At 42.3% G+C, this 59,790-nt stretch overlaps 4 protein-coding genes and 1 long non-coding RNA gene across 7 annotated transcripts in view; 2 read left to right on the top strand and 3 right to left on the bottom strand.

Annotated features, from left to right (window-relative positions):
• Positions 1-16,458: 16,458 nt before the first annotated feature.
• LOC306911942 lies at positions 16,459-27,111 on the bottom strand. Its single transcript, XR_013788288.1, has 3 exons — positions 27,081-27,111; positions 19,867-19,932; positions 16,459-17,659 (listed from the first exon to the last, which is right to left on the bottom strand). It is a non-coding gene; the product is annotated as an uncharacterized lncRNA (long non-coding RNA).
• LOC306911941 (uncharacterized protein) lies at positions 17,637-18,972 on the bottom strand. The gene has a single exon (XM_079487673.1). The coding sequence runs from the start codon at positions 18,857-18,859 to the stop codon at positions 17,777-17,779; it is 1,083 nt and encodes a 360-aa protein (XP_079343799.1). The 5' UTR covers positions 18,860-18,972; the 3' UTR covers positions 17,637-17,776.
• A 469-nt stretch (positions 27,112-27,580) lies between the features above and the next one.
• Positions 27,581-42,620, top strand: LOC306889104 (uncharacterized protein). 3 transcript variants are annotated; one of them, XM_079447809.1, is made up of 3 exons: positions 27,581-27,619; positions 36,513-36,593; positions 40,468-42,620. In XM_079447809.1, exons 2-3 carry the CDS (start codon positions 36,528-36,530, stop codon positions 41,962-41,964), a joined length of 1,563 nt encoding a protein of 520 aa, XP_079303935.1. In that variant the 5' UTR covers positions 27,581-27,619; positions 36,513-36,527; the 3' UTR covers positions 41,965-42,620. The 3 variants fall into 3 exon arrangements, with proteins under 3 accessions (XP_079303935.1, XP_079303936.1, XP_079303937.1); XM_079447810.1 differs by lacking the exon at positions 27,581-27,619 and adding an exon at positions 27,712-27,797; XM_079447811.1 differs by lacking the exon at positions 27,581-27,619 and adding an exon at positions 27,712-27,797 and having other exon boundaries at positions 36,499-36,593.
• A 4,722-nt stretch (positions 42,621-47,342) lies between these two features.
• On the bottom strand, positions 47,343-53,280 carry LOC306888827 (uncharacterized protein). The gene is made up of 2 exons (XM_079447319.1): positions 53,221-53,280; positions 47,343-49,846 (listed from the first exon to the last, which is right to left on the bottom strand). Exons 1-2 carry the CDS (start codon positions 53,247-53,249, stop codon positions 48,331-48,333), a joined length of 1,545 nt encoding a protein of 514 aa, XP_079303445.1. The 5' UTR covers positions 53,250-53,280; the 3' UTR covers positions 47,343-48,330.
• A 1,551-nt stretch (positions 53,281-54,831) lies between these two features.
• sspo (SCO-spondin) overlaps positions 54,832-59,790 on the top strand; it is a gene marked incomplete at both ends in the record, with an annotated part of 68,270 nt that continues 63,311 nt past the window's right edge. Inside the window, 1 exon segment of the mRNA XM_079487953.1 lies at positions 54,832-54,966. Within this exon segment, the coding sequence (XP_079344079.1) occupies positions 54,832-54,966 (135 nt within the window).

Below are 59,790 nucleotides of genomic sequence, written 5' to 3'. Positions count from 1 at the left end.
GAGAAAATCAATGTGCTTTAGTGTGAACAGAAAACAAGCTTTCAGAGCAAAAGTCTTCAGAACCTCCACACAGTTAAAAGCCTCCATTACCAACTTGGTTTTCTTGTTGTTTAATTCTTGAAGTTCTTCCTTCAGCTTGTTGACCTTAGAAATACTGTTCTCAGTTTTCTCATCATATTCCTTCTTTAAATCTTCATTAATCCTCTTCTCAGACTTTTTCTGTGTTACATATATTTTATCTTCTTTGACATGTTTGCTGAAGTGGCATTTCTTTGGACACACTGTGCAGTGATCATTTTTCATCATATGACACCAGGAGAGATTTTTAACCCACCAGCATCCTGGATAGTGACAGTTCTCCTCACAGACGGTGCAGCACATCGCCTGTTTAGCTGCAGCAGGATCAATATCAACCTTTACTCTGTAGGACACTTCAAATGTGTACTCAAAGTTCTGTAAGTTCTCAAAGTAACTTTCTTTGTGTTTCTCCAGATCATCTTGAGCCTGTTTTAACTCATGTTGTTTTTGCTCCATTGTTTGAACATGTGCTTTTAGTTTGGAGATGTTTTCCTCAAATGTTTGCCGTTTTAGCAAAACATTTTGGGTCATTTTTAATCCTGCTTGTTTATTCATGTCAAGAAAGTTAAAAATTCCTGCCATTCCTTTGTAACTGAGATCCCATGAATGATCCTGCTTCATTTGATATTCTTCATCAAGAGTCTCTGACTGACGGTTGTCAAACAGAAAATAGATCGGCTGGTTTTTCTCATCTACTACTTGACTTTAGCTTCTTTGACGGCTGTCAGGGCATTTTTCGGTGGAAATCCACCTGAGTGTGTGAAGAGTAACACAATATTTTCTTTTATATCTTCACCAAATAAAGACTGAATAGCATCAAATATGTATTGTTGTCTGTCAGTGAGTCGATTTTGATCGGCTTTAATCACAAAGCACACTGCATTGATTACACAGAACATATTATCAGATGTGCATAATCTTAATAAATTGCCTGCAATCTGTTTATCATGCTCAGTTCCTCGAGTGTCTCCATATCCTGGTGTGTCAATGATTGTTAGGTCGAGTGAACTCTCTGGTATATAAACTCCATAGACAGTGATGATGGAGGTCTGACTGTGAGCTGATGTTCTGTCACTCTGATCCTCTCTGATCTCAAACCAGATCTTGTCTTCTCTCTTCACACCACACATTAGATTAGATTAGATTAGATTCAACTTTATTGTCATTACACATATACAAGTACAGTGTAACGAAATGTAGTTTAGGTCTAACCAGAAGTGCAGTTAGCAAGTGCAGGATATACAGTTAGAATAAATACAGAATACAATATTGATAAAATATTATACAGTTATGAAAATATTTTACAGTAGGTATGTTCTATGAAAATATGACAGTAGGTATGTACTATGAACAATATATACAGATGGTTATATACTATGAACATTAATGTACAGGTGGATATGAACAGATAATAATTTAGACTAAACAATAGTGCAAGTGATTTAAGTGTGCATAGATTATAGACATTAGCTGTTAAAGTTGCAGTGCAATAGGTGAGTTAATGCAGTTGTTGAAGTAACAGTGCAGTGGATGAGTTAATGCGGTTATTAAAGTTACGGTGCAGTATAAGAGTTAATAATAGGTTGCAGTCCAGAAGATGAGTTAATGCAGTTAGTTAGGTTACAGAGCAGTAGATTAGTTAATGCAGTTATTGAGGTTACAGTGCAATAGATGAGTAGATGCAGTTAATAGAGTTACAGTGCAGTAGATAAGTTAGTGCAGTTATGAAAGTGGTCCATTAGTGCAAATGAGCATATTTCAGATGTGCAAGTGAGCAGTATAGAGTGCAAATGATGCTGTGTTTGTGTAAACAGTCCAGTAGAGCAGATAACATGAAGTACTGGTGTGTACAGTTCAGTCATGCATGCAGCCCTGTAGTGCAATGTAAACAATGTTATAGCAGCTTGGAGTTCAAGGTAAAAGAGGTAGTGGAATCAGTGGGGGGCAGAGTTCAATAATGAAAGAGCTCTGGGAAAAAAAGCTGTTTCTTAGTCTGCTAGTTCTTGTCCGGAGGCACCGGAAGCGCCTACCAGAAGGCAGGAGAGTAAACAGTCTATGAGACACACACATGTAGTTGATCATAGTATTGATGAGGGTTGTTTTTCCAGTGCCTGTTTCTGCAACCATCAGAATAGATTTATGAGGTTTCTCTGGGTCTCTTTTACCAATGATGAGTTTTCTATACGACTCAGATTGATTCTGATGATCTGTTGTTGTCTGCAGACGATATCGAGCAGGATTTCCATCTTCAATTAAGATGCTTTTCTTGATGAGTTCATCAGTTTTTGCACAACTCATTTCACTGCAGTGTCAGATAAACATAATCATTTTATACTGCACTTTGCAATGTATTAATGTGTATATGAACAACATGTGTCATTATGTGATATTTTTACTTCCACATTTTACATGGCACATTAATGTAAAGACCAGGGGCCTCATTTATAAAACTGTGCGTAGGAACCTTACTAAAAGTGTACGTACGCACAAAAGCCAAAAATGGCGTACGCAAAAAAAAATCTGATTTATAAAACCGTGCGTACGCACACCTGCACGCAACAAATGACTTCGCACACCAAATCACAGCCTACCTGATAATTTGCGCACGCAAAAAAAAATAATTTACCGCCCTTTCTCCGCCCACATTCAACTGTAGCGTCTGGTCGGACCAAAGGCCAACACATGGGATCGTAAAATGTAAATGGCCGAGCTATCACCTATCTGGACTGACCAGGGGACATTCTGACACTCTCCCTGAGCTTCAAAGGCATTCTCGGGGGGGGTCCCGAATGCGTCCTAAGGTGACAAAAGCCATGTGGCACCAGGAACAGAGAGAGATTCAAAGTCTACCAAAGAATGTCTCTTTCTCCCCTCGTGCCACCTTAGAAAGGCTTAAAGTGTAAATAATTGTTTCTACCATTTATGTTTGTTCCCATGATATGCTAGCCTAACCATAATATCAAAGGCATAGGTGTTACACCGTAACTAGGCTCATAATTGTGTTCTTGTACAAATTATGGGTCAATGTTCTAATAACCCTATCATGTTTCATACATAAAGGTTCCCCTTTTCCTTCTTTAGATGATGGTGTATAGCACAGTAATGTATTGTATACCATACTCGTTTTATTTTCATCTAAGAATATTACAGCGCCAAAACTTCCAGGTGACCATAAATGCAAATGAGCTGTTGAGCCGGACAAAGGAACATTTCCCGCTCAAAAATCAGCTCACTACATTGGATCGCCCACTCGGGAGGGGCGTGACGCCCTCAGGGTTAAAACATCTGTGCACGGAAGAAAATGCGCTCGTTGCTGTTCCTTCAATATCTCGAGACCTGTCTCCTCCCTGGAGACAGCCCTTTTCAGCAGTTTGCTTCGGCTAAGTTCGTACTTCCTTCGGCAGCCAATCCGGTTCTCAGGGAGAACCCAACGGACTCACCGCTCGCTTTAAACGCATCAGGACTTCCATCAGCGCAGACCAGAACATGTCCCAGCACATCTAAAAGCCAATGCAAGTATCTGGTCTATTTATAAATAGCTGCGCATAAGTTTTACCCCTTTCAAGAAGGAGATTGTCCTTGATGGTTTATGCAGATGTGAATTGCTGAGGTAATACTGCCACTCCTACTTTGTCTATTACTTTCATTCTTTACTGCTTTTACGTTCCATGTGTGTTTGTCTAATTGTTCACCATTGTTTAGTTAGTTGGTTTATTTCCCCTTGGTCTCGTAGTCAATAAAATCCCAAAAGTACACCTGAATTGAATCTGTTATTTGCTCATATAACTCGAAGTCAATGAAATAAGATCTTAAACGTTATTTAAGCTGTATATTGTATTACTAGTTTAGTAATACAAACTGTACGAACATAGGAAATATTATTTTATCCTGATCAGAAATTTAATGTTTCTTAAACGTTTGTAAAGCAGTAATCCTCTATTGAAAAGTGAGTTGGAAGTCTACAACTTTAGTTTGCAGGACAAACGAAGTCGTCAGATAACTTAAAGCAATGCTATAAAGGTTACTTGTACTTAATTAAACAATTCCCCTATCGGGAAATTGATATTTGTTGTTAACGACAAGCAAATTATATTCATAAACGAATGAATATTCAATCCATTTGAGTTAATTATTCCCCAAAACTCATAGTCGCTACAACTGGTGGAGAACGCGGGCATAATACTGCCACTGGTGGAGAATTCTCGGGCAGTTTCAAACGTTTGTGTATATGAGCAATAGTCATATTCATGTGTATTTTTGGGTATTAATAGCACGCACGCGCGTTTTCGAACTGTGAGACCAATCGCGCAAAGCGAACTCACTAAAGTGACCGGCACAAGCCGTGAGCTCAGCTCAAGCATATTGAACGAATGCTGATACATGTCGAATAATGTATTGATATGTAAGCCTATATTAATGAAAGTATAGACTAGCTTACACGTATGTTGCAATATTAAATGTCCCGGGGATAACGAAATCTCTGAACAGCACATTCTTAATATTGTTTTACCCGCGTTGATTCAAACGAGTTTCTTTGTTCACGTGGAAGATTGAAATTAAGCGAGATTCCTTTATTTCAATAATAGGCCTAAGTTCTTGTAAATGTGAAATCGACAGACGATAATTCCTGTCTCCAACACATTTTTTTGTTTCTGTGCCTAAACATTTCTATGTTAATGATGGTCCAGGTAACTGCTATGTGACACTATAAAACGAAGAAATCTTTTATAATGAGTCTCAATACTGCCGAGCTAAATTAAGTTAATAAATCTTTTTAGCGCGAAGGAAATAGAGAAGAAGCGAATTCCTTCCTATTTCGTGTATACGGCCGAATTTTGTGCAAGTTAGATCGATGCATTGTAATGTGTCTCAACCACTGCACCGCTCTCGAAGATAATCATTAATCTTAGCTAAATTAATGTGGACTTTTTCGTTTTCTCTTTGGGTAAACGAAGGCGTGAGGATACGGTTTTCATTGTATTTTAATACAGTAAAAATCGTAGATGACGATCGTTAAAAGGGAGTGTTATGAAATCTTGATCGAGTAAATTTTACAACGGCGTGGAAATCCCGTTGTTTCATGTTGTTTGTTACTGTGTGTTTAACTCAACGTTTTGGGCAGCGAAGAGATCCTGCCGCGCGTCAGGACATCTAATGAACTGACGCGTAACGTTTTGAATCACAGAGCGTCACCATCGGTGATGATCCCCAGCGGACAATTTGTGTTGAATTGATATCAAATTGACGTCAAATGCTCAATGTCAAATTTCTCCTAATAACCGGTTTTGGAGTTCATTGTGTGACATGTGTTTTGACGTAATTTTTGATGTGCATTCTTTTCAACAGCAATTGCCGCTGGAGTGTTTAAATTTAAGTGATTGTTGAAGTCTTTGTTTAAAACGAGTTCTAAACCTAAGACGTAATCACGTTGAAGTCTAGGGTAGGGTGTTATGTCTTACAAACACCAGAGGGCAGTGTGTCATGAGTGACCAACATTTTCCTAACTCCACCCCTTCCTACCTGACTTCCCTTGGGCGTGGCTCGACCACGCCAACTTGTGGGCACACTCAGTCAGCCCTTCCAGTCTTTAAATTCCCTCATAGCCGTTTATTTTATTTGTTTACTTGTTTTTATGATTTCTTTATTTTCATTTATTTTTACTTTCAGTAATTAAGTATTATAATGATAATTATTTTTCAGATTTCTTGGTTTCAATTTCTATTTTCCTTATTTCAATATTGCAATTTTTGCATTTTTCCTCCCTCAGTTATTACCTATACTGCTCCCTATCTAAAAACACAGTTAATTATATTGAGTTTGCTTTCTTACCTCTTGCTTAACTTAGTTTGCTCTCCCTGTTTATTGCATTAACTCTGACCCCCGGTCAGCTTTTGTGTTTCCTTATAGATAGTACTTCCCTTGGGGCGCCTGGGTAGCGAAGTGACAACTCTCCCCGAAGGTATCTGGTCTGCAGGTTTGGCTGTTCTGGCGTGCCTGGCACCGGCTGTGGATGGCCCCGGATTCCTTTGTCCCCGACTCGAGGTGACGGCACGCAGGGAGACTCCAGCCACTGGCACTCCTCTGTAAGTGGGGACCAATAGCACTGGCTGGTGCACTGCAGTAATCTTGGGGTATATAACGCCGGGAAGTGCCACTTAGCGGGAAGAAAAGCCTACGGGCTATGTCTGTTGCGAGTGGCACCCCTGGGTAAAACCTCAATTTTCTCTGTGCCCACTAGTCGGTCACCCACTTGGTACGGCCAGGTGTGCTGAGAGTTGTAACTGTTTGAGTGGTCGCACCTGAGTGGCGTGTAGGGCAAGGGGTCCGAGGTGTCTGCCGCTGTGTGTCCAGAAAGGCTGGAGAGTTGGACCCGCATGACTGGGACCCACTTGAGAGTCCTCACTTCACTACCAAGCCTATTTGAACAAGGTACAGCCCCACTGAGTTGCTATAGGCAGACAGAGAAGGAACGCTCCCTTCCCCCATCAGTTTTTATTTTTTATTTTAAACTGCTTAGTGTCCCTGTTGTTTGAGCTCAGCTGTTTCCCTAGGCCATATGAAACCATAGCGCCCTTTACATGTAGGCCCTTTCATAACCCTAGTGTTGCCAACCAGCTGAGCCAAGTAATGAAACTTTCTCTTTTCCCTATGATATCTCTATAATTTTGTTTTGGTATTGTTTTGGTTAATCCTGTCGTGTTTTACCTGTAGTTTCTAAAAGACAGAATCTGCATGAACTATCAGGGAATTCTCTGTGAAATGTTGATGAAGTAAACTTCCCTGGTTGTTAAAATGACACCTTAAGTTCAACCCATTAACACATTTACCCAGACTCTGTCCCTGTGCCCACACACTCACACCCCTACTATCCACCCTGCCAATTCACCGCCAGGATAAATAGGTGTTAGGTCGCGTCACTGACTGTTCACCCCAGTTAACCGCACAACACATGATACATAAGTATTATAGAGTGTAGGGACTTGCATTGGTCTTGTGTGCTTTTCTCTCTCGCCCCCAGTGCACCAACATGTCCAGATCATCCAGCCCTGCCACCCACTGGGACCAGCTAGAGACCTGGCTGAGCGCGATGGCGGGGGCCCTCCTGCCCGAGGCGGCCAAGCACCTACAGAACCTGAACCATGAGCAGCTGGATGATGACTTGAACCGGCTGATGGCCCACGATCCATTACAGAGCTACACCCACAAGGAGTTGGCCAGGTTCATCGGTGCCCTCGCCCACAACCTCATCATCCAGTCGAAGCTGAGCGACGGAAGTGTCACCCTCTTGGAACAAGAGGCAGCAGCACTAAGGCTTCAGGCGGAGGAGGCTCACCATAACCAGTTGGAAGCCCAGAGACGCCTAGATCAACTTAACCTGGAAGCCCAAACCCAGCAGCCGGCAACGAATGAGCGGTGCCCAGAGCTACAGGAAGAGTTTGAAAGGCTCCAGGACACCTTGACATGCCTCCGTACAGATGCAGAGCATAGAGAATGGTTGGAAAACCAGGCCCGCAAAGACCTGGAATGCAAGCTCCAAAAAGCAGAGACTCTTTTAAAATGGGCTGAAACCGAACTGAAAGAGAGAGAGGCAAAAGCAAAAGCCTCTAAAAGACACTTTCAAGCAGCCCAAGCTGAAGCCCAAGCCTTGGCTCAGCAACAAGATCATCTCAAAGCTGAATTCGATATGGTGCAAAGAGAACTAAAGTATGCATATCTATTTCAGGCTGAACAAAAGGGGGGAAAAGACACCTTTGAACTTCCCCCGACAAGCAGGACCAGACTTCCCGGCCAAGCATCATCAGAGAAAGAGGAAGCTGGTAACCTGCCGTTTAAAGCATCGTCCGCCAGCGTCCAAGAGCCCCTAGATGCCACTGAGGGATGGGAGCATCTCCGGAGAACCCCTACAATGACCCACAGCATGGCTCCCAAGGATTTGGACAAAGTGGCCAGAAACATCCCCACGTTTACCCCAAACCCTGCAGGAGGACACGACGTACACGCCTACCTGCAGGATATTAACTTTCATTTGCAAACCATGGTAAATGTTCCCACCAGAGCCAAACTGTACTTGCTCAGGATTACCTCCAGCCGCGAAGTGCGCAGCTTCCTGGACCGGCAGTCGGACACTGTCAAAGGGGATTATGAGCAACTGCAACAGGCTCTCATAATGGAGTTTTCAGACCACGAGTCTGAACAGGGACTCATTGCTGCCATGGACCTTAAACAGGGCCGTCTCGAAACCCCACAGGCCTACTATAACAGACTGAGACGAACCTACTTTGGGGCCAGAAATGAGCCGGGAATGGAGGAGGATTTCAACTTTAGGACTCTTTTCTTGCGCAACCTGCATCATAGTGTGAGTCAGCACTTAGGAGTTGTGGCATGCCCCCGCAATATGACAACTCAACAGCTGCGGGACCGAGCCCATAAAGCCTATGTTAAGCAAAAGACTATCTCTGAAAGAACTGTTAAAAATCCTGTAATTCTCCCTGTCTCCGAACACTACCCAGAGCTGACCCTAGAAGGCACCCAACCGCATCATGATGCCAGGCCTGTCAACAGAGAGGCAAAGGATTTTACTACTAGCTGTCCAACCCATCTGTGGCAGCGATAACACGCAGCCAATGCCTTGCAGATGCTGTTACACCTGCATCACAACCTCTAGCACGGGCTCCACAGATTTCAGACGTTGACATAGCGTCACTCCAAACTACTGACAACGGCACACTAGCTATGTTGAACCACCTCAAAGACCCCGCCATCAACCCTATCACGTCTTCTGACCGTCTGCTGATGTTCCTGACCTCAAGCGGCTGCATGCCATCAAGCACAAGCTGCGTGTGAAGGACAACGTCCTCTGGTATGTCCCTGAGGACCTCACAACACCACAGCTTGTGGTGCCCCAGTGCCAAAGGGGGGGTAATGCTAATGTATGCCCACGACACACCGCGTGCCACTGGCCCAACAACAACTCCAGAAGATTGCGAAAGGCAGGAAAGCATACTACGATCAGAAAGCATCGCAAGAAGCACTGGATGTCTACAGGGTCTGGTATTACCGTTTCGTCCCACCACTGCAGACAGCCTCACATCGGCTACCCAAGAAATTTTTGCCTCACTGGGGGGACCCTATGAGATTTTTGACAAACTCTCCCCCGTTTAGCAGGGGGCAGACAGAACCAGTCCTCCAATGGGTCCATCATAACCAGATTAAAAGACACTTAGCCACTGGGCGAGAGAAGTAAGGGGGGGGACTAACAAAAACAAGATCGCTGGCTAGTCAACACCCCAGCGAGGGTAGCACCACACTATGTCTAACTACCACCTTAGGGTATGCCCTTACTCTCGGCCTATCCTCCATGCTTTACAAAAGGGTCAATGGAATGCAGGAGTGTGTGAAGAACTATACGGCAGTGTTTCCTTGGGCTTTCAAACGGAGCCACGGAAAGAGAAACACGCTAGCTAAGCCCAAGCCTAACCTCATTGAGATCGACCCACTGCCAGGGCGCCACAGTACTGAGGACCAGTCAGACCCACCTATTACCCCGGCCATTACGATCCAAACAACCATCGCCCGACTAAGCTTCTACGTGAACTCTGTCATCCGAAAGGGGGGATATGTAGCGTCCCGGTCGGACCAAAGGCCAACACATGGGATCGTAAAATGTAAATGGCCGAGCTATCACCTATCTGGACTGACCAGGGGACATTCCGACACTCTCCCTGAGCTTCAAAGGCATTCTCGGGGGGGGTCCCGAATGCGTCCTAAGGTGACAAAAGCCATGTGGCACCAGGAACAGAGAGAGATTCAAAGTCTACCAAAGAATGTCTCTTTCTCCCCTCGTGCCACCTTAGAAAGGCTTAAAGTGTAAATAATTGTTTCTACCATTTATGTTTGTTCCCATGATATGCTAGCCTAACCATAATATCAAAGGCATAGGTGTTACACCGTAACTAGGCTCATAATTGTGTTCTTGTACAAATTATGGGTCAATGTTCTAATAACCCTATCATGTTTCATACATAAAGGTTCCCCTTTTCCTTCTTTAGATGATGGTGTATAGCACAGTAATGTATTGTATACCATACTCGTTTTATTTTCATCTAAGAATATTACAGCGCCAAAACTTCCAGGTGACCATAAATGCAAATGAGCTGTTGAGCCGGACAAAGGAACATTTCCCGCTCAAAAATCAGCTCACTACATTGGATCGCCCACTCGGGAGGGGCGTGACGCCCTCAGGGTTAAAACATCTGTGCACGGAAGAAAATGCGCTCGTTGCTGTTCCTTCAATATCTCGAGACCTGTCTCCTCCCTGGAGACAGCCCTTTTCAGCAGTTTGCTTCGGCTAAGTTCGTACTTCCTTCGGCCGCCAATCCGGTTCTCAGGGAGAACCCGACGGACTCACCGCTCGCTTTAAACGCATCAGGACTTCCATCAGCGCAGACCAGAACATGTCCCAGCACATCTAAAAGCCAATGCAAGTATCTGGTCTATTTATAAATAGCTGCGCATAAGTTTTACCCCTTTCAAGAAGGAGATTGTCCTTGATGGTTTATGCAGATGTGAATTGCTGAGGTAATACTGCCACTCCTACTTTGTCTATTACTTTCATTCTTTACTGCTTTTACGTTCCATGTGTGTTTGTCTAATTGTTCACCATTGTTTAGTTAGTTGGTTTATTTCCCCTTGGTCTCGTAGTCAATAAAATCCCAAAAGTACACCTGAATTGAATCTGTTATTTGCTCATATAACTCGAAGTCAATGAAATAAGATCTTAAATGTTATTTAAGCTGTATATTGTATTACTAGTTTAGTAATACAAACTGTACGAACATAGGAAATATTATTTTATCCTGATCAGAAATTTAATGTTTCTTAAACGTTTGTAAAGCAGTAATCCTCTATTGAGAAGTGAGTTGGAAGTCTACAACTTTAGTTTGCAGGACAAACGAAGTCGTCAGATAACTTAAAGCAATGCTATAAAGGTTACTTGTACTTAATTAAACAATTCCCCTATCGGGAAATTGATATTTGTTGTTAACGACAAGCAAATTATATTCATAAACGAATGAATATTCAATCCATTTGAGTTAATTATTCCCCAAAACTCATAGTCGCTACACAACCATATATAGACAATGCAAATTACCTCATTAGCCAAGCATATATTAAAGGAGCAAGGAAATTTGTGTGTTTTAAAAACAAAAGCATGGCAGCAATGGAGAGCAAGGGCAAGAAGCGAAATTATATATACACATAATTTGCCCATTTTTTGAATGCACATGTTTGCGATTCACATAAATGAATTCATCTACATATGGATCCCTTTACATATGGAGCAATATGAGTGCAGTCGATTGCGCCGATTACATTTGGGAAACCAGACATTGCTGCAAATTGCCTTTTGATATTGGCCTGTCCTCCAACAGTGTAAGGAAACTTTATTGTCATGATTCTGCCTAATCTTGTCTTGGTTTTCTGGTCTAGGGGCAGAATCATGACAGACCCACGTGTTTTATGTGGAGAGAAACATATTATTGTCAATCAGGACATAATATGTGTTCTCTCCAGGCTCGTCATTGGCCCCGCCCCTCTCGTTCCTAGTATTGCTTTCCTCCTGTGTCTCATTACCCACACCTGCCCATTGTTATCTCCTTTGTTAGTTTTCCTATAAGATGCCCTCATGTCTATTGTCTTGTGCTCGTTCGTTATACTTGTACCTTGACTTGTATGCTGTACTTGTTCCCGGCACTGTATGTAGAGTTCTTTGGTCATGTCATGTCATGTCATGTTCTGGTCTGCTTAATGTTAAGTTATCTAGTGAGTCTTGTGTTTGCTTATGTTTGCCCCCCATGTGGGAAGTCTTTGTTTTCAGTTTTGGATTTAGTTTGTTTTAGTTTGTCAGTGTTTTCCCCCCATCGCGGGTGTTTGCTTTGTGTTTATTATTTATTAAAACCTGTTAACCCCTTCATCCCCGTGTCTGCCTGCACTTGGGTTCTCTTCCCCCACACTCACGACACTTTATGTATCGATTGGTCATTTGAATAATCCCTTTCAAAACTGCAGGCATTAATGAGTTTAGGGATGGCTGTGAAATCCCAGACCTATGACAAAGTAATAGGAATCGTAAAATCACTAAGGTTTTGCTTAAAAAAAAGGTACACTTAGTTACCTGTCACCTATTTCCTGCTGATATGTCCCGGTTGCCAAAAATCCTAAAACTGAAAGTACTTGGGTTGGTACCGAGATGGCGCGGTTCCGTGTTGTTGGTCTTTGTAATTCTGGGCCAAGTTCAGCACACAGATCCAAGATCATGGCTCTAGGAAATCTAAAGCGGCTTATTAGCCACTCATCATCATGGGCTAGGAAATCCTCATGGTCCCTGAATACTCTTTCCCTCCGAAGTCTTCCAGCAGTGCCAGCGCATCCATCATACAATATGCACTTAAATGTTGCTGCAGTAGGCAATTTATGTTTTCAGCGATCAGATTTAATCATTTACACCTTATCACATTAATCACATAATGAGTGATAGGCCTACATCCATTTAAGAATGGAAGTGAAAGAAATAAAATTTACGTACTTTCAGCATATAGTTCCTTTTATGTCTTTAAACTAAACATGCATGTATGTATCTTTAGGACCCATAATGGTGATTTAATGTTATTAAGTTGGCTTGAGAATCTATCTATCTATCTATCTATCTATCTATCTATCTATCTATCTATCTATCTATCTATCTATCTATCTATCTATCTATCTATCTATCTATCTATCTATCTATCTATCTATCTATCTATCTATCTATCTATCTATCTATCTATCTATCTATCTAACTAACTAACTAACTAACTAACTAACTAACTAACTAACTAACTAACTAACTAACTAACTAACTAACTAACTAACTAACTAACTAACTAACTAACTAACTAACTAACTAATCTTTCTTTCTTTCTTTCTTTCTTTCTTTCTTTCTTTCTTTCTTTCTTTCTTTCTTTCTTTCTTTCTTTCTTTCTTTCTTTCTTTCTTTCTTTCTTTCTTTCTTTCTTTCTTTCTTTCTTTCTTTCTTTCTTTCTTTCTTTCTTTCTTTCTTTCTTTCTTTCTTTCTTTCTTTCTTTCTTTCTTTCTTTCTTTCTTTCTTTCTTTCTTTCTTTCTTTCTTTCTTTCTTACTAATCCATCTATCTATCAAACTTTAACCTACTTTAAACATCAAACTACTTTAAACTTCTTCAAACTCTCTTGTCCGGCTTTCTCAAGCCAACTTAAAGTTTGTCAATATATCATGACTGTTTCCAGGTCAGAAACTTTTTCAGGTTTGATGCTACAGATTTAAATAGACATTAAATCTAAATAAAGTCTTGACACATTTTGGAGAAATCACAAGTCATATTACGCAAAATGGCAAATTCTACTCAAGAAAAGCATACAAGATATAAAATGGCATATACATATTTGTGTCAATAATTCTATGAGGAATAATACATGTGGAGACACTAACATGGTCTCACCGGTGGGGAGAACAACATGCGACAAAAGGTGTCAGCCCAAGTAGGGGGACAAATCCAGGTGGGACCACCACCGGCGGAGAGGTCACAGATTCACCAATTGGGAAATCAGGAGTGAGGAATTCAACATACCGGACGACCAAGAGGGGAGTCACTACGTATGGGGCACTAGTCCTATTATAGGGGTCTACCTGAGTAGGGATGACTCTACCAATACTGGACCTGGTTCCAAAAGACGGCTCCGCCCAGTCTGTTACCAAATGCCAATGCTGGATGGAATGCCTGTACTTCGCCTTGAGAGGGGAGAAGTAGGGAGGCTAAAATAGCGCACTAGTCTCACCTGAGGAGGGGAGAAGGCGCTTTCGCAGGTGTGCGCCCAAACCTTGGGACCTTGTCCACAGGGGAAGTCCGCTCAAGAAGGAGAAGTCCGCTGCTATACGCCGGTGGCGTTCAGGACATGGGCTGCCACTGGTTCCACGCAGAGGTTGTAAAACCTTGCGAAGGTACTGGGCGTAGCCCAACCAGCAGCATTGCAAATGTCTGCCAGAGAGGCACCCTGTGCCATACTCAGAGTGGATTGGGCTCTCACTGCCAGCGGGCATGGGCGATCTTGGGACTGGTATGCCACTGTAATGGCATCCACAATCCAGTGCGTCAATCTGTTTGGAGACAGCTCTCCCCGGGGGCTGTCCTCCATAACAGACAAAGAGCTGCTCTGAGCTTCTGATAAACGCACCACTTGTGACTTCCAATGTCAAAACAAGCATTATAAACGTGTAAACCTATGAACAAGTGTCATTGGAGAAAAAAACATTTACTAATGCTAACAAGCAGATGATTTTAAATAGTGCGGGGGCCCCGAAAACAACTCAAGCCCAGGGGCTGCATCCTCCTAAGTCTGGCCCTGCTCACAGTGTTGTTGATATTTCCGGCTGTTCCTTTCTCTCATCTGACAGATGCCTCCACTGCTTTATAACATGTTGTATGCGTAGAGATGATGGTCTTCTAGAGTCTGATCTTTAATGCACTGCTAATGGATTATGCTGGCACATGTCTGTGGTCTTGCTAACTCAATCACTTTTTTGTCCGTGACTTCTCGAAATGTCCAAATGGCTTCTGACTCATTATTCTTTGTTCCTATAACTCTGTGGCTTTTTGTTTGCTCGTATGACTTTCGCAAAAAGTGCTTTGCTTTCTTTTTCTTTAAAATCTGCTATGCATGGTATACAGTATAACGTCTGTACATTGAGTACCACATTTTTTAAATTTTAAAAGATTTTTTAAATCCCAAAACACAGATGAGTGTATTTTTTTTAAATACAGTAAATTTTTTGCCAATCTTGAGGTTATTCAATGTTTTATGTATATTTTTGCTACACTGGTGTTCAGGTCTGTGGGACCCAATGTTTACTTTAAAAAAGTTAATTATCACCCAAATATTTATTTATGATTAACATGATGTATTGAACACATGAAACAGACTTTTTTTGCCATTCTGTTGAATTCTGCAGAATAGCTGTTGCAAATTGCACATTCAAGAAAAACATTTTATTTTAAAATGGAAATCCTACTCGGACAAGCTGGATTCATCTGAATTGTTTAGAAATATGACATTTGCGATTTCTGTAGTCTGACAACAAATTGTATTATACAAATTCATGTTTTTCAGAACATTTTTCTTTTATCCACATGCATAGATGTAGACTTCATTCATTTAGCAAAAGTAAAAAAAAAGGTTCAATAACTATATAAAGAATCACATAATTTCATGCACAATTTATTGCAGATTGTGACGGCCTGCATACCTGCTTTTTGTGTTGGTTTGTGTCTTGGTTTGTTTGTGTAGGTTTATTCTTTGTGTTTCCGGGGCAGTGCTGCAGTCCATAGTGGAGATCGAGGACCCCTGGGACCAGAATCTTCTCTCCTAATAAAAAGCTCCGTCCTCCTTATTTAAGAGAGCCCCACTCTTCCATGCTTGGCTTTTGATATTTATTTTCCAGCTTTTGTGTTGGATTATTCTTTGTTTATAAAACAAATTTGTTGTATTTTTGGCCAAAGTTCTGCATCCCTTCTTTTTGTCACAACTTCTGAGCCAGGTCATGACAAGATACACACAACAAACAGTGTTTTGGTAAAAAATTAAGGCAGCTACCTCATATAAAAAGATCTCCGACATATGCTTCCGCTGTAAAAAGAATGAAGACAAAATGTCTCAGAAATTTTCATTTGGAACAAAAGTCTGTGCCTTAATGATTGTAAGATGTGGCACCGTATTTCCAGAGACTGAACTTTAAACACACCAAGTATCATCAGTCATTACTTTTTCTAACATTAGAGAAATAAATATACCTAAATATAGGCCTTCATCATTGTGATAAGAACTAAAATGACAGAAGCCATCTCTGCCAACATTATATTGTTTAATTTATTATTATTATTATTGTCTCACGTCCCTTTGGTTTTAAAAAGAGAGGGTGGGGTTTGTGACATATGGATGTGTGGTCACACCTGTTGAGCACGAAAACCCATGAGATCCCAGACAGTCACACAAACCCCTGAAATTATTCCTGTAAAAATAAATGAATTTCACGTTCTTGCATTCAGTCTGTGTAAAGTCATCAAATCAATCGCACATTTAGACTCAGTTCACTCAACCAACCATTGATTCGCTGACACCCAAAGGGGCTTCCTATAAATAGACATACTGTAAGTAAATACTACAGATTTTGTAAACTAACTGACAGTTTACAGACAGTTGCATGTAATAAAAATATTATATTATTAATAAAATAATAAAATTCAAGTATTTTCGTGCTTCAACTTAATGTGTAGATACACAATTGAACACAATAAAAACACACAACAGTTAATGAACATTGATTTAATGTTATTTTTATATTGTAAATTACAGGTCGTGCTGGTTGTCTTTTGTCTCTTACAGTAAATGTTAAACAACAATGCAATGTTACTTCATTGATTCATATTTGTTTGTAAATTGCATTAAAAAATTTTTCTAGAAAAAAGTATATTTGATCAGTTTAATAAGCAGTAAAACAATAGACTTTTAATTAATAGCTTTCGCCATATAGTATATAGTACATAGACAACATAACTACAGATTTTGAACAAAAGAGAATAATATCATGTCTTTCATCATATCAGGACTGAATGGACAGAAGGTCACAAATATTAAATGACTTGTACTGTATCAGATTAATGTACTCAAGAGTCTGTTGTTTTGCCCTCATATACAGTATTTGTTTGTTTTCAGTCTCCAGCATTTACTGTTCCGTCTCTCAGGCTTTTGTCTCAGAGATGGACAAAGTGAGGCAGGAAGATTCACATGTTGCCAGTGATCAGACACAAACACACAGTGGGGGAGAGATGATGTCGGTCTGTTTCTCACACAAAGAGTGTTTTCAAAATGTTTATTTATGAAATAACGTTCAGAGAGTAAATTTCAATGAGAGCTTCCAGAGGCTTCCAAAGTTTATGCCTATTTCAGCATAATCGTAAGTGTTAAAAAAATGTTTATTATATATGTGTATACACTGTGAGAGTTTTTGCTTTTAATATAGTGGGATTTTCTGCATCTATAGTTTATATAAATTATTCCCCAAATCGATTTTTCACAGTAAATCTGGCTTTATTCTTGTTACTTGTCTTGTAAAAATGTAAAACATGTCTTTTTAGTGCATTTCGTTGCACTAAAAATACATTTCGTTGCACTGTACTTGTATGTGTGTAATGACAATAAATTGAATCAAATCAAATCAAATCAAATCTCTTAAGGTTATACAGCAGATTTGCCTGTTCTTGCTCTGATGTGTTACCATACAAACTTTTGAATTTTTTTAAGGGAATGGCCCTAGAAATCCCAGGTAAGCCATTGCTGGGATGATCATCTGTCCGTCCTGCCACCCTTTATGTTGTATTAGGTGTCTCACGTAACAGATACTGCAGAAAATTGCTCTGGTCAAATCTGTCATCCCCCTGCATCAGGTCTATGGCATGTTCACACATACAGTATGAGCAGGAACGCTAGGCATCTTTTCTCTGGTGTTTTTGTCTAAGGAGTGAGGAGAATGTCACAAATTATTTTTGCAATCGATTACAGTGGATCAGTTAGGCCAAGCTGGTGTGATTTGAGGGAGCACTTATTTGCATGTTTATTGATCTGCGTATACTAAATGAAGCAAAGGTGTTGAGCTGCATGTCGTGCTTGGTTTGATTCTGCTCTCTTTTTGATGTTCTCCAGTTCTTCGGCTTTTTCAGGTTCTTTGATTTCCTTCATCTTCTCAATGAGAAAATCAATGTGCTTAAGTGTGAACAGAGAATCAGTGTTCAGAGCAAGAGTCTTCAGACCCTCCACACAGTTAAAAGCTTCCATTACCAGCTTGATTTTCTTGTTGTTTAATTCTTGAAGTTCTTCATTCAGCTTGTTGACATTAGAAAGACTTTTCTCATAATTATCATCATATTCCTTCTTTAAATCTTCATTAATCCTCTTCTCAGACTTTTTCTGTGTTACATATATTTTGTCTTCTTTGACATGTTTGCTGAAGTGGCATTTCTTTGGACACACTGTGCAGTGATCATTTTTAAATACATGACACCAGGAGATATTTTTAACCCACCAGCATCCTGGATAGTGACAGTTCTCCTCACAGACGGTGCAGCACATCGCCTGTTTAGCTACAGCAGGATCAATATCAACCTTTACTCTGTAGGACACTTCAACTGTGTCCTCAAAGTTCTTATTTTCTTTGTGTTTCTCCAGATCATCTTGAGCCTGTTTCAACTCATGTTGTTTTTGCTCCATTGTTTGAACATGTGCTTTTTGTTCGGAGATGTTTTCCTCAAACCTTTGCCGTTTTAGCAAAACATTTTGGGTCGTTTTTAATCTTGCTTGTTTATTCATGTCAAGAAAGTTAAAAATTCCTGCCATTCCTTTGTAACTGAGATCCCATGAATGATCCTGCTTCATTTGATATTCTTCATCAAGAGTCTCTGACTGACGGTTGTCAAACAGAAAATAGATCGGCTGGTTCTTCTCATCTACAGCACATTTGACTTTAGCTTCTTTGACGGCTGTCAGAGCATTTTTCGGTGGAAATCCATCGGAGTGTGTGAAGAGTAACACAATATTTTCTTTTATATCTTCACCAAATAAAGATTGAATAGCATCAAATATGTATTGTTGTCTGTCAGTGAGTCGATTTTGATCTGCTTTAATCACAAAGCACACTGCATTGATTACATAAAACATATTATCAGATCTGCATAACCTTAATAAATTGCCTGCAATCTTTTTATCCCATTCAGTTCCTCGAGTGTCTCCATATCCTGGTGTGCAATGATTGTTAGGTCGAGTGAACTCTCTGGTATATAAACTTCATAAACAGTGATGATGGAGGTCTGACTGTGAGCTGATCTTCTGTCACTCTGATCATCTGTGATCTCAAACCATATCTTATCTTCTCTCTTCACACCACACATGTAGTTGATCATAGTATTGATGAGGATTGTTTTTCAAGTGCCTGTTTCTCCAACCATCAGAATGATTTTATGAGGTTTCTTTTGGGTCTCTTTTACCAAAGATGACTTTTCTATACGACTCAGATTGATTCTGATGATCTGTTGTTGTCTGCAGACGATATCGAGCAGGATTTCCATCTTCAATTAAGATGCTTTTCTTGATGAGTTCATCAGTTTTTGCACAACGCATTTCACTGTAGTGTCAGATAAACATAATCATTTTATACTGCACTTTGCAATGTATTAATGTGTATATGAACAACATGTGTCATTATGTGATATTTTTACTTCCACATTTTACATGGCACATTAATGTAAAGACCAGGTTTTGTAAAAGTTTTGGTTGATCAATAGAAAACTGTGTTTTAAATTTTATTAATTATATCTGCAATTTTTTCAAAATTCAACCCTAATCCACACAGTTCAATGGATGTATGCAAACATTTTATTTGTCAACTATATTTGCATTTAATCAAAAACATATGACAAGAAAAGGCAATAATGAAGCCACACCCCTAAACCTAACTGTCACTGGTGCATGTGAAGATTGTACATTGAATACCACTTTACAGATTCCTATTAAATAGCCTTGTAAAATAGATATGAATTGCCTTGAGAATGTTTTGGTTTTTGCAGTCTGTGTTGTCAAACTGATCATGTTTTCTTAATTTGATGATGTATTTACTATTTGCATGTGTTTTTATTTGTTTGCAATGATGTTTGTTAGGATGTTTATACCTGTGTGAGAAGCGTTGACAATATATCATGACTGTTTCCAGGTCAGAAACTTTTTCAGGTTTGATGCTACAGATTTAAATAGACATTAAATCTAAATAAAGTCTTTACACATTTTTGGAGAAATCACAAGTCATATTACACAAAATGGCAAATTCTACTCAAGAAAAGCATACAAGATATAAAATGGCATATACATATTTGTGTCAATAATTCTATGACTCTATGGGTGGGTTGCACCAACAAGGACTATTCTTAAATCTTGATTAAATCAAGGTTTATTTAATAATTATGTTGCACCAAACTGTAAACATTGCTTCTGAGGGCGGGGCCAAACGCCAGCATTGTTATTTAAACGGGGATTTAGTGTTCAATCTGTAGGAGAAGCAATTTAGCAGCAGAAGCGTACAGAATTGTGTAAGTGTATTTAAATTGTGTCTTGTTGAGTTTTAGTACTGTGTTAAACTGAGAAATCGCTTTGTATTTACTTCCGCTCTGTCACGTGGTGAAACCGCGTGTAGTATCGTTCCTTCGTTCGTTCTTGGGCTAGTTTCATTTGTTTGCTTTGTGTGCGCGTGTCATCTGAGGGCGGGGCCTGTTGAATTAAAGTAATTAGACGGGTATTTAAAAAGCGTCTACCCACCGCGGCAGCGGTCGCGTGCAGCCCTCATCGCGTGAAGACAGAAGAGAGTAAAGACATCGACTCTACCTGCGCGCGACTCCACCGAGCCCGGGACACCGACAGGGCACTTGAGTATTGCACTTCTTTTTGTACCTATTTTGTTTTGTGTTAACACTTGCACTTTTTGTCTTACTTGTTTGCACTAATACTTAATCCTTTATTGTTATCTTTAATGTTTCTCCCTATTTTCTTTCTGCTTCTCTTAAATATGTGTTTTAAAATCCTTTCTGTTATCACAACAAGTAAATCATCTGCCGCATGCCGAAGGCGACGCAATGCTAATAATCTTCACAATGTATCACTGCTAGCAACTGCCCCTTCTACTTTCCCAATAGGATTGTGGAACTGCCAATCTGCTGTGAACAAAGCTGATTTCATTACAGCTTTTGTTAAACGTTCTGGTCTTTCCATCGTAGCACTTACAGAAACATGGATCAAACCAGAGGACTCTGCCACTCCCGCTGCCCTCTCCCATAACCACACTTTCTCCCACAGCCCTCACATCACAGGAAGGGGTGGAGGCACCGGTCTACTCATCCCCAAAGACTGGAAATTCAATCAACTAACACCCATGTGTGACAACAGCTCCTTCGAGTTTCATGCTGTTACTATCACCCACCCTGTTAAAAGTCATTTTGTAGTTATATATCGTCCTCCAGGTCAGCTTGGACATTTCTTGGAGGAGCTGGATGTGCTTCTTTCATCCTTCCCTGAGGATGGTACTCCCCTGGAGGTACTAGGTGACTTCAACATCCACATTGGAAAACCACAGGCTGCTGACTTCGTCAACCTGACCGCATCATTTCTCCTCGAACAGGTTTCCACATCAGCAACCCACAAGTCTGGAAACCATCTAGATCTGATCTTCACAAGGTACTGCTCCACTCATCACTCTCAGGTCACCCCGCTGCACACGTCTGATCACTTCTTCGTCACCCTCGACCTCACTGCTCCGGATATCACAGATGTTTTACCGATGGTCACCTTCCGGCGCAACCTGCAGTCTCTCCTTCCCTCCTGTTTTTCCTCTGCTGTCTTCTCTGCACTCCCCCCCTCTGATGAGCTCTCTCTTTTGAATACAGATAATGCCACAGACACTCTGTGTTCCACGCTTTCATCCTGCTTGGACAACCTATGCCCTCTTGCATCTGGACCAGCCCGTGCATCTCCGTCGGCTCCCTGGTTATCGGATGTACTGCGTGAGCATCGCGCCAGCCTCCGGTCAGCTGAGAGAAAATGGCGCAAGTCAAAAGACCCTGCAGACCTCTCTCTCTACCAATCTCTTCTCTATTCTTTCTCTGTAGATGTCACCTCTGCAAAAACAGATTACTACCACTCGAGGATCTGCAACTCTCCGGACTCTCGTATGCTCTTCAAAACCTTCTCTGCTCTCCTCTGTCCGCCTGCTCCCGCACCTTCATCAGAGTAAACAGCTGCTGATTTTGCATCGTTCTTCGTAAAGAAAACTACTGCCATCAGCAGCCAGTTCTCTACGCCACCACCTGCCGAACCCGCCCACATTCCTGACACGTGTGTGCTCCCCACCTTTTCTCCTCTGTCTGAAGCTAATGTCCCCAGGGTCATTGGTTCCAACCACCCTACCACCTGCCCACTGGATCCCATCCCCACTCATCTCCTCCAGGCCATCTCTCCAACGGTTGTGCCTGCTCTGACCCACATCATCAACTCTTCGCTCACCACTGGGACATTTCCCACAGCGTTCAAAGAGGCCCGCATCACACCGCTTCTACAGAAACCCACCCTGGACCCTACACTGCTAGAAAACTACAGGCCTGTCTCCCTTCTTCCCTTCATCGCCAAAGCCCTGGAGCGAGTTGTGTTCTACCAGCTCTCCTCCTTCTCTCATTCCACAGAGACTGCACTGCTCTCAGTCATCGAAGCCCTGAGACTGGCAAAAGCATCATCCATGTCATCTGTGCTCATCCTACTGGATCTGTCTGCTGCCTTTGACACTGTCAATCATCACATCCTCCTGTCTTCTCTCAGTGCTATGGGTGTCTCTGGAATGGCGTTGCAATGGTTTGAGTCCTACCTCTCGGGTAGGTCATTCAGAGTATCCTGGAGAGATGAGGTCTCCGCGTCCCAACAGCTCAACACGGGGGTGCCACAGGGCTCAGTGCTTGGACCGCTACTCTTCTCCATTTACATGACATCCCTCGGCTCGGTCATTCAGAAGCATGGCTTCTCCTATCACTGCTATGCCGACGACACACAACTCTACTTGTCATTTCAACCGGACGATCCGACGGTCGCTGCTCGCATTGCGGCATGCCTGAGTGACATCTCGCTTTGGATGAAGGATCATCACCTGCAGCTAAACCTTGCAAAAACGGAACTGCTTGTGATCCCAGCCAACCCAAAGATTCACCACAACCTTGCCATTCAACTAGGCTCATCAACGATTACACCTTCCAGCACAGCCAGAAACCTTGGGGTGGTAATAGATGATCGGCTTAACCTCACAAGTCATGTTGCCAGCACCACCCGGTCCTGTAGATTCATCCTCTACAATATTAGGAAAATTAGACCTTTCCTATCGGAGCACTCTACGCAAGTCCTAGTCCAGGCTCTTGTCCTGTCCAAACTGGATTATCGCAATGCGCTTCAGGCTGGACTTCCTGCTTGCACAATCAAACCTCTCCAGATGATCCAGAATGCGGCGGCAAGAGTGGTCTTCAATGAACCGAAGAGAGCGCATGTAACTCCGCTCTTCGTCAGGTTACACTGGCTCCCTGTTGCCGCCCACATAAAGTTCAAAGCTATGCTCCTGGCCTACAAGACCAACACCGGGTCTGCACCATCGTATCTCCACTCGCTAATGCAGATCTATGTTCCTGCCAGATTACTGCGGTCTGCAAAGGAACAACGACTAGTGGTACCATCCCAAAAAGGAAAAAAGACACTCTCCCGTACTGTAATGGAAATTTTCTAGTCTAGCTTCTTGATGTGTCTGTCTATTTGTTTACGAAGTGTTTATCTATGTTTTCTTTTCTATGTTATCATGTTTTTCTCTATACGCGTCATACCACTCTGCCTTTGCCCTCGAGCAGAGGCCAAGATGTTCTGTTTGAAATAAAGGGCATCACTTCTCGTAAACCAGCTCGGGATTCTGGCTAGGGGGCAAAGGGAGGGGGTTTCACGTTTTAATATATAAACTCTGGGTGTAGGAGGAAAGAGCGCCTTTGCTCTGCACCATGCTCATTGCTTATGATGCAGATTAAACGACAATAAAATACTTTGCAAAGTACCTGATGTCTCTGTGTGTTGTGTTTGTCAAAATTGACTCATCTAGATTAAGGAATAAGAAAATTCCACAATAGTACCTTCTCTGGATCTGTTCCACATTGGTGGAATGATCTACCAGCTGCTACAAGATCAGCAGACTCGGTTACCATCTTTAAAAAACGCATCTCTTCCGACAAATTCTCTTCCCTTTCCTTCTTTTTAAAAAAACAACAACAACGTACTAACCTCACTATTCTTAGCTTTGTATACTGTGCTAGGCTTTAATGGACTAGTTTTGATGCACTTATTTATTTTGTTGCCTATGTTGTTATAATTGCTTCCAATGTTTCCTCATCTGTAAGTCGCTTTGGATAAAAGCGTCTGCTAAATGACTAAATGTAATGTAAATGTAAATGTAAAAACAATCACGTTTATATTTAATCTAGGTTTTAATTTTGAACTAAATCTAGATTAATTTTAATTTCAATAAGGGATTACTTTAACTTTAAACTACTGAGGAGGTGTAAATAATAAAAAACACATATCTGTAATAACATGTGCAGGAAAATGATCAGAAACAGACACATAACCGTCATGTCATGCTTCAGTGATGTGTTTGTTGTAAATAAAAATGGAAACAAATAAAACACCTCAGCACAAGTCAGGTCATGGCGGTTGAATAAACTGGGTGGTTGACTGTGAAGGGTCAAGTTCAAGATGCCCTGCTTTCTTATCCAGTACATACAAGAACAAAGTCAGAAACAGAAAAGACTGACGGTCAAGTTTATGGACATTTTTGTTCACTAAAGGCCCCCACCGCATCTCTTGATGGTTTTCAGTCTCTGTCATTATGTCAGATTGTTTTCACCTGTACCTTGTTTCCTGTTTGTGTATTTAAACCACCCCTTTCTTGATTCCTTTGCTCAGTGTTTCCAAAGTCTAGGGCAGTTCATGCAGCGCTTTTAGGTAGTTTCTGGAGAAACTACTTTGTGTGCCCGGTGTGGGTCCTTTGTTGTATTTTTATTGAAATTATTCCTTTGAAACTTTTTGAGTTACTCAAAGATGTTTTGTTGACTTTTTGGAATGCCTACTAGATTTGCAATGTGAACTTTTGGGATTTACCTTTTGAAACTACTGCCCTGAACACGACAGAGGACAAACCCCAGAAATACAATAGTAATTAGGTTCACTTGACACGGAGTTTAAGATATTAAATTTGTTATTATACCCAGTATAAGTAAACAAACAGTTGTTCGCCATTTCTGCTGGAAACTTTCTCTTCTGTCAGACTGGCGGCAGGGGGAAAACGTATTCGGCGTATTCATATTGTTACTTCAATCGGGAATGACCAATAGAAAAAGCCCTTTCATCTTGGTGGGTAGAGACCGCCCACTGAGATACAGCTCAACTTCGCAAGCAAAAGTTTTAAACCCGCAAAAAAGACAGCAGAAAAGAAAGGAATATTTGTCGTTCCGCAAAAACAGACAGCAGAAAAGAGAGCAATATTTGTAGTTTCATTATGAAAAGTTTTTAAAGTGCACATAGAAAAATATAAAATGTAAAAGATTTACACGCAATACAAATAATTTTGTCATCAATTTCAGATTTTTTTGCGATCTTTCGTCTTTTAATAAAAATATAATTAGTTTTACTAATTTATAAAACACAGAATTTTTGATTGCATAAAAAAGACACAAAAAACCTCCATATTATTCCAGCACCTTAGAATTGACAAATTAAGCACCGCCCTCAAGGCTTGAGAACGTCTCGTTCCCTGATGTTGTGTAGAGAGACTGTATGGGGTTTGATCTTGAGAACCTATAATCTCCGAGATAATTTATAAAACGCCAATGGGCTTGGCGAATGACACACGCATGCCAGTCTCCGCCCCGTACATACGGGTATAAAGGAAGATTGTGGCGGTCATTCACTTACCCTTTGTGCTGAGGAACCTGAGAGGACCCTCCTGGTCGCCGCAGCGGTTCGGCGCAGTGTTGTGACCGGACGACCAAGAGGGGAGTCACTACGTATAGGGCACTTGTCCTAGTATAGTGGTCTACCTGAGTAGGGATGACTCTACCAATACTGGACCTGGTTCCAAAAGACGGCTCCGCCCAGTCTGTTACCAAATGCCAATGCTGGATGGAATCCCTGTACTTCGCATTGAGAGGGGGGAAGTAGGGAGGCTAAAATAGCGCACTAGTCCCACCTGAGGAGGGGAGAAGGCGCTTTCGCAGGTGTGCGCCCAAACCTTGGGACCTTGTCCACAGGACCTGATCGGGCAACGGTTTTCCCCCCGGGGAGAACACCAGGACGAAAAGAGGTGCCACGTATAGGCGTACAACCACCTAGTGGCGGGGGCTCTAGCCTGTAAGACAGTCTCCCGGACCGCTACCGGCAAGCCCCTCAGCGACAGAAGGTCCCTTCCCCTGCGACCGAAGGTCCTCCTTCTGGGCGTGGAGGGTGGAGCCATACACTGCAACCCGATGCACGCGGCTGCCCTCTTAAAGATCTGTAGCTTTCTGCCAAAACGCCCAGGGGAAGTCTGCTCAAGAAGAAGTCCGCTGCTCTGCGTCGTGAATCAAGCAGGATTTTAAAGTCTCGAAGACAAGTAAAGTTAGACAGCATTTGCAAAACGGGTTCCGAAGAAGAAAGGATAAGTGAATGACCACCGCCATCTTCCTTTATACCATTATGTACGGGGCGGAGACTGGTGTGCTCGTGCCATTCGCCAAGCCATTGTCATTTTATAAATTATTATCTCAAGATCAAACCCCAGTCAGTCTCTCTACACAACGTCGAGAGACCTACTGAAGGGGAAATGTGTTTTTGGATGATCAGACTGATCAACAAATTATCCTGAGAAGGGTTGGAAATGGCAAAATTATGTTTCACTTACATGCACAGACTGTTTATTTACTTTTTACATGACAGTGCAACTGTTTAGTAACCCTGGCAAATCCATCACGGCGGACAAAATTAATCGCATATGATGGTTTGAATAAAGGTTAATTATTTTATCCATGATTTGTTCATGTCTGTTTAAAATTAAATGGTGCAACACAATTTGAATTAAAATAAAACTAGAATCAACATCAGCTCTAAACTCTCTCTACATTAATCCTTGTTGGTGCAACCCACCCTACAACCTTTTTAAGTTCTCCCACATTACCTGACTTGAAGATAATATATACAGTATATATTAAATATCCTTAATTCACATCTGAGATAATTCAGTTTTAGGTCATAATGTTTTCAGAATTTAGTAAAATGAGTCTACAATACTTACAAGGTTATCTGTTTTTCATCCTTGTCCAACTAACACACAGTTAGATTCAGAGTTCATTTATATACTGAAGACAACGCCCATTTTCTGAAGATCATGTGATTTAGGAGAAGACGTGTTTATCATCACTACAATGACAAAAAGTGAATATTTATTTACCTGGGCAGAACAGTTTGATCACTATCAGCACTCCTATGGTGTGTTGTGTTCATTTTTTATTAACAGTACTTGCCAGTGGAAAACTTGTGTAAAATGTTGTGTTATGGCTGTGCTTATACGTCCATGATCATCAAAAGTTTTCGAAGCCACTATCACGGTCCCATAATGCAATGTATAAAAACGGAAAACACAGCAACGTATTTCCCTTGAAGTATACATTAATTTAACTGTTAATATACAGAAGTTTTTACAGTGTAGTAAGGATAAACACGTCTTCTCCTAAATCACATGATCTTCAGAAAATAGGCGTTGTCTTCAGTATATAAATGAACTCTGAATCTAACTGTGTGTTAGTTGGACAAGGATGAAAAACAGATAACTTTGTAAGTATTGTAGACTCATTTTACTAAGCTCTGAAAACATTATGACTGTTCCGCCCTTCGGCGTTTTAATTTGTTTCCTAGTCGGACACGTTAGTACGGGCAAGCGTTCGAGCCGAGCAACAGTGCGGAAATCACCCTCGTGTCTGCGTCATTACAGAGTTTGGTTAAATCTTTGTCTGTAAGTCCTTTTTTCGTCAGAATTGTGGTTTCTGTATGATGTATGTTTACTTTAAGTAATGTGTGTTATTACGTTCGTGACTCTTTCAGTTTCATCGCGTATGCTCTAGTTTGAAGCTTTTTTGTTTTCTGACTCGCTGATTTATCTGCTCAGCAACGAGCCTCGACGTTTCGCCTTAGATTAAGTAGTTGATTTATTTACATCTGTTGATTCGTATATATATTATACATGTAACAGTCTAACAGGTAGTTTGGTGATATTGCGGATGTTTGTTTTATTACTATACATTAAGGACACCTGTAGTTTATTGTGTGAAAGTGTTGATATAGAGAATGCTGTATACTGTATAGAGAGTTACTGGGTAATTCATGTTTATTGTGTAAGAGACACTTCAGATGTTACACTTTTGTAATGTTATTTTCTGTTTATTATTTCAGTCTTACAGACTTAATTGGAGAAAACACTAAGAAATAAAACTGAGGAAGAAAAGAGTTCAAAAGATAAAACATCATTCCTCAATAAGAAGTCTGGAGTTTCTCTTCATTGCTGTTAACTATCTGTCTAGCTGTACAAATCAGACGTCGTACATGAGGGCAGAATAATGACCTTAAACGGAATTATCTCAGATTCGACGACATTCTTTAGAGTTTGTGAATTAAGGATATTTAATATATACTGTATATATTATCTTCAAGTCAGGTAATGTGGGAGAACAAAAATTGCAGGAACTTGAAATTTTAAATAAAATCGAATAGATCTTGATAGATCTAGAATTTTTTTTTAAAGAGTATAAAGAGTTCAAAGAGTACAAATGAAAGTTTGTTTTTTGTAAAGTATTTTCTGTCCTAAAACACAGCATTAACAACAAAATGATGAAATGTAACATTCATGTAGGTTTATTAGATTGTTTTAAATGGAATCAATAGCATGATAACAGTTAAAGGGTGGGAACACAACTCTCGACATTGTGTCAAACTGACAGATGGGTTTGACACAACGTCTCGTTCCCTCCATCAGGGAACAGAGGTTACATACGTAACCGAGACGTTTTTCTACCTAAATTTAAAAGTGTCATGCATTTTTGTTCTGTGTTTACAGGAAATCATGTTAATTAAAAACAATTGTTTTCAATTATTTAGAGTCATAGAATTATTGACACAAATATGTATATGCCATTTATATCTTGTATGCTTTTCTTGAGTAGATTTTGCCATTTTGCGTAATATGACTTGTGATTTCTCCAAAATGTGTCAAGACTTTATTTAGATTTAATGTCTATTTATATCAAACCTGAAAAGGTTTCTGACCTGGAAACAGTCATGATATATTGTCAACGCTTCTCACACAGGTATAAACATCCTAACAAACATCATTGCAAAAAAATAAAAACACATGCAAATAGTAAATACATCATCAAAATAGAGCTCTAAGCAGCAATTACGGTGTCAAGCCCTAGGGCACAAAAGAAAATACATGGGGACATTCTGATGATTAGTTTCTGCAGAGCAGATACAGTATTTAAAAGCATAAAGAGCACAATATAATTGCTTATAACTTTTGAAGACTAGGTTAGACTGGCACCAGTGAATCGGTATGAGCTCAGGATTCAGATGAAAACATAATTTTGTTCCTACAATGTAGAAGTTATAGGCAAAAATATATGTGAAAGTTTGGTTTGTTAGTGGCGCTAAAGGGATTGAGTAAGAGAATTCAAATTTGCTCTGATAATGATGGAAAAGCCATCCAGTATCTGTGAAAAAAACTTTCCTGGGTATGGTTCTATGGGCTGCAATAGACTTCCATCACGGAATAATAATAATAAGAAATCTAACGGATACTATAGGGGTCTCCGTTCCGGCTTGACCCCTAAATATAGCTGCAAGCAGCAATTATGAGGTCAAGACCAAATCCTTGAGTACATTAAAATCTACCACAATTTTTTTATGTAATTAATTACTGTATTAAAGCTAAAAAACATAAATTGTACTGGAGTATGCTTTACAATGTAGTCTCATAAGGTACAGATAAAATGGACTTGAGTAAAATACTACTATATCTGTTTATTGCACGAAACTATAACCGTATAAAAGTCGAGACTGACAGAATGGGGTTTGACTTGAGAACCTATCATCTCCGATTGTACTTTTAAAAGGCCAATGACTTTTCGACAAGTTCACGGCTAACGAGCTTGACTGCCTGACTTCCTTCGACTCTGGAGCAGCTAAAGGCTATGTCGAGGTACCCCAGGTGGAGCGTGCTGTCGCAATACACCTGTGCCCAGAGACCGCCACCACCTGGACGTACCAACCAAGGCTCCCTTCCAAAGCGGGTAATTTCTCGTCATAACTGGTATCGAAGGCTTACACAAGCTGCCTCCGTGCTTCACGCCATGGTCTTTCTTCAGGTCCACCAGGCTAAGGCGTTGAAGCAGTTAAACGAGGGTAAGTGCGACCCAGCGCTCATGCAGGAACTGCGCACTGCCACTGACCGGGAAACTAAGGTGACGGCAGGCATGCTGGGTCGGACGATGTCCACTTTTGTGGTCCAAGAGAGACATCTTTGGCTTAACCTTGCACAGTTGGGAGATGCTGAGAAAGTCCACTTGAAGTCCACCCATCTTGAAAGGTGGGCTGTTTGGTGACACCGTCAAATACTTTTCACAACAATTTTCAACGGTGAAAAAGCTCCATCCCCGTGCTGTCCAGCTCATTGGGAGGTGTTCGGGCAGCCACAGGTGGTCCTGTTTGCCTCCCCGCCCCCTCCCGTTTGCCACTTGGGTACTCCCTGACTGAGCCCCTCCTCGGCATGGATGCCTTTGAGCACAGCTGGCCGTGTGACAAGCCGAAGTACACCTTCCCCCCCAGTGAGACTCCCCGCCAGGTACTGTGCGGAGCCAGGGAAGAGGAGCATCAAGTTCTGCTAGTTGCACCCTATTGGCCAACTAGACTTGGTTCTCGGAGCAAACGCTTCTAACAACCACTCTCCCCTGGCCGATTCCACTGAAGAAGGGCACGGTTTGGCACCCGAGACCAGAGTTCTAGAACCTCCATGGATGGGACGAGGAGATCCTGAGTGACCTGTCTCCGGCAGTCGTGAGCACGGTCACTCGGGCAAGAGCACCAACCACTAGGCGACTATCTCTATAGGTGGCGCCTCTTCTCGCCGCTGTGCTTCCTGCAGCACAGAGTCCTACGGTAGGTGTCATGCTGTCCCCTTCACATAAGTTTTGTCGGACAGCACGACCTGATCAGTAGATTCCTAAGGGGCGTGCAGAGGGCTAATCCCCCTTCTGCGCTCCATACCCTCTTGGGACCTCATTTGGTCCTGGTGGGCCTGCGTACGGCCCTGTTCGAGCCCCTGGAGAACCCAATCTTTCTCACGATGAAGACGGCTCTCCTGGTGGCGCTCGACTCCATCAGGAGGGTAAGGGATCACCATGCACTCTCCCTGTCCAATGAGTGCTTACAGTTGCGGGTCTCCACAGTTGGCTAGACCCCAACCTGGCCACATGCCTAAAGTCTCCACCACTCCCTTCAGGGAGCAAGTGGGGAACTTGCAGGCGCTCCCCCTGGAGGAAGACTCGACCCTAAACGTGTTGTGTCCAGTACGCACCATGCGCCTCTATTCGGACTGAGCTCTGCGCTGGCCTGCTGCACCAAACGAGAGTGCCTCTCAAGTTCCTCAGTTCAAAAAAGTGAATGAATGGGCTGTGCCATCCATTTTGGCCAAGTTCATTTGCCTTTTTAAAGTATAATCGGAGATGATAGGTTCCCGAGTCAAACTCCATTCTGTCAGTCTCGACACAACGTCTCATTCCCTTCATCAGGGAACCGAGGTTAAATCCGTAACCGAGACGTTACCCTTCTGTCGGTCTCTTGACGTTGTGTCGACAGAATGGGGTTTGACTTGAGAACCTATCATCTCTGACTGACTTGAAAAGGCCAATGAAAACTGTTGAATGAAAATTACTTTTTTATTTCTGAGCCATCACATCGAATGCTGATGACTCCTGCATTTATTATTCCTGGTTCTACGACGTGGTGCAGCGGATTGTCCCTTCCCTCAGAAACTTGCCCTTTCCCGGACCGTCACGGTGGCTGGGGATCACAATCTGTCTCGGCTATGCGATTCAGTTCGCCTAGCGCCCGCCCAAGCTTCGGGGTATCCTCTCCACCTAAATCAGAGGCAAGGATGCTCCTGTGCTTCGGGCCAAGGTCGCCAACCTTCGGGCGAAGGGTGAGATTGAGCTTGTCCCTCTGGCCGAGATATTCTCCGGGTTTTTACAGCCCGTACTTCATTGTCTCCAAGAAAAGCGGGGGGCTGCGCTTTTTTATTTTTTATATTTATAAAAAGCTTTATAATAAATGTATATTTATTATAGCTATATAATTTTATTTATATAGCGCTTTTCACAATTTGCATTGTTCCAAAGCAACTTTACAGGGGAAAAACGAAAAACACAAAAAAAGGATAAAACACAGAACATGGATAGTTTAACTTGTTATAAAAAAGACCTAGTAAATAATATCTAATGTCAGCATCTCCTGGTGGTTTATTTAGCATCTTTTGCATTAAGTGAATGCTTAGCTGAAAAGATGCGTCTTTAATCTAGATTTAAATTGGGCGAGCGTGTCTGATGCTCGAATAATATCAGGAAGGCTATTCCAGAGTTTAGGTGCTACGTATGAGAAAGCTTGACCCCCTTTGGTGGATTTAGTTATTCTAGGTATTATCAAGTCCTGAGTTTTGAGATCTTAGAGAGCGTGATGGGTTGTAGTGTGATAGAAGCTCTGTTAGGTAGGTAGGGGCTAAACCCTTTCAGGCTTTATAGGGGATTAAAAGAACTTTAAAGTCTTAATGTGTATCCAGTGAAGGGTTGATAACATTGGGGTTATGTGATGGTATTTTCTGGACCTGGTTAGATCTCTGGCAGCTGCGTTCTGAACTAACTGTAGTTTGTTTATTGATGATGCAGGACAACCACTAAGTAGCGAATTACAATAGTCAAGTCTTGAGGTCATAAATGCATGAATAAGCTTCTCCGCGTCAGCAACACACAGAATATTTCGTAACCTGGCAACATTTCTTAGGTGGAAAAAGGCTGTTTTTGTGACATTTGAGATGTGATTTCGAAATGAAAGGTTGCTGTCTAATATAACGCCTAGATCTTTTACTGTATTTGTTGGAGTAACAGTACATCCTTCAACTTGCAGTTTATAATCAGAAATATTCAGTTTGCGTGTCTTTTGTCCGATTAGTAATATTTCAGTTTTATTAGAATTTAAAAGAAGGAATTTATCTGGTCTTGATGAGATATATAGCTGAGTATCATCTGCATAGCAATGGAAGCTAATTCCATGTTTTTTAATAATGTTTCCGAGGGGCAGCATGTATGATGAATTCATGGCTACGGTGGTGTGGCGGAATAGCCAGGTCGGTTGATGTCTGTTTATTTGTTAATTTAGCGACTGTGCTAAATAAAAACCTTGGATTGTTTTTGTTGGTTTCTATGAGGTTATGAAGGTGCTCAGCCTTTGCTGCTTTTAGTGCCTTTTTATAAAAATTTGCACTCTCTTTCCACGAAATTTTAAAGACCTCTAATTGCGATTTTATCCATTTGCGCTCTAGTTTGCGTGTTTCTCTTTTAAGGGCGCGAGTGGTGCTATTGTACCATGGTGCAATATTTTTCTCATTAATCTTTTTTGACTTCTTGGGGGCGACAGCTTCTAATGTATTAGAGAAAATAGTGCCCAATTTGCTGGTCATGTCATCGAGCGATTCGTTATTTATTGGTATGATTATTAAGGGAGTCAGATCTGTCAAGCTCTTTGCGAAAATATCTTTAGTAGTCGAGGTAATTGGACTCGATAACGAGTTAAAGGGCTGATTCCTGCCGTGCGCAAAGTACCTGTTATAAGATAGTTATCGGTGACATCGTCGCTTTGAGGCATAATATCTATATTGGTTAGATCAGCTCTGTGAGATATAATCAGGTCTAGTGTATGATTAAATCGATGAGTGTGTCCTTTAATGTGTTGTATTACCCCAAAAGATTGTAGTAGTTCTGTAAACGCCAGTGCTAATGCATAGTTAGCGCTATCTACGTGGATATTAAAATCTCTGACAATTAGTATTTTATCAACGTTAACCAATAGGTCCAATAGGAAGTCTGCGAACTCTTCAGAAAATCAGTATAGGGACCAGGGGGTCTATACACCGTAGCCAATGTAGAAGAAAGCAATGATATTTTACTTTTGTTAGGAATAATTATGTTCAACGCAAGCACTTCAAATCATTTAAATTTATGCTCTGTTATCTGAGTTACAGTAAGAAAGTCTCTAAAGATTGTAGCTACGCCGCCACCCCGACCAACCGGACGTGGCTCATGCATATAATGATCAACTACATGTGTAGTGTAGTAACTTCAGCTATATAAGGACTGAATCACACACTATAAGGGTACTGTGTTTTTATTCCTTTTACTTTACAGAACATCCAGCAGCAACGTAACACTTCTTTGTCACCGGTGCACACACACACCTCCTGAACAACTGCACCTCTTGTGGTGTGGAGTGGAAGGCAAAAGTATAACTTAAATATCAGGATACCACATGTAGTGTTCAGAGAAAAGACAAGGTTTGGTTTGAGATTCCAGATGAACATAGTGACAGAACATCAGCTCACAGTCAGACCTCCATCATCACTGTCTATGGAGTTTATATACCAGAGAGTTCACTTGATGTAACAATTATTTACACATTAGGATTTGGAGACACTCAAAGAGTTGAATGAGACCAAGAGATAGCCAAAAGTTTGCACATTTATTCACATCTGATAAGTCAGTCCATCAAATTGATGCAGTGTGCTTTGTGATTAAAGCAGATCAAACTCGACTCACTGACATACAAAAATACATATTCGATGCTGTACAGTCTTTATATGGTAAAGCAGTGGTGCAAAAAGTGGGTATGCGCTATATGCGGTGCATAGGGGCGCCAACGCTATGGTTTAAAAATGTGAAATAATAAAAGTTATAAAATTTATATAAGTTATTGTATATATAAAAAGTTATATACATTTAAGAGGACTAACAGGCTAGGCGGCACCGGTGCCCTCATAAGATTCCATCATATAATTTATTTAGACATAGAAGGGTAATATCGCGAGTGGGCGGGGCGCTGTGAGTTACGTTAAGTACGCAGTAACGTTGGTGAGTTGTCGTTGAAATTTGAATTAGAAAAAGATGGATAAACCAAAAAAGCCTTCGGGGGCTAAAAATAGAAAAAGAAAGATGGAAAAAGGAGATGGCCTGTCAAGGGATGCGACAGCAGCTAAATACGTGGATGGTGAAAGGCAACAGGTAGGATTTAAAATGTGACGTCTATTCTTGCAAATACAATATTCATGTTAACAGACTAACGTTAGCTAGCGTGCTTGCTGTGCAATCGACCGTGGAATCATGAATAGATTTGCTACCAAACTTGGAGGCTTGCAAATATAAATATTGACTGGCAAGTATTTGCTAACTTAATGCAAAATAATGTTGCTGCTGATATCTACATTTAGATTTTGGTTAAACCCTATTGTACCAATGCCATGCATGAAATATCTCAATTTTATTAAAGTAAAATAAGAACTGGTAAATATAAGGTAGCATGCACAATAAATGACTAGAAGCTGGAAAACATTCCTTATGCAATAAGGCTGGTTTATCATGGAATTTATTTTACCACTAGCTTCATGTTAGCTCAGCTGTGCTGTCAGACATACAGGCTACTTTACATCTGCTGGGTGACATGGAAGCTGCAAGGGCCACATTTCTCTCTCTTTAAAGATCTGTGCTATATGTGTATGTATGTATGTATGTATATATATATCAGCACAGACCTTTAAACAGAGAGAGATGTGACCCTGTAATTACTTTTCTATATGTATGTGTGTGTGTCATATTTGTACTTTTTAAAATCCCAAATGTTAATGTAATTTCAACAGCAGCACAACCTTACTGCATAATAGTTGTCTTATCTGATGTCATCCCTAGGCTGATTTAAACATTTTATTTAGGCTGCTATATTTAACAGCGAGTTCATTTTATTCAGGTGTGAGGATGGTGGATCAGGAAAGACAGGGGAAAGCAACAGGTAGGTCTAACATTAGGTGGAAGTGTAGAGGGAGCTTGATACCAACAGATTAATTTCTTAATGTTATTAATATGGAAAAGGTAGGGGTGTAATGGTTCACAAAATTCAGGGTTCGGTTCGATACGATACACTTGTGTCACGTTTCGGTACGTTTTAGATACGGCAAAAAGAAAGAAATGGCCAAATTTCCATGAATAAATGTTTATATATGTGTGTCCATATACCATATAATTATGGTAGGCTTACAGTAGCTGTCTGATATACTTTTAAAATAAACCTTTATTATTTCAAGCCCATACATGATGATGTCCGGCACACTTTTTTATTAACCTGTTTCTGCATACCCCCTAACACTGAGTAGTTTCGCCCCTGTGGTAAAGATATTATAGAAAACATTGTGTTACTCCTCAAACAGGCTTCTTCCCAAAAAAGCTCTAACAGCCGTCAAAGAAGCTCAAGTCAAGTGTGCTTTAGATGAGAAGAACCAGCCAATCTATTTTCTGTTTGACAACCTTCAGTCTGAGACATTTGGTGAAGAATATCCAACAATTCAAGATCAGTTATGTGATTTCAGTTATGAGGGAATGACATGACCCAACCAAAAACCTTGAAGATGACTCAGGATGAACAGGAACAGTTGGAAGCAAAGTCTTTGGTGAGTAAATGTTTTCATTAAGCTAAAATGTCCTCAATGTTTGCAGTCCTGTTGTCTTAGCTCAGCCATCTTGTTTATCTCTTTCTCTCTCTCACTGTTCTGTGAAACTCAGCAAGCTGTGAATTTATCTTTTCCATTCTATCCTAAACACTCAGATGTAATGTGCAGATTTTGGAATGAAAAACTGTTAAATCCAATTTTAGCTCTAATTCTTTATAAGTAATTTGATTTTCAAATTAAGAATTATGTTAGCTATGTGACTATGTTTTACAATATAATTAAACAACTGTAGTTTTAAAATGTATCATAGTAGGTGTAAAAAATGTATAGGTCAACCTGTCCTCTATGGGGGACTATTATAATAAATAAAGGAATGATTTTTCAATTTAACAATTCAAACATAAAGTTATATAATATGTTAATAAATATATAATTTGTTAATAGACAAAGTAATATACATATTTGAAACAGTTTAATTAATTCGTATTTTAAAATGTAGATAGAACAACTTTAAATCTGTTTACTTAATTTAGAACTTAAAACATTAATAATTTTAAAATGCATTTTAAATAAAGCTTTTGCAAAATGCTTTTCTTTTTCATTTGAATTAGTCAATCAGGAAATGCCTTTGGATAGTTTACATGTGTAACATTGAGGAACCAGGCAGAGAGTAGATCCAATCGCAGTGTAGAATTTAATGAAATAAACAAAGACCAAACAAACTGTAATAAAGTTAAAAGCGATGAAGGAAGGAGACAGGGTCGGCGTGGCTGGAACTGTGAAATTTTAATTAAAAAATAAGATACAAAAGCGCCACTACGCATATATTCGACAATCCCTCATTCTTCACACTATCCTTCATGCGGTGGAGCCATTGTAGGGGGCGTGGTCCGAACAGAGCATGAACTCCCACCCCAGGAGGTAATAGCGGAGGGTGAGGATGGCCCACCTGATTGCTAAACAATCCTTTTCAATGGCTCTCCTGGAGAACTTGCAACTGATGTACACAAAAACCACTCCTCACCCTCTGCCTCCTGGGAAAGGACCACCTCAGGCCCCTGCCCAATGCGTCGGTCGCAACAAAAAGGGCAAAGTCAGGAGAGTGCAATAACGGGCCGCCACACAGAGCAGCCTTCACATGGGTGAAAGCCTGCTGACACGGCTCCATCCACTGGATGGGATTCGGCGCCTCCTTTTTAGTGAGGTCAGTCAGCGGGCTGGTGAGGTCGAATAATTAGGTACAAACCTTCTGTAATAACCTCGCCAGCCCCAGGAACTGACTCACCTCCTTCTCGGTGAGGTCGCAACTGCTGCCGTCTTGTCAAATTGGGGACGCACCTGACCATGACCCAAGTGGAAGCCCAGATACCTTACTTCCACATGCCCAATTGCATGCTTCTTCGGGATAACTGTCAGCCCGGCTCCTCTCAGCGAGCCCAGAACCGCCTTCAGATGCTGCATATGCCGCTGCCAGTCATTACTATTAGTCATTACGGAAGTGTGACAAATTTGTGTAAATCGAACGGCGTGGTGAAAGCTGTTTTTTTCTTTGGATCAAGGAGATAAGGAGATATGCCAATATCCTTTAGTGAAATCGAGTGTTGAATAAAAACAAGCCGCACCTAGTCGATCAAGCAACTCATCAATCCGTGGCATTGTATATGCGTCGAACTTCAACACTTCACACAACTTCAGCATTTACTTACGCCCCGGCTTAGTCTCAATACGGTGCTCGAAGAGGTTAGTGTGGCCAAGCAGGGGTGAAAACACATCCGCGAATTCCGCTTGCAACCTGGCAACGGCTGGGATCTTGGCTCTTCGCATTGTACATGCTACCTCTAGGAGATATAATAAAGCAACACAGAGTTAGCTTTCACTGTTATGCTGATGATACGCAACTTTATATTTCCTCGAAGCCTCATGAAACACAGCAATTCCATTGAATTGTGGAATGCATAAACAATGTAAAAAAAGTGGATGAGTAACAATTTCTTATTACTGTACTCGGACAAAACAGGAGTGTTACTTATTGAACCAATAACCGCCATACGTAACAACCAAGAATACTCCTTAACTATTGATGAATGTTCCATAAAACCCCCATCTTCAACAAAGAATCTTGCAGCAGTCAGGCAGGCAGTCAGCGGTCCCCTTGAAACACTCAGAGGCTCCTGGGGCATATGGCGTCCTCGTCCGCAGCTATTTCGCTCGGGTTGATGCATATGAGACCGCTTTGGCTTCAGAGTCGGGTTCCCTGGAGAGCGTGGCACACCGGCTCAAGGCGTGTTCCCATCATGTCTGTCTGCCGGAGAAGCCTAGCCCCTTGGACAGACATGTCTCATTTCAGGCTGGAGTCCCTGCTCGGCTGGGGTGTGGTGTGCAATGGGAAGGCAGTGTCGGGGCACTGGACGGGCTGGCCACTGGACGGAACATCTAAGTCTGCTAGTTGCGCCCAATTGGTTCTCGAAGCACACGCTCTGACAGCCATTCCCCCCTGGCACGGACCGGCACCCGAGACCAGACCTCTGGAACCTCCATGTCTGGCCCCCGGACGGGATGAGGAGATCCGAAGTGACCTGTCTCCCACAACAGTGAGCACAGTCACTTGGGCAAGAGCACCAACAAGAAGGCGACTGTCGCTATAAGTGGTGCCTCTTCTCACCCTGCTGCACCCAGCACAGAGTGTCCCGGTCTGTGTCGTGCTGGGCACCACGACCTGATCAGCAGATTTCATAGGGAATACCACTGGAATTCGTGACGCAGCGCAGAGACCAACAGAAAGGGAATGTCTTGGTTACGGATGTAACCTTGGCTCCCTGCTGCAGTGAACGAGGGTGCCTCTCAAGTTCCTCAGCCCAAAAAGGTGAATGAATGGGCACTATCTTACCTTTTATACCCGTATGTACGGGTTTGGAACAATGCACATTGTGAAAAGCGCTATATACATCAAATTGAATTGAATAAAGTGCAAATGAAATAAAAATAAAATAACCTAAAACCCAATTTTGAGATTTTAATGTTGGAAAATGGTTGGTAAGGAACCATGTCACATATTCAGTATAAACAAAGGCGCATATTGATTGGAAGTGATGGTTAACAAAATTTCATGACATCACATGCAACATATGACTATCATTTATTTATTTATTTTTTACTTTAAATTTCAGAGCCTATAGCCTCGGCAGTGCTCCGACATGTGGCGTGGTTGCACATGGGGGGAACTAATGTTCCATTCCCATCTTGTTGTCCTTTCCTGAAACCACCCCATTTCCTCTCTCCCACTTCACATCCTGTCCCCTCTCTCACTGTACAACTGTACAAAATAAAGCAAAAATGCAAAAAAAATCTTAAACAAATGTTTGCCTGTAGGTTGTGATAAACTTGTACGCCTATTGTGTACCAGTTTAATGGTACAGTTAAAAGTTTGATTTTCCTTACATTCAAGTGTACCACAATAGGTTCATATAGGGTCCAAGTATGTAGCCAAAAAGGTAAAACATTTAATACTTTATACCTGGAGAAATACAAAAAGGAACACTAACCCTTCAGGCAATGCTAGGCAAAAAAAACCTCCCAGTATTGGGTAAAGATCAGTGTTTAACACATTTTAAAGTGAAGCCACAGTATCAAGGTCCATATTCTCAGACTTTATAAAAAACACACAAACCATCTCCTTATATAAAACAATTCAAAAACTATTAAATTAGAAAAACAAACACTTAAAATTAAGCCTTTTTTTGGTACAGTGTACACTTAGGATAAACCTGTCTTTTCCGAGATTAAATGAACTTTAACTGCTGTAAATGTGTTTACTAACACGTGTACAGCAGTAGCAATTACAAAGTTTTGGTGTTCATTTGTTTTATATTTACAGGAAACAAAACAGACCAAAACTGATAAACTCATCAAGAAAAGCATCTTAATTGAATATGGAAATCCTGCTCGATATCGTCTGCAGACAACAAAATATAATCTGAAACAATCTGAGTCGTATAGAAAACTCATCTTTGGTAAAAGAGACCCAGAGAAACCTCATAAATCTATTCTGATGGTTGGAGAAATAGGCACTGGAAAAACAACCCTCATCAATACTATGATCAACTACATGTGTGGTGTGAAGAGAGAAGATAAGATCTGGATTGAGATCACAGATGATCAGAGTGACAGAACATCAGCTCACAGTCAGACCTCCATCATCACTGTCTATGGAGTTTATATACCAGAGAGTTCACTTGACCTAACAATCATTGACACACCAGGATTTGGAGACACTCGAGATATGAGCTCCTATCAGAAGATTGCTGTGAATCTGCTCAACTTATGTAGACCTGATGATGGACTCCAAGAAATTGATGCAGTGTGTTTAGTTATCAATGCATCTCAAAACCGACTCACTGACAGACAACAATACATATTTGATGCTGTTCAGTCTTTATTTGGTGAAGATATAAAAGAAAATATTGTGTTACTCTTCACACACTCCGATGGATTTCCACCAAAAAATGCTCTTACAGCCGTCAAAGAAGCTCAAGTCAAGTGTGCTGTAGATGAGAAGAACCAGCCCATTTATTTTCTGTTTGACAACTGTCAGTCATTGTCCTGTGATCAAGACTGGGACCTCAGTTGTAATGGAATGGAGGTTTTTTTTACGTTTCTTGAACATATAAGAACAAAAGGCTTAAGATCAACTCGAGAAGTTTTGCAAATACGGCAAAAGTTTGAGGAAAACATCTCCGAACTAAAACCACATCTTCAAACAATGGAGCAAAAACAACACAAGTTGAAACAGGCTCAAGATGATCTGGAGAAACACAAAGAAAATAAGAACTTTGAGTACACAGTTGAAGTGTCCTACAGAGTAAAGGTTGATATTGATTCTGCTGTAGCTAAACAGGCGATGTGCTGCACCATCTGTGAGGAGAACTGTCAGTTCATAGAAAGCGGGTGGTTCAGTAGGTTCACAGGCGGTAATGTGATGAAAAATGATCACTGCACAGTGTGTCCAAATAAATGCCACTTCAGCAAACATATCAAAGAAGCCAAAATATATGCAACACAGAGAAAGTCTGAGAAGAGGATTAATGAAGATTTAAAGAAGGAATATGATGATAATTATGAGAAAAGTCTTTCTAAGGTCAACAAGCTGAATGAAGAACTTCAAGAATTAAACAACAAGAAAATCAAGCTGGTAATGGAAGCTTTTAACTCTGTGGATGGTCTGGAGAAGATTGCTCTGAACACCTGTTTTCTGTTCACACGTCAGCACATTGATTTTCTCATTGAGAAGATGAAGGAAATCAAAGAACCTGAAAAAGCTGAAGAACTGGAGAACATCAAAAAGAGAGCAGGGGAAAATGAGCATAATTATTAATTGATATACCGCTGACATAATCATATATTATTGATCAACTGTGGGGTCAACAACCTGTCTTAAGGTGCTCATATTGATTTTACAGCCAAAATGATCACGTGACTAAATCCCTTTAGAGTTTATCATTGTGATATCAAAAGAACACAAACAGCATCAAACCTATCCTGAAACAGAGACTGTCCATTTTCTGATCTTCACCAGGAACTGGACAACAAACAGCTACTGTAAGAAGATGTATAAACCATGATGACTGGAATATTAAACCACTGTGTTGCTACATATCTCATTTTCAATTCATAAATAGATGTTTTTTGAGAGATGCTGTAGTTACAGAATCTACCAGCAGAGGTCAACAGAGTCAAATTAACCAGCCAAACTCTGAGCTCTGGTTACAAACATTTAATAAACTTCAGCTTCTCATTATCAATTTATATGCTTTTTTAAAATAGAATAGTTTAGTTTTATCTGTTTTTAAGTGACAGAATTGCATTTGACCCAAATCCACTTTTCTCTTTGACTGAACAATTTCCTACAGTCACATTTACCATAAATGTATGAATGGTGATGTAACACACATATACTGTGTGTTTTTGTCTGCCTTTCATTTTCGTTTCCACTTTCTTGTGCTGTAAAATTAAACTTAATTAAACAATTGCTTAAAATGAAAGCAGGTGATTTTTGTCAATTCGTTTTTCACCATACAGACATGAACAAAACCCACATTATACCTTCAGCACAGCACTCATTAACACAGAAACAGCATCTCTGAACAACTTAAAATACATGCAGATAAATGTGTTACAGTCTGATCGAAGGGAAAGTTCCGCCAAAATCAACAGCTTTCATGATTTTCACAGAGTCCATTGACCTTCATTGTATGGACACGAAACCACAAATATCTTTTGTGTTTTACAGAAGACTCATATACAGGTTTTAATCAACATAAAGGGGAATTAATGTTGACAGAATTTTTTTATGTTGGCTAAACAATCCTTTAAATGATAAGATCAGAGGCTTAATGCTTTAATGTGTGATAGACGGAAATGTCGCCTCAAAGAAAGTTACACAGTAAAACATGTTTAACATACTTCATACAAAATTAATCATCACATTTACAGTATCGGGGGAATAATAAACTTTTATGTGATTTTTCTGTGATTTTCCCATTATCTGGCATCCCTACCTGCAAATAAATGTATTCACTAGTGACCAAAAAAGTTAAAACTTCCTTTTACTTTAAGCAAATGCATGTGTTTTTATTTAGATTAGTAAAATCCCCTGCTGGACCTGTATGTACATGAATAGAGAGAGAAGCTTTAGTTTATTGTGTCCTCACACACAGATCTTGTTTCGTAAGGATTCAGTTGAAATGTGACGCATGAGTTATTGTTGTCATGGTGAGTTTTAAGAATGGCAGTCCTATATAATGAAACTTCACCAGCGTGTTGTCTTCGAGTAAAAACAAGAATCTGTTCTGCTGGACGGGACACTTTAACACACACTGTGAAAACCCAAACAAACATCCTCATCACACAACGTACTTTTAACGTACATACACATTCTACAGAATAACATGTTTACATGCGTTTACATTTAACTGTATACTTGCCTCCATTTATCGTGCCGCTTTCTTTAGAGCCTGAGTGAGTTCATTATTCCACGGTGTCGGTCTGTCATTTTTAATCTTCTTTAAGCGCAGAGGAGCAACTGTGTCTAGCGTTTCTGAGAAGGTGCCGTTAAAATCTGGGAATCAATGTTCTCAAACATGTTTTGTCTTTTGTGGGAGACCTAAGAACTTAAGTTTCTCAAATCTTTTCTCTGTTTTTGGTTGGGTGGGGTAAGTAAGTGGGCTAGTGCGTGCGTGTGAGAGAAAGAGTGAGAGAGTGCGTGCGTGCGAGTGAGAGTGCCTGCGAGAGTGAGGGTGCGTGCGAGAGTCAGAGTGAGAGTGCGTGCGCCTGTGAGAGTGCGTGAGCATTTGAGAGTGGGTGCGAGAGTGCGTGTGTTAGTGAGTGAGTGCGTGATATAGTCTGTGATCTCTTGAAGGTCTGGTACGGAGGTCTAAATGTTACATACCTGACAGAACAGTCTTTCTGAAAAATCTTTTGGCTCCACACCACCACGCACCAGGCACACAGCTATCATCTTTCCAATTTGCTTGTACATACCACTGTACAGTGCTGACACACACACGCGCACAAAAACGCATGCACACACGTTAGGTTTCAATGTTTTATGGAGACATTCCATAGACTAAATGTTTTTTTATACTGTACAAACTGTATATTCTATCCCCTAAATCTAATAATCACAGAAAAATTGATTTGGATATTCCATGTTTTTAGGGGACATTTTGTCCCCTTGAGGAGATCTCCCTCATTTACAAAGTAAAAAAATCACGTGTAGGAACACCTTCATCAGCAGCACCTTCACTTACTCCATCATCATCTCGAAACACGACATTTTGCTGTTGGGTTAATTAAGATAATTGACCTTTAAATTGATGCTTATTGTTTTAAAGTATTGATAGTCATTTAAAAAGGGTGGAAATGTACTGTAACTATAAAGTTAATGTTTAGGAAACCAAGCACTTGAGATTGTTGCATACAATTAGTGTTTTACTCTAACTTAGCTATAAAGACACTGTATTGCCACTTTGCATTAAATTAAAAGCTGTCATTAAGATAAACGGTAACAAGAATGTAATAATTAGGGAATCACATTTGGAGCATTAATTATTATTAGGAATTAATTAGGAATATAACTAGGAATATATCAGAATTTGGGGAGAGCACTTCACACTAGCTAGACACGCTAGGGGTGCTACACTAGCATGTTTGCTAGGACGAATATCATGTTTTCTAGCATGAATAGCATGTTTGCTTGCATGAATAGCATGTTTGCTAGCATGAATAGCATGATTGGTAGCATGATGGAAACACGATAAGCATGTTGTTAGCATGTTGCTAACAGAATTATGCAAGCATTATAAATGTGTTGCTGGTATGTTTGCTAACACGATTAACATGTTGCTAGCACATTGCTAACATGATTTGCATTTTGAAATCATAATGGTAACACGATTACCATGTTTGTTAGCATGATTAGCATATTGTTTGCATTGTATTTATATATATATATATATGTATATATATATATATATTAACGGACTTTTGAAACTTGAGTCCTGCATGTTCAAAAATTTGAAGAAAAGTCAAAGAGACAGTTTTTCCCAATAAGTTTAAGTAGAATTTATTATCAGATGTAAAAGCTTCTTCCAGCTGGGGTTGCCACTCTTCATATACTCGAGCGACCAACTGAAAAACACACTTCCGGGTTACAGATATTTATAATATATGTGACGTCAATTCTCTCTTCAGGCTCCTCCCCTTCATTGGACGGGCTTTCAATCCTCCGGAACCAATCACCTCGGGACATGTTAATCTGACTCCATTCTCCCCCATTGGTCCCTGCAAAACATTTTGAAAGTAGCCGGTCCTGCCGAAAGATGCGATTGACGCACACACATACACTCACACACTTGTTATCTGAGACCCCGCTTCTGCATACCTCAGAGCTCGTGTTACACACTTCTGCCAACTAGTTTTCAAGACAAAAAACCCAGCACAGCATGGACATACTCATATCATTATATTTAACAGTAAAACAACAGTAAACATAAACTTATAATACATAGAACATCGTAACCCCAATAATATATATATATAGCCTACCTGTATTGCTAGCATGATATGCCAGGCCATGAGTGAAATGAACCAACCTCCATGTATCTACAATGTTCTGATAAAGAGAAATCGGTATTGCTAAATGGTTGCTAGGCTAACCTGTGTGGTTGCTATGTGCGTGGCTTACCATTTGACAATCGATGATGCAATAATCTATGAGTGAAATGAAGTAACACAAATGTCTCTACGATGTTCTGATGCAGAGATATAGGTCTTGTTAAACGGTTGCTTAGATGTTTTGTTGCTATGGGCGTGGCTTTGTGACTTACTGAAGTAAAATGAGCCCACCCCCATGTCTCTACGTCACTGTGCCTGCAAAGATATCCATCTGGACTTTTTATAATGGTAGTCTAACTAAACAGTTGCTTGGTTGCTGTAAATGGTTGCTATGGGCATGGCTTAATAGCTTAATTATGATCATGTGACACTGATTGGTTGCCTGAGTCAAATGAGCCCACCGCCTTGTCTCTAAGTGGTTGTAATGCGAAGATATTCAACACAGGACAGTTATAACAGTTAAAACGCCTTATATGGGCATGTTTCCTCTCCCAATAAAAGGATCTTACATACCAGGGGTGCAACTTATGAAGTAGAAAGTTGATCTTGTATTTAAAATATTTGCTTAGACAAATAAGGTCCAGGTGTCAAAGAGTTCAAGCCAAACAAAGTGAGATCTTTCCAAAACATCTGAAAATACAGTGTTCTCCAGCCTACAGTTAAAGTAAAAACTCTCTTGAAAGACCCTGTTATCACTTATTTGTATTAACCAATTGCTGTTCTTCCGCCACCAATAGATGGTGGTTGGCTCATTATTAGCTATTTTTTAAATAATTGTATACAATGTAACCATCTTAGTTACAATGGTCAGTGGAAAGTACCTAGGTTTTCTGTGCCTCATCCTCTGAACTTGATTAAACTTTAGGCCTCAGGCTTCTAGGTCTCACAGACATTACTGGATTTTATATTGCTGCATAGTGCTCAAATGTTCTCTTAAACATGCTTAAAAGAATATTAAGTGCATTTATGTGAATAATCATTGATCAGGTATACTGATTGTAACGTTAAATCATACACACAATAATCTTTGAATAGTCTTTTGATAAATGTGGTTTCAGATCATATTACTATACTCCCACATACGGTATGGATATCTTTCCAGCGCAGTGTCGTAGAGACATGTGGTTGGGCTAATTTTAGTCAGGCAACCAATCAGTTCTGCATTGGAACATCATAGAGACACAGGAGTTGGTTCGTTTCACTCTTAGTTTAGGGCCTCATCAATTGGTAGATGCTAAGCCACGCCCATAACAACCAAACTGGTTAGCCTAGCAATCCTTTAGCAATAGCAAAATCAATGCATAGGAACATCGTAGAGACATGGAAGTTGGTTCGTTTTACACATGGCTTAAGAGTATTATCAATTGGCAAGATGAGGACGGTAATCCAAAAGGGTAACTTTGAATAAATCACACAATAAAGACAAACACCACAAGCACACGAAACAAAATCACTATCGGACCAAGGAATAGGGCAAAACACAGGGCTTAAATAACAAGGGAATAGAATCAGACGAAGGACTTATTAACTAACAATGAACACAGAAGACAAAACCAAACTGAAGACAACTGTTACAGATGTAGACATGATTTATTTATTGCAAAAGCCATTTTAAAAAGGTTCAATGACTATATAAAGAATCACAGAATTTATGCACCTTTTATTGCAGATTGTGAAGGCCTGCATACCTGCTTTTTGTGTTGGTTTGTTTGTGTAGGTTTATTCTTTGTCTTTTGGGGCAGTGGTGCTGTCCATAGAGGAGATTGAGGACCCCTGGGAGCAGAATCTTCTCTCCTAATAAAAAGCTTCCTCCTCTTCATTTCAGAGAACCCCATTCTTCCGTGCATCGCTTTTATAGATTATTCTTTGCTTATAAAAACAAATACAGCTAACTCATATAAAAGATGTCCAACATATGGTTCCACTGTTTCTCATGCCCCCTTGGTTTGAAAATATATTTTTTTGGATTATATATACACTATGAGAGTTAATTGTACCTTATTAAACACTGCTGATTTTGCCTTTAACATAGTGGAATTTTCTGCATCTATAGTTTATATAAAATATTCCCCAAATCGTTTTTTTCACAGTTAATCTGTCTTTGTTCTTGTTACTTGTCTTGTAAAAATATAAAAAGTCTTTTTTGTGTATCTCCTAAGGTTATATAGCTGATTTGCCTGTTCTTGCTTTGATGTGTTACCATACAAACTTTTGAAAATCTTTAAGGGAATGGCCCTAGAAATCCCAGGTCTGCCATTGCTGGGATGATCATCTGTCCGTCCTGTCACCCTTTATGTTGGTGTCTCACAAAACAGATACTGCAGAAGATTGCTCTGGTCAAATCGGTCATCCTCATGACTCCCTGCAGCAGGCCTATGGCATGTTCACACATATGAGCAGGAACGCTGGGCATCTTTTCTCTGGTGTTTTTGTGTAAGGAGTAGGGGGAATGTCACAAAAATATTGCAATCGATTACAGTGGATCAGGTTGCCCAAGCTGGTGTGATTTGAGGGAGCACTTACTTGCATGTTTATTGATCTGGGTATACTAAATGAAGCAAATGTGTTAAGCTGTATGTGGTGCTTGATTTTCCCCTGCTCTCTTCTTGATGTTCTCCAGTTCTTCAGCTTTTTCAGGTTCTTTGATTTCCTTCATATTCTCAATGAGAAAATCAATGTGCTTAAGTGTGAACAGAGAATCAGTGTTCAGGGCAAAAGTCTCCAGACCATCCACACAGTTAAAAGCTTCCATTACCAGCTTGATTTTCTTGTTGTTTAATTCCTTCAGCTGGTTGATCAGAGACAGACTTTTCTCATAATTATCATCATATTTCTTCTTTAAATCTTCATTAATCCTCTTCTCAGACTTGTTCTGTGTTGCATATATTTTATCTTCTTTGACATGTTTGCTGAAGTGGCATTTCTTTGGACACACTGTGCAGTGATCATTTTTAAATACATGACACCAGGAGTTATTTTTAACCCACCAGCATCCTGGATAGTGACAGTTCTTCTCACATATGGTGCAGCACATCGCCTGATAAGCTACAGCAGGATCAATATCAACCTTTACTCTGTAGGACACTTCAACTGTGTACTCAAAGTTCTTGTTTTCTTTGTGTTTCTCCAGATCATTTTGAGCCTGTTTCAACTCATGTTGCTTTTGCTCCATTGTTTGAACATGTGCTTTTAGTTCGGAGATGATTTCCTCCAACTTTTGCCTTTTTTCCAAAGTGTTTTTAGTCATTTTTAATCCTGCTTGTTTTTTCTTGTCAAGAAAGTAAAACATTCCTGCCATTCCTCTGTAACTGAGATTCCAGGATCGTTCCTGTGTTGTTTGAAATTCTTCTTCAAGAGTCTCTGACAGACAGTTGTCAAACAGAAAATAAATGGGTTGATTCTTCTCATCTACAGCACACTTGACTTGAGCTTCTTTGACGGCTGTAAGAGCATTTTGAGGAGGAAGCCCAGTTGAGTGTGTGATGAGTAACACAATGTTTTCTTTAATATCTTCACCCAATAAAGACTGAAAAGCATCAAATATGTATCGCTGACTGTCAGTTAGTCGATTTTGATCTGCTTTAATCACAAGACAAACAGCATCGATTTGCTTCACCACATTATCAGATTTACATAAATGCAGGAAACTCTTGGCGATCTGTTTATCATGCTCAGTTCCTCGAGTGTCTCCATATCCTGGTGTGTCAATGATTGTTAGGTCAAGTGAACTCTCTGGTATATAAAATCCATAGACAGTGATGAGGGGGGTCTGACTGTGAACTGATGTTCTGTCACTCTGATCATCTGTGATCTCAATCCAGATCTTGTCTTCTCTCTTCACACCACACATGTAGTTGATCATAGTATTGATGAGGGTTGTTTTTCCGGTGCCTGTTTCTCCAACCAGCAGAATGATTTTATGAGATTTATCTGGGTCTCTTTCACCAATGATGATCTTTCTATGTGACTTTGATTGATTCTGATGATCTGATGTTGTTTGCAGACGATATCGAGCAGGATTTCCATCTTTAATTAAGATGCTTTTCTTGATGAGTTCCTCAGTTTTTGCACAACTCATTTCACTGTAGTGTTAGAAAAACATAATAATTTTATACTGCACTTTGTGACATATTAATGTGTATATGAACAACATGTGTCATTATGTGATATTTGTACGTCCACATTTCACATGGCACATTAATGTAAAGACCAGGTTTTGTAAAGGTTTTGGTGGAGCAATAGAAAAAGTCTCTGTGACTTATGTAACCTCGGTTCCCTTTCTGTCAGTCTCTCGACGTTTTGTCGAACCGACAGATGGGGTTTGACTTGAGAACCTATCATCTTCTGACTATTTTGAAAAGGCAAATGAAATTGGGGAATTATATTTGCATGCCGGACTCCGCCCCGGATATCTGTCGAGCTCAGGATGAAGCGGACATCGAGATGTCAGCCATGCTCTCTCGGGCTGCCGTGAGCGTTGGGCTGTGGTGCACAACACCGCCTATCCCCTGCGCTTGCGACTGGATAAGTGGTACATCGGGTCCCAACGCGATTCCAAGCCGCTCCAGGTCCCAGTACCATTTTTTCCCGAGGTGAATTAGGAGCTCGGTAAGGCACCCCCTTTAGGCGCCCTCCTGTCAAACTGACTCTGTCAACCCTCACTTCCCTCGATGGGGGGGGGGCAGCTAAGGGCTATGTCGATGTGCCCCAGATGGAGCATGCTGTCGCGGTGCAATTGTCGGCCACCTGGGGAGGTCGACCTAGTCTTCTGTCCAAAGCTGGTAGGTGTTTGGCATCTCTGGTGTCGAAGGCTTACAATGCCGCGGGCCAAACTTATTCCGCTCTTCATGCCATGCCGCCGGGTAAAACCGAATCAACCATCATGCAGGAACTTCACGCCGTCACCGACCTTTCCCTCCGGGCAACCGAGGTGATGGCGCGGACCCTGGGTCGGACGATGTCCACACTTGTGGCCCCGGAGAATCACCTCTGGCTCAACCTTGCCCAGAGTCGGGACAACGAGACACAACTTCCGTAGCGTATATCAAACCGCCAGGGTGGCATTTGCTCACTGCAGTAAACGCAACCCGCCCGACACCTCAGTCCCTGCATGCCACACACATCGTGGGCGACCTGAACCAGACAGCAGACGTGCTCTCTCATTAGTCGGCGCTTTAGAAAGAGTGGCGACTCCACCCCCAGTCCGGCTCATTTGGGTGCAGTTCGGGCGGGCGCAGGTAGACGAGTTGCCTCCCTGAACACCAGCCATTGCCCGCTATGATACTCCCTTACCAAGGACCCCTCGGTACGGATGCCCTAGCGCACAGCTCCAGAGGCCCCCCTCCTTGTGGGTTCTGGCTCTCTGGCAGACATCTGTAGAACACCTACACAAGGGTTTACGCCTTAGTCGTGCAACTCGTGAGACCGGCGACCGGTAGGGTGTATGCCTGCAAAAGCACCTTCCCCCTCATAGGCGGGTCAGTGCGCTATTCTGACTCACTTCTTTCCCCTCGGATGAAGAATAGGCATTCCATCGATCACTAAGCACTCCATGGCGGCAGGCTGGGCGGAGCAGCCCTGCCTCCTGTGGCCGGGTATAAACTGAGTTATCACGTATAGCTCTAACCGGACCTAATGCCCTACACGAAGTAACCCCCCAGCAGGGCGGTTTCATCTGACGTATTCTCATGAGATGGTTCCCCACGTGGTGACCCATGACCTCCTCCAGCGATTGTGACGGCACAACGTCGAGAGACCGACAGAAAGGGAACGTCTTGGTTGTGTATGTAATCGCTGTTCCCTGATGGAGACCGCCCTAGGCGAGCGTCCTCGCGAATCGCAACCATCCAACCGTATAGTAAGACATCAATTCGTGTCACCACAACAAGAGGTTCTTACTACCGGCCGAACAGGTGGTGGCCTTGCTACTCTAGAGGCGTGGAGGCCACTGACACCGTAAGGAGCCCTGGTAAGCGCTACTCCCTCGCCTGACGGGGGGAACCCAACAGAGACCACATCTGCCGAAAGGAATATGTGGAATGCCTACACGGTCTCACAAGTAGGAAGAACTCATGGAAGTAGTAGTGCGCCAACCCAGGGGGTGCACAGAAGCGGTGGAGTCCACCAAGGGGAGGTAACAGGTTATTCGACAGGGGGTCAGACACTACTCAAGTAGGGAAGTCACTACGTGTGGAGCGATAGCCAAGGTACAAGGGTTCACCTCGTTAGGGAAACTTCACATATGCTGGGCGTGAATACAAGATGCTCTGCCAGGCTCGTACTCCCCAAGTGCTTAGTGATGGATGGAAAGCCTATACTTCATCCAGTGGAGGAAATAGAGAGGCTGGAATAGCGCGCTTACTTGCCCAAAGAGGGGAGAGTGCCCTTGGCACGCATTTGTCCAGCCGCCAGCAGTCTCACTCAAGACCCAGTCTGACACAGGTTCGACGTCCGTGGGAAAAAGGCTGGATGCAGCCCAACCCGCAGCTCTTCTGATGTCTGCCAGAGAGGCGCTCTAAGCCCCAGTGCCCACGAGGAGGCTGCACCCGGTGGAGTGAGTGTCACTACAGTGGGCAGGGGCCTGAGATCGGAAAGCCAAGTGCGCCGGTCTCTGTTTGGAGAAGTAGAAGTAAAGAAGTAGTGTTCGGTCCAAGTAGAAGCGCAGAGCCCGTACTGGACACAACAGAGTTGTGGCTAGGGTGCGGCGGCAGATAGACATGATGGGAACACGCCTTGTGCCGGTGTGCCACGCTCTACAGCCTGACTCTGAAGCCAATGCTAAAACGGTCTAATATGCATCAACCCGAGCGGCATGACTGCCGACAAGGATGCTATATGCCTCAGCAGCCTCGGAGTGTTTCAGAGGACCGCTGACTCCAGTAGAAAGATTCGAAAATCGCTCAGCATAAGCCTCGCAGGTTCCAAAGAACAAAAAGGTGAATGAATGGGCACATTCTCCAAGTTCATTGGCCTTTTCAAAGTAGAATTGGAGATGATAGGTTTTCAAGTCAAACCCCATTCTGTCAGTCTCGACAGAATGTTGAGAGATTGACACAAAGGGAACTGGGTTTTTTACTTCATTAAGTTTATCTGCAATTGCTTCAAAATTCAACCCTAATCCAAACAGTTCAAGTTATGTATGAGGATTTTTTTATTTGTCAACTATGTTTGCATTTAATCAAAAACATATGACAAGAAAAGGCAATAATGAAGCCCCATTTCTAACCCCACCCCTAAACCTAACTGACACTGGTTCACGTGAAGATTGTACAATGAATACCACTTTACAAATTCCTACTAGATAGCCTTGTAAAATAGACTTGAATTGCCTTGAGCATGTGTTGGTTTTTGCTGTCTGTGTTGTTAACTGATCATGTTTTTTTAATTTGATGATGTATATTGTATTTGCATGTGTTGTGTTTTTTTTTTGCAATGCGGTTTGTTAGGATGTTTATACCTGTTTGAGAAGCGTTGACAATCTGTCATGACTGTTTCCAGGTCAGAAACTTTTTCAGGTTTGATGCTACGGATTTAAATAGACATTAAATCTAAATTAGGTCTTGACACATTTTGAACAATCACAAGCCATTTTATGCAAAATAGCAAAATCTATTCTATAGAAAAGAATGTAATATATAAAATGTCAATAATTCTATGACTCTATGGTAGGGTTGCACCAACAAGGATTAGTCTTAAATCTAGATTAAATCAAGGTTTATGTACTAATTATGTTGCAGCGAACTGTAAACATTGCTTAAAAATAATCAGATTTATATTTAATACATTTTTGGTTTATGTTTAAATTTTGCACTAAATCTAGGTTAACTTTAACTTCAGTTAGGGATTAATTTAACTAATAAACTACTGAGGAGGATTAAATAATAAAAAACACATATCTGTCATAACATGTGCAGGAAAATAATCAGAACCAAAAACGTCATGTCATGCTTCAGTGATTTGTTTTTTTGTAAATAAAAATGGAAATTAAAAAAATACCTAGTCTTGGCTTGGCGGTTGGATATACTGGGTGGTCGGCTTATGTACAGGCACAAAATCTGTGATTAAACAGAAAAGACCGACATCCTGAGAAGAGTAGTTATTTTAGTGGTACTAGTGACCAGGGACACCGGTTTTGTGGGCACCCTGTCTAAATTGTGGTTCGGTCCCGAAAAGGCTCATCACAGCTGGTGGTGCTGCCACAAACAGCCCTGAACACAACCGAGGACAATCCCCAGAAACACTGCACTATTCTTTCATATGTCTGCTCCAGTCGCGAGGTGCAGGAAAATGATTCGGCTAAACTGTCATATTTTTTACTCTATCACACGCTGTAAAATCATCAAAGCTGTTGATTTAATACTGCTACAACTATCTGATGACAATCTGAGGGTATTGTTTGTGTGACAGCCACCCATGTGTTCTGAGTCCGTGCGTGTGTGCCCCGCCCCTCGTCATCTCTCATTACCTCACTTGCCTTGCCCTGCCCTGCCTTGCTACTCCCCAGTCACTGATGTCTTGTCTCGTTTAGGCTCCAGAGCTACTAGATGTCTGCACGGTGTTCTCCTTCTCCTCTGCCTTCAGATCGCTGCCCCGACAGCTATGGATCTCTTTTGTCCTCGCCTGTTCTGGGATCGCTCTTCTCCTCCACAGACCTCCTGGCATTGCTGCTTCTCTCGTCCCCAAAGACTCCGCTTCACCAGCTTCTAGGTAACCTCCCTTCTGGTGGTGTGTGGGCTCCACTCTCCTGGGGTGTGAATTATTTTGTTGGATTATACCGTTCTGCCTTGTTAATTACTTAATTGGATTTAACTGTTGCCTCAGTTCCCCGGTGGGCCGTTTTCCCCCCAGCCCCACAATCAGTCCAGTGCCCATTTGCCCACACCCCTGGCCAAGCGCTCGAGGCTATTTGAATTCTGATCCTCCTGCCTGGTATTGCCGTCTGGACTCTTCTGTGTCTTCTGTTTTTCTGAGCTGTGAATAAATAACTGCATTTTATCTCCTTTCCTTGAATTTATTTGTGGAGCACTGCACCTGGCAAACGGTTGAGGACTTCTCTCAGCAGTTCTCGATGGTAAAGAAGCATTTATCACATCCTGCCCTGCTGCTTCCTAGCAGCCCTGCCTCTCTTCAACATCGCCCCTACCCAGGCAGCCCCCCGGAAGAAGACATCAAAGAGGAGAGCACCATCTGGTCACCAACCACCGTGAAAGCATTCCTGACGGGATGAGCCCAGGGAAATCGAGACCACCACTGGGCTCGACCCCAGCCTCTCCAATGAAATTGGCGAATGAAATTTGCATGCCGGGCTCCGCCCCCGGATATCCGGGTATAAAAGGGGAGCCGGCGTGCTCATTCATTCACCTTTTGTTCTTCGGAGCCTTCGCATCTGATGACATTCTACGAATTTCCGAATTCTACGACGCGGTGCAGCGGAGATTCCCCTGGGCGTCCTGGCAGTTCCAGAGGTGTTTTTCTAAAAGAGCAATTTCTTCAGTGTGGCATTGCCCGCTGATCTCTTGGGATACACTCATCGAGGACTCATCGCTGGGAGTGCGGTCCGTCTCGGCATTCGATCCAGTTCGCCAGACCTCCGCCGGGCTTCGGGCATCCTCTTACCTCAGCAGAGGCAGGGATGTTCCCGTGCTCCAGGCCGGGGCTGCCACCCCTCTGGCGAAGGCGATCGAACCGTCCCCTCGGCCGAGATGTCCAGTGGCTTCTACAGCCGCACTTCATCATCCCCAAAAATCAAGCATCGCGTTAGTTCAGGCAGGTCACGTCAGTTCAGATCGCTCCAGCTGACAGTCAGCAGTTCTGACATGCACCAATCCTAATCCGACACACACCACAGCGCAGCATTTATTGGCATTTATGTCTGCTCAGGATTCCGATGATGATATGCTCCTCCCAGAGGATACCGGGGAAATATGTGATACAGACGACAGTCCGTTTCGCGTCAGGAGGAGAAGCTCTCATTTAGCTAGTAAAAATCCTACCCAGCTCATCTCAGACTGGCCAGTCGAAAAGATCCTAGCGACTCTATGTAGCCTTAATATCCAAGCTCCTCTCGGAGTCGAACACAAGGAATTATTCGATTTCTTTTTGGAATGCATACCCGAAACTCCATTGACGCCCGCAACACGGCTCCAGAAAAACCACCGCAAAAAGGAAGCGGTGTGCCCGTTCTTCTGCCGGACATACACCAAAAAAGCGCGATTCAGAGAAAGTCGGCAATGCCTCCGAGGACCCTGTGATGAAAGCTCTTCAAAGCATTCAGCTCTCTCTTTCCGACCTTAACGGCAGGATACAGGTACTGGAGAGTCGGCCTTCACCAAACTCAACTATCTGCTCTTCAATGCCCGCCATTCACTCGGCGGTAGCAGCGTTCGACCCCTCCATGGCTGATCCATTAGGCACGATACCACGCAGGTCGCTAGCAACGGCACTTCCAGCCCCCATCATCGGAGCTCCTTTCTTTCCTCCAGCCGCTGCAATATCACCCCACCTACGCATGCAAATCCTCGCAGGAATCGACATTAATTTGGTTAAAATTTTGCTTTGTTCGGACAGTCAAGACAAACGCCTAGTAGACTGTGGAGACATTTCTGTGCTTTTGAAAGATAATGATCATAGACTTTCTAACTGCTTAACCATGCCAGAATTAAATGTTGCTTTTGGAATCTACAGAGATGTGATTTGCGAAATTCATCCAGAGCATAGCTCCGAGCTAGACACGTATTTAGCCATTATTTCTGACCTCGCCATGTCTTACGGCGGAACCTTGTTCTATGAGTACCACAAATCTTTTTCAGCAAAATCCGCCATGTATATTCAAAGGTTTAACCAAAGGCTAGACTGGTCCGTGGTAGACTAGACTTTAATTAGCAGACATTTTACTGGCCATCGTGCCTTATCCTGCTCATCATGCGGGTCGTTCACGGACAGTCCTTCCCTGTGCCCGAGGTCCGCTAAACCATCTCATTCAGGCAGCATTCCAAAAGAGGTGGCCAAGGAGAAGGTCATCCATACTCCTATGTGTTTCAATTTCAATTAAAATGTTTGTAGATTTCCTAATTGTAAATTTATTCATGCATGCAGTTATTGTGGAGACGGGCATCCGAAGGCAATATGTCCACGAAGATCCCGTCCACTAAAAAAGAACAAATAAAGCCTTCCACTCCTGTCAACATTCCTGAACTCGGCAAAGCATTAACGAAGCATCCCAACTGCTGTTTCGTCACATATCTATTAAATGGACTTCTTCACGGTTTCTCGCCGGCTTGTCGAGTCTCCCCCAATCTCCTCACAGCTCACAGGGAACCACAAGTAGTCGATAGTTTGTTGACTAAAGAGATCGAAAAGGGTTACATGATCGGACCTTTCGACTGCCCTCCCTTCCATACATTTCGAATTAATCCTATAGGCATAGCCACAAGAAAATATTCGGGAAAAAAGCGTCTAATCATAGATCTGTCAGCCCCTCATGACAACGAACATGTTCCAAGCATCAACAGCTTAATACCTCTCGAAAATGTTTCTCTGTTTTACAGCACAATCGATGACGCAATTCAGTTGATTAAAACGGCCGGAAAGGGTGCCTGGTTGGGAAAAGCAGATATTGTCGATGCCTTTTCGTGCCGGACGAGCGTGCGGAGTCGGCCCAGAACAGAACCATAACCCCAACACCAAATAGATGCTTTACTATTCAATAAAATATGTTTTCAAACGTAAGTGGTCCTGACTGAACCAGGGGTCGCTGCATACCTGCATACAGTCAGTGCTGAGCTGCTTGAACTTTCAGGCAGCAGCCAGCGGTCCCCTGAAATCAGTTTCCTGGGCATGGTGTCCTCGGGGGTGGTCTGTCCCCCTCCTGTTGATGCACATTGGTTCGCTACAGCACTGACTACAGAGACGAGTTCCCTGGAGAGCGTGGCGCACTGGCAGTAGGCGTGTCATCATTACGCCTGCTGCGGTCGCATCCTAACCCCAGGCAGGTCTTGAGGCCGGTCGTGGTAACTACAGACGCCTCCCTACGGGGTGCCGGTGCGGTGTGCAACGGGCGCGCAGTGTCGGGTCGCTGGACGGGCCCCCACCTGCGTTGGCATATCACTGCCTGAAGTTGCTAGCTGTCCTGCTAGCACTGATGAGGCTACGGCCTCTCGTGCAGAGCCAGCATACTGGCCCGGACAGCACGACCGGCGTAGCGTACTAAACCCCAGGGTGGCATTCGCTCGCTGCAGTCATCGCAACTCGCCCAAACGCCTCCTCCCGTGGAGACAGCCTCCTCCCGTTACACGCCCACCGGGTGTCCTAAACCAGACAGCCAAGGTCTCTCTCGTCAGTGACACCTCGTGGGAAGTGACGACTCCACCCCTGGTGGAGACAGCAGGTGGCAAAGCCCCTGCATGTCACACGCCCACCGGGTGTCCTGAACCAGACAGCCAAGCGCTCTCTCGTCAGTTGACACCTCGTGGGAAGTGGGACCTGTTGCCTCCCTGAACACCACCCAGTACTGCTGGGCACTCCCTGGACACTCCCCCCCCCCCCCTCGACACGGAGGCCCTAGCAAACAGCTGGCCGCGGGACAAGCGGAAGTATGCCTTCCCCCCAGTGAGCCCCATTGCTCCTGACGACAACTCCCCCTGGCCAAATCCCCTGGTGAAGGGCCCTACTCGCAGGGGATGGGACGAGGAGTTCCTGCATGATCTACCCCCCACAGTGGTGCAGATTATCACTCAGGCAAGGGCCATGCCCACAAGGCTGGATGCCTTTAAGTGGCACCCCTTCTTGTCCTGGTGCTCTTCTCGAGAAGAAGACCCGCGGAATTGCTCGCTCGGGAACGTGCTGTCCTATTGCAGGAGAGGCTGGGGAGTAATCTCCTCTTCCACATTGGAGCGTGGGTACCCGCTATTGCGGTTATCACGTACCAGTTGCTGGTGAGCCTCTGGGGCGGCATGACCTGATTATAAGGTTCCTCTAGGGCGCGAGGGGCTAAGGCCTTGTCCGCGCCCCGTACCCTCTTGGGGCCTTAAGGTGGACCTTTGGGTCCCCTTTTTTCGGGCCCTGCGGAGAGCCCCCTTCCTCGTTCTGCGAGGGGGGTTAGCTCTCCTGCTGGGGCTCGAGTCCATCCAGAGGGTGAGGCACCTGCAAGCATTCCGTGTCCACCGATTGCCAAAATTCAGGCCTGGTGACTCTCACGTGATCCTGAGACCCCGGCCGACTTACGTGCCCAAGGTTCCTGCCGCTCCCCTTCGGGAACTAGGTGGTGAACTTGCAGGCACTCCCACTCCGGGAGAAAGACCCAACCTGTACGTGGGGTGTCCAGTAAGCGCATTGCGCCTCTACTCGAACCACACGGAGGGCTTCAAAGCCCTGAGCAGCTCTTTGTCCGTTATGGAGGTCAGCAATGGGAGTGCTGTCTCCGAGGAGAGTTGTCGCGCTGGATCGCACACGCCATCACTTCGACGTGCCCATCCTAGCCCATGCCAATTTGAGTGACGGTACACTCCGCTCGGGGTGTGGCCTTCTCGTGGGCATCGGCTCAGTGCGCCTCTCTGGCAGACATCTGTAGAGTTGCGGGTTGGGCTACGCTATACCTCGCAGAGGCTTGCAACCTCCATGGGGAACCGGCAGCTCGAGACTGGCCAACAGTGAGACAAGCGGTCGTAGGGCGTACGCCTGCGCATAGCGTCATTCCCCTTCTTAGGTGGATCAGTGCGCTATGGGCTTCCTCCCTTCTTTCCCCGAGGGTGAAGAATAGGCAGTCCGTCCATCCATCAATAAGCACTCAGGGCAGCGGGCTCGGCGGAGCAGCCCTGCCGCCTATGGCCGGGTATCATGCTGAGTTATTTCATATAGCTCTAACCGGACCTAGTGCCCCACACGTAGTAACCCCCCACTAGGGTGGTTCCGTCTGAGATGGTTCCCCTCGTGGCAACCCTTTTATACCCGGATATCCGGGGTCGGAGCCAGGCATGCAAATTTCATTCGCCAATTTCATTGGCCTTTTCAAAATAGTCAGAGATGATTG

This window comes from Barbatula barbatula (genome assembly GCF_947034865.1).
Source record: "Barbatula barbatula genome assembly, chromosome: 23".
NCBI classification, from domain to species: domain Eukaryota; kingdom Metazoa; phylum Chordata; class Actinopteri; order Cypriniformes; family Nemacheilidae; genus Barbatula; species Barbatula barbatula.
This window is presented reverse-complemented; position numbering and strand designations above follow the sequence as displayed.

Excerpts from the sequence above, each read along its gene's own strand:
- LOC306889104 (XM_079447809.1), top strand. The coding sequence starts at position 36,528 with ATGACCCAACCAAAAACCTTGAAGATGACTCAGGATGAACAGGAACAG. Across the intron at positions 36,594-40,467 it reads AGTTGGAAGCAAAGTCTTTG|GAAACAAAACAGACCAAAAC; the intron begins GTGAGTAAATGT and ends TTATATTTACAG.
- LOC306888827 (XM_079447319.1), bottom strand. The coding sequence starts at position 53,249 with ATGACAGATTGTCAACGCTTCTCAAACAG. Across the intron at positions 49,847-53,220 it reads TGTCAACGCTTCTCAAACAG|TGAAATGAGTTGTGCAAAAA; the intron begins GTATAAACATCC and ends CTAACACTACAG.
- LOC306911941 (XM_079487673.1), bottom strand. The coding sequence starts at position 18,859 with ATGTTTTATGTAATCAATGCAGTGTGCTTTGTGATTAAAGCAGATCAA.